Here is a 64,274-nt window from a genome sequence, read left to right as displayed (position 1 = left end):
ACCCCCACGCCCCGGGCTCCCGCGGCCTCGGCTCCCGGCCCCGGGAGCGGTGGGGGGAGGGCTGGGCCTCCTCCGCCGCCCCCGCCCCCGCCCCGGCCTGGCGGCCGCGGGCCTGACCCCGGACACGGGCAGGGGGACCACGCGGAGCGAGGACCGGCCCTCCGGGGTTGAGCCTCGGGGGCCGGCCAGCCCCGGCCCAGTGCTGGCCGGGTCTGGAGGCTCGGGCCGGGGAGGGAGTAGCCAGCCGGGTTGTGGGGGTAAGTGGTGGTGTTGGGGAGATCCGGAGAGAAGTTTCCTTTGCAGGTGTGTGAGTGTGAGTGCGTGTCACTGTGTCTGTGATGAGTGTGAGTGTGTCACCGTGTGGGTCTGTGGGTGATTCTGTATGGCAGTGAGTGTATGCAGTGAGTGTGTGCGTGTGTCATTGTGGGTGAGTGTGTGTCAGTGGGTGTATGCAGTGAGTGTGGAGTGTGTTACAGTGTATGTGTCTGTAGACATGTGTGTGAATGAGTGTGTGTGCTGTCACCGTGTGTGCCTGTGTATGTCTCTGTGCGTGTGTATGTGAATAGGATGTGTGTGTGCCAGTGTGACTGTGTCTCTGTGAGTGGGTCCAGGTGTCTGTGGCCTGTGTGTGTGTGTGTTGGCTGTGTGAGAATGTATCTGAGCAGGGTTCACTCTGAATCACTGACACCTGGGCCTTGTCCCTCCTCTCCCCAGGGGATTCCTGGTGGTGTGGAGGCACGGGACAGGGAGATCAGACTTTTCTGAGGTCAGATCATCCCTCCTCCCCTGTGACTCCTCACCTCTGACTCAGGCAAGAGCTGCATTGTACTCCCCACCTTGATCCTCACCTTCACCTACCTCAGGGGGTATCCTCTAGGATGCTACTGGTTGTGTCCTTCCTGCCTGCTGGGGCCCCTGGTGGCAGTATGACCAGGGGTGAGCTGGAGTGTCTGTGTGCTTCATCTTGGAGCCTGGGAACTTGTGTCAGCCCAGTAATGTTTCACCAAGGGCCCTTTAGTGCCAGGAGCTGAGGAGGCCAGGTGGAAGCTTCTGTCCTGTTGTTAGTCATCAGAGCAGGTGGCTGTCTCCCAGACTTCCAAGTCCTAAATTTCCAAGTTCTGGGTCATTTGTTCAGTTCCTTGGCTCCAGGTGGGTCTGTGCTAAAGCTCTTTGAAGTAATAATAGTAGGAAAACAATGCCCTTCTATCAGCCCAGGGCTTTTGAAAAATACTCCCCTCTCAACTCTTTCTTCTTATCCCCAAACAGCCTTGGGATGCAGGCAGGCCAGGTTAAGCCATATGAAATTGTCAGTATTCAGTTGTTTTTGCTTTTTACCTACGAAAACAGCAACTTCATGTAATTCAACTAAATACAATGCCAATTTACAGATGAGGATGTTGAGGTTTGAGAGGTGAATTGCATTTCTCATGATTTCACCCTGCTAATCAGTGGAACAGAAAGACTCCAACCTAGGTCTTTGGGTGATTTCAAAGAGCTGGGCTGGGCCAAGGTTAAAGAATAGTACTCCCTGGTGTGTTCTCTCTGACCCTGGGGGCACTGATCTTCACCTCACCCCAGCATTCCCTGACTGCTGGGGCTACTTCTGCACCCAGCTGCCAAGGCCTAAAAGGGAGAGAGGGGGAGAAAGAGAGGAGGGAGGGAAGGGAGAGGCTTCGTGAGTTGGCAGTGAATCAGGGTCTAAAAAGGGAGCCGGGAGGGCTAGGGTGGCAGGTGTTTCTAAAAGGAACATGAACATAGGATGAACAGCCTCAGATACAAGCCCTGCATCCCTCACTCCCACTGTCCCACTGATCTAGCAGATAGTGCCCACTGGCATTTTATGCCAGGGTGCTCATGTCCAAGGAGTGAATTTGTATGTAGCTATTGAATGATGGCCAGAGAAAGGACCTTAGAATTAACTTCGTCTAACCTCTTAATTATAAAGTGAGGACACTGAAGCCCAGAGAAGGGAGGGGACTTGCCCAAGGTCACACAGCAAACCTGTGTGTTCCTGGCTAGTCTTAGCCCAGGAACTTTCCAACCCCCCTTGTTGCTTTCCCTTCCTGGAATTCTCCCCCTCCCACCCCCATCCGTGCCCATCAGAGCTCAGCAGAGGGGATTTGAGGAGAAGAATAATCAAAGACTAACTAAGCCTAAGGCTGTAGATCTTTCAACCTGGGGCCCTTTTCAAAAAGAGAGATAGATGTTATTGGGGATGGGGATTTGTAACCATACCCACCACTGAGTAGGCCATGGGTTTGTCTTGATACCTGCTGGTGAGGGGCTGGAGTTGCGGAAGGCCAGACTCCCAGACTTTTCTTCTGTGGCAGCTCGGCTGCTGCCTGGCACCTCACATCATCTCTCTCCAGCTGATGTTAGGGCTTGAGCTGGCTGAGCTCCATTTTCCTTCATCCCACCCAATTTCTGATGCATTTTGCCTCTAGCTGGCCTGACAATTCCTTATTTCATGGATTCCTGTTGGGTAGAGAAACTTCTGGGGCTTTTCTGGTTTGGGAAGGGTCTATAGTTACCCTTAAACCCTTTCTAATTAAACTTTCTGGAAGTCTAGGGGAAATGATAGGATAATTGTCCCCATTTCACAGATGGGAAGACTGAAATTCAGACAGGGGCCTTATATTTGGCTGTTTTTTGTTTGTTTGTTTGTTTTGTTTTTTCTCTTAGTCTACTAAGATCAGTAGAAGAGGTTCTTGGAGTGAGGCGATGAAGGGAGCAAATGACAAAAGAACCTTTTGTCTAGAGGGGCTTCTACAGATCCCTTCTAGTGTCTTATCATCCCCATGGTCAGGAAACCTTTCCAGAGTCTGATATTATTCCCACTTGGTGGATTCAACGTGTTGTCTCAGTGGGAGTTGGAAGAACAGCTGTGTACCCTCCACTATACAAGCATTATGTCTTGATTCCTTCTTTACCCGCCCCCCAGTCTGAAGACTGCTGGCTCAGCGGGCCTCCTGCTGTCTGGGGAGTCTGGGTTTGAGCTGGGGTGAGGCAGTGGCACCATCGTTATGGTAACGAGCTGCCAGCTCATTGTTGCTAATAACTTGTCGAGTCCCTGGGCTCAAATGCAGCATGCCTTCCCACCAGCTCTTCTTCCCATGTCACAGAAAGAAAAAGTGAGGCTATGAGGGAGGGGGCCAGTAAATAAGGGCTTCTAGAGAAGTGGATGGCCTTGTCCTTGGATTGTAGCTAGAGAGCTGGGGGTAGGTCACTGGGGGGCTGATTTACACGTTTGATTACATAAGTTTGTGTATGATTGCCTGAGCTATTACATGTGAATACACTCAGAGCATTCTTGTATAGACCTGTACATGCTAGCTGACATGTTCATATGCTTCTACACAGCAACCCACATGTAAACATGCTTTCAAGTATCAGAACATGCTTGCACATGAATACTGCCTCTACCATCTGCACATAAGTCACCCAAGAAATCTGGGTTTGTGGGGGTGTCCAGGTATGTGGGTGGGGATCTGATCTTTTTCTGATGCAGCTTCAAAGTGTCTTGTTAACAAAGGGACAGAATGGTACCAGGGTTCCTCCTTCCTTCCAGTCAAGAGCTGAGAATGGGAGTGGGCTGGGAATGATGTGGGGGGCTCAAACTCCCAGCTCCTGAAGGCCCCTGCCTCTGTGTCCTTTGAGCTCAGGTATCTCCTGCTCCCCTCACTCTCTGTTCTTTCTCATCCTCTCCTCTTCCTATGTGTAAATATTAAAGAGCTGAGCCTGCAGGGCTGATGTAGACATGGGGAGAGAATGAAATTAAAAAGGATTCCCTTGCCCCCATCTCGACACCCCCACCCCGCAGTCCCCCGCTACTGCCTCCTCCCCTTTCCCTTCTCCCCTCCCCTCAATCAGTGCTTCCACATGTCTCTCCTCCCCCCAGTCCAGATGGGAGCTGGCTCCTTCAGAAAGGGGGCTCAGATCAGGGTGTGGGGAGCTACCTCTCTCTGCCTCCCCCCACCACATCTGCCTACAGGGCTGGGAGCCCCCACGTGAGTATTTCTCTTATCTTTGGGGTGGTGGTTAAGAAGGAAAAGTGGTTTTTAGAACCAGCTGTGAGTGGCGTTGAGAGGCTCAGGGCTGAAAGGAGGTGGGTGGGGTCCTCTCTCTAGGCTCCCTCAGGGAAGCCTCGTGTCTGGGTTTCTTTTCTCTCTTTGGACATAGAAGGAAGGGAGCAATACCAGGTGCTCCCGGTGGACGGGAGTGAGTGTGGGATGGGCAGGGGAGAGGGGCTTCTGTTTTAAAGAGCACCCTTGTGTGGTGGGGGTGAAGCATCCTGGGTTTCTGGGGACTGGCCCCTCAGAGTCGCTGGGAGCTGTCCCGAGTGCTGAACGGGACTCGGCGGGAATCTGCTTCTTCGGAACTGTCTTGGGTCTTGAATGGGGCTGCGTTGGGACCCGATGATGGAATGGTGACTAGGCAGTGCTGAGGGCTCACTAGAAAAATTCTCCCAGATGACCCACTTTCCAAGGAAGGAGTCCCTGGATGGAAAGATAGATTCTGGGGTCCTCCCTCTGTCTTTGGCCTCACAATTATTAGTGGTATTTGAGAAAAGGATTCCTCTTTTCCTGTTTCAGTTCCCCCTCCCCTTTCCAAAACCACCTTTCTGTTAGTGTGGAGGTAGGAATGGAGGATGATATTGTGGCTGTGAGCTCTCTTCTGGACAGTTTTTAGTGCAAGAAGCTCAGGGGTATGGGCACCAGCTTTTCTCTTACTGGGTCTCAGAAGTTCAGACTCAAGACAGTTCTGGATTAGGAGAGCTTAGGTTTACTAGTTAGGCCTGGGGTAGATAGAGCTCAGGAGTTCAGGACAGTTTGATTGACTATGTGGTACTCCTTTGCCTGGCATACTTTGGAATTGAGGCAGGGGACAGTGAAATATTCTGCAAGCCTGTCTCATGCTCTGCCTACCCCAAACACAGCTCAGAGCAGCATTTGGGAGAGACTTTTGTTGGGGAGGAAGATTTCCAAGCAAAGGATTCAAGAGTGGGTGGGGTTGTTCAGAGCCACAGAGCAGAGAAGGAGGAAGCCACTGGAGACAGGGCAATGAGAAGAGGAAGATCTGGGGGAGAAACCCCTCCCCCTGAAATTAGGGGATAGGGTCTGGGTTTCAATCCTCAGCTTCCTTGGAAATCTTTTCCCCACTAACCTAGAGTTATCTCAATTTTCTGGGTTCTTGGACTTCATCTTTGTAACTCAGAAGGGAGTAGAGCAAGGCCTTATTTCTCCAGGTCCTTTCCCTTGTCATCCCAGGGGGATGAGAGCCAAATGTCAGGACATGCAGATGAGACTGTGGGGGAACAACAGGCAGGAGGGGTTGATGGCAGCTTCACTTCCCATCCCCAAGAGCACAATCAAATATTCAAATGGGATCCTTCTTGAGGGGAGAGCAGAGAGGGTTCCAGATGATGCTGGGCAAAACTGGGTGTGGCAGGGAGTTCAAGAAAAGGGGGAAGTGTGTAGGGACCCCAAGCTGAGCCAGTTCATTCTTTCCCAGATGTGACTTCTAGTTAATAAGGAGCCCATCACCCATCATGGTTTTGATGTAACTCATCAAGATGATTCTGCTCTTCTCTAGCTGCTTGGGAGGAGCTGAGTTTTCCTATGCTGTGGGTGCTGGGAGGTGGTGGGTGTGGGTGTGGGTGCCTGTTTGGGGAGGGGAGGTGTTTGTGCTCCACTCAGCTCCCTTGGTTACATAACAGCTTTGATAAGACTTTACTTTGGATCTGCTGCTACTGCCTGAAGCAGTCACCCCTCCACCCCCACACGGAATACTGGATGTCCACCTCCCTCTCCCTGGCCCCTTGGAGAGTCCTGCTATTCATGATCCAATGTTCCGGCAGCCACTTTCCTGCCGGGAGGTGTCTTCAGCTTCCCTCCCTGCTCCCTACCCAGCTCCTGTTTTTTAAATACTTGCTTTTTTTGTTATCTTGAGCCAAGGTCATCATCTTTACATTTTGGAGCCTTGAGATCCTCTCTTTGGCAGGGTCCTTGGGCTGGGGTGGAAGAGGTCCACTGAACATCATGAAGTTGCCCTCTAGGAAAGGAGAGGCATCTCAGGAGGTTTTAGGGCCCAGAGATAATCTGACTGTTCCTTCTTCTGCTCCAGTAACTGTTTTGGAGTCTGGGAACAGTGGACCATATCCAGAGGTACTGGGAGGAAAAACTCTGATCTTGATATTTTCTCTTTATTTTCTCTTTTTAAATTTAAGAGTTACATATGTATATGGGGGTGGGGGTGGGAGCTGCCTCTTCGGTGGGTAAAAGTACACCTACTCCAAGGTGCATCTGCTTCATTGTTACTGATCCTCCAGGTTGCCTGAGGAAATATTGGTTACTACAGGCATCGGACAAAGGGATAACAGAGCCCATTTTTAGAATGACTTTTTTTCTGAGAGTGGGTGGGAATGGGGTGTGTCCAGGAGTGGGACATATCCTATTGATAGTAGGAACAACTTTCCAAATGGAGAAGTGGGAGACTGGCAAGAAAGAGAGGGAGTGCAAACCTGTGATGTCCTTTGGAGAGAATATGGACTCCTGGCTTTCTTCACAGGATAGAAGTCAGGGGATGGACTGTATATCTCTGCTCTTCCAGTGCACATGTATGTGTTTTTCTGCCTGTGAGTGGGTATGTGACTGTGGATATGTACACATATGCATGAGTATGGTGTATGAATGTGTTCAAACACATTAACGGACTTGTGTATAAGTGTTGAGACATGTATACATAAGTATATGTATGTATGACTTTATGTGCGCATCCACGTATATATGTGACTTTGAAGACAATTAATTAAACCTATGTGTGAGTGTGTGTGTGTATTGGGGTGCTCGCTCAACGGTGCATATGTGTTTAAGTTTGCATGTGAGCATGGATGTGGGGACATATGTGCACACATGAATTAATAGCGTATGAATATATGCACTTAAGTTGGGTCATGTGAATAAATGTGACCGAGAGAAAGAATGAAAGAGAGAGAGAGATTCTGGCTGAACACTGGGGCTGTCCAAAAGTTGTTTTCCCACAGGCTTGAATTTGATCCACTCTGACGCCTGTGGCTCTTCTCCAGAAAGCAGCCTCTTTGAGATGTCTCAAATTTTCATGTTCCTCACCACCATCCATAGGATGTGGGTTTTCAGAGGAGAAACCTATACAGGCCTTGAGGATAGCTAAGTGAGGGAGTCGAACCCAAGCTGATCAGATGCTATGGCGCTTAGGAGTGTATGTGGGGAAAGAATATGGGAGATTAAACATTAACATGATCACAGACATTTCAAGAATCAAGCAGAACAAAGTAGCCTTGGTGGGTGAAAGGGGCAGGGATATTAGAGAGGCCTGAGTATGTGTATGAGTCTCACACGTGCAGGGCATGTGGCAATATGTGTGTATGTGTGTCTGTGTATATTACTTGTCTATGCTTCAGTATGCCTACCTTGACCTAAATGCACATTCTAACATGTACACACATGAATAAATCTACAGGAATGTATTTGTCACCATGTACTTACATGCTAACAAACATACATATAAACAGAGTATGCAGAGATATGTGGGCATATGCTAACACTGGCCTAATTGCACCTGGTGAGTGCATACATGTGCACCTCACTCACCCACTCACATGTTAACAACAGCCTGCAGATCGTCCCTTTTACACCACACGTGCCTCATCCAATGCATCCCTTCATTCAGCCAATGTTTATTTTATGCCTACGATCTGCTACAGTCTGTAGTGGACACTGGGGATAGTCCTTGACCTCAGGTAACTTACAATCTAGGGAAGGTAAAAGACCTGGAACCAAGTAAGGAGAGTATTAAGGAAGGTGGTGCAACATAAGTGTTCGTTGGAGGTGGTGGAGACCTATAGAGAGGTTGGCCAGTTCTGGGGTGGGGAGGAGAAGGGTTTGGCAAAGGATCCATAGGAGAGGAGGCCCTTGAGCCACAGCCTGAAGTTAGAACAGGTATTCCCCAGGTGGACAACTGTAGGAAAAGGTGTTTCAGTGACAGGAAATGTCCTAGCTGGTCTCCCTATTTCCCCCGTTGCCAGCCCCCTCCCCCACAGATTCTCCCCTGGAAAACCAGCCTGAGTAAGATGAGGTCCTGCCTTTCCAATGGCTTTTCATTTCAGAATGGAATCCAAAGTGCTTAGTGGGGCTTGAGTGACATAAATGCTGACCTCCCAGTCACCGGTGACCTCCCTGATCTCAGGTGTCATCCCTACAAGGGCTGCCTTTTGGTTCCACAAGAACCAAAGATGGTGAACACAGTCCCACCTTGAGGCCATTGTACTAACTTTTCCCTCAGCTTGAAACGTTCTTCCCCCAGATACCCATGTGATTTGCTCTCTTACTTTATTCAAGTCTTTGCTCAAAAGTCACATTTTTGGAGAGGCCTCCCCCACAGTCAATCTTGACTATCCCCTTGTCTTTCTGTCTCCTCACCCCACTCCATTATTAAATATCTTTGTTTATCATCTTTTTCGGAGTCAGGGAGCCAAGCCCGAGGCTGATCAGACGCTGTGGTGCTCAGAGGTGTATGTAGGGGATATATACCCTATACATTCTAATATACATGCTATCTATAATACATGCTGCACTAGAATATAAACTTCTTCAGAATGGGAGCTTTGTCTGTTTTGTTCACTGCTGTATTTACTGTGTCCAGAGGAGTGCCTGGCTCGGAGTAGGTATTCAATACATATTTGTTGAATAAACACATTTTAGACAGATCACACTGGCAGCCAGTGAGGAGAATAGATGGGGGTTGGGCCAAGATGTGAGGTAGGGAGACCAGTTAGGAGCCTGCTGAAGTAACTTTGGTGAGAACTTAGGATGAGGGCCGCTTTGATGTAGAACAGTGGAAGTAGAGGTGGATAAAAGGAGATGCAATGTGTAAACACATGCATGCGTGCACTCCTGTGCACACACATGCACACGTATGTATTTTGGCCAGTCAAATCTATTGTCTCAGCTGGAGACGGCTAAGGAAGAAAGTAAAAATGTCTTTATGTGTGTATGTGGTTTGCATGTCATGAACACCCCATGGCAAGCCGGACACCTTCCAGATAACCCTGGCTGACATTCTCCCTTCCTTCTGGGTCTTGTCACCACCACCCCACCTAGGCCTACCCCTGCCAGCCAGATTACAGAGGGCTGCTGTGTAGGGCTCCCTCTGGTTCCATTTGGTCAGTGATACAGGGCTCCTGCCTTAGGGAACAGAGTAGGGAACAACATTCTGGACAGGGAGAAGGGTCTTAGGAGGTCAGAGCCACAGAGATTTAGGACAGAGGCCCTCGGGTCTGGACCCAGACCCGGAAAGGACTCAGGGCTCTGGGCCAGCCTTCCTGAAGGCAGATATGGTGGAGGCAGGGCAGCCTCCTCAGCATTTTCCCTCCCCTCTTCCTCTCCCTGCTCCATTCTGGGTCCTCTCTCCTGGTGGGGTGGGTGCCTTGGCCGAGTATGGGCTCAGGAGTGAGTGGTTCCCCCAGGCTGTGATGTGAATTCAGGTATGTGGGGACATCCAGGGAAAAGGGACCCGTTTTCCAGAGGATGGGAGGGGGGGGTTGGTGGGGGTGGTAGGGGAGGAATCTCTCGGAGAGTCTCAACTTTGGCAGTTTTCCTCTCTCCCAAGAGACACGGGGAATCGCGCCGGTGTAGCAGAGTGCGGGACTGAGGTTAGACCTCAGGCGGGGCTGGTTGGCGGCCGGCGGGAAGGGACTGAGACTCGAGGCGTGGGGCAAGCCGGGACGAGGGCCGGCGAGAAAGGGGAGAAGTGGGAGTGGTGGGCCAGCCCCGCCCCGTGCCGCTCCCCGCACTGGGGTAGGGCCGGTTAAGGCCTACAGCCCTCTTTGAGCTGCTCTCCCAGACCTCCAGGCTCGCGCTCGGGTTGCCTCCTCCCCCCCCCCCCCCCCCCCCCAGGCCAGTGCTAGAGCCCCCTGCAGGCTCTAGGTGTCTGGGGGCCTTCTGCCAATCTCTCCATCTGGACTAGGGGCGGGGGCGCTGTCGCCGCTCCCCTCCCACCTGGGCTCCGAGCTTGGGGGTTGGGCCGAAGCTGCCGCCAGAGCCGCCCACCTGCCCGCGGTGTCATGGCAACGACTCTGCCCACGTGGACGAAGAGGAAAGGGAGAAGAGAGGAGGTATCACGACAGACGTGAGGATGGGAGGAGGCTCCTCAGGGTCCTGTGTGCTGGAGCCCCCACCCTGCCCGTGGTTTGGCCCTAGCTGCTTTCACCCCAGGGCCCCCAGGGCAGGGTGGGGCTTGAGCTCCAGTCCTGGCCTCTGAGTGCCCGTGCCCTTGGGTGTCCTGAGTAATGCTGATGACCTTGGCCTCCTGTGCTGGGGGTCTCCCTGGCAGCGTCCTGGGGGAGATGGGGCCGGGCCGTGGCATGTGCAGATCTCTCCTCACCCCACCCGACAAGTCGGGGATGGTGCCTGGGGCTGAGGGGATGAGAGCCCGACCTACTTCTCCATTTTCTCACTATTTTTCAAAAGGAAAATGACCCACTTTTCAGCCAATGGGACTGGGGCCTGCTCCCAGGCTGATTCCGTGAGCCCCCCTGCCCAGGCCTCTGCCCCATTCTCAGCCTCTGAGCCACGTGCTGGACCCACTTCCTGAGGGAAGCAGGTGCACCTGTGTGGAGGGGTCCTTCCCTGCCATCTGCATCAGGCTGTGGAGGGACCTGCTCTGAATGAGGCAGGCGTGTGCTAGGCCCCTACCGATGGTAGGATCAGCACCACTTTGGGCGGACCCCATTGGCAGCCACAGTCCTGGGCAGTTTGAGTGTCTGTCTGCTATCCCCATGCACTCCCAGGATGCATCTGTGGAGGGGAAGGGAGGGGTCTGGGGGGGGGGGGCACAATCCTCTCACTCTGTATCAGTGGATGGTGGTAGGCTTTCTTCTCAAGCATGGAAAGGGAGAGCCTGTGGCCCTTGAGAACCATGTCTGTCTGTCTGTCTGTCTGCCGGCCTGCTAGAGCTCCTCCCCGAGAGCACTCCTGGAGGGTTCTGTCCATCTCTTTCTTCCCAAGCCCCTCCCCCTCTCTAGGATATTGGTCTGGGCCTCAGAGCCCCCTCCCTCCCTCAGCTATATTGGCCTGGGCTGGCTTGGGGGGGTGATTAGGGATTTAATTATTTAGTTTCTCCAGCTCAATAGATTAATTCCATCCATCACAGGCAGGCTGAGCCTTCTCCCCCTTTCAGGACTGCCTGGCCAACCCCAGAGGGAGGGAGCATCATTGCTCACCTGGGCCTAGTACTGGATCTGGGAACAATGGATAAAGTTCTTGTTGGGGGAGGATTTGGTGTACGACATTGAGCAGATGTGGGTGCCTGAGTGATGTGGAATGAACATGTATATTTGTTGTTTGGGGATAAACATGTGAATGAACGTGTATGTGAGGTTTGCATCTGTGCAGCTTCTCTGTGTAGAAGCATCAATGTCCATTGGATAAACATGCAGATGTGTGAACCCTTGTGGGAACAAGTTTGTGTGTATTTGTGCACATTATGTAGATGATGCCTATATATATGACAAATGCCACGTGAATTGTGTTGGATGATATGCATGGCTGTGTAATCTGACTCTGGATGAGCACATATGTTAAACTGTGAATAAGCAGCCTTGGCAACATGTGCCCATGTGCGAGGGAGGGATAGCAGGGATGGAGGTTTTCTGAGGCTGAGTGATGAGTCAGGACACACTGGGAGTCCACTTGGGGGCTTCATCAAATCCATTTGGTCAGAGAGACATGCTACTTTTGACCTGCTTGGGCTTGGTCTCCCAGTGGTTGAGAATGTTGGGCCTGGACTCAGACCAGATTTCAGTTCCTCTTCCTCCACCCCTGTGACCTTGGGCAATTTTCTTTATATTTTTCAATGAGCCTCAGTCCCTCATCTGTAAAATGGGAGTAAAAATGGTACCCACCGCAAAGGACAGTTTGCGAGGATTGCATAAAGGTATGCATCAAAAGCACTTGACACAATGCCTGCTCCGTTGTAGGCATTCACAGAGCTGCACCTTGGACTTCAGAGTTGAAAGGCAGCAGAGGTTGTCTGTCTGAAAGGTGTTCAGTGCTTGAATCCATTCTATAGCATCCCTCCAAAGTGGCCCTCCAACTTCTGCTAACATGCTTCCCTAGACAGAACATGCCCCGTTCTTCAGGAAACCCACATCACCCTGGTCCAGCTCTGCCTGCTGGGGAGTTCTGATCCAGCTGCAGGCAGTCATTTCCCCGCTGCCATCTTCTGTCTCTCCTCTACGCCCTGTGCCCCAGCTGAGGGGTACTACTTCTTGATGGCTCAATCACTTACCGAGCGTCTATTGTATGCCAGGTCTTGTCCATACAGAAACAGATCGGATGAATCCTGGTTTTCAAGGAGCTCACAGGCTACAAACAAATATTTACCCTATTGGGTTGAAGTATGGGGCCTAAGAGGAGATAGCAACTGCTGTGTCCTGGGATTGATGGGGAGGGCACTCGTAAGTAAGTAAGGTTTCTTGGAAGAATGGATACTGTTCTTCAGAGGGCAGAGCTGGGAGGGCAGGCCTTCCATACGGAGGGATCTCACAGTCTGTACTGTCTCCTCTCCCCATGCTGTCTCCCACTGTGGTTGTGGCTCCTGCTAAGCCTAGAAATCCAGAGAGGAGAGCAGAGGCTAAGGTACCCTGGAGGCTGGGACAGGATCAGGCAGTGGTAAGGGGTGGGAGGTGTTACCACGTGAACTCTGGCAGCCAGCCAACCAACCAGCCTTCATGGGGGCCCTGTGTGTGACTCCCCTGTAGGAGAAACCCAGAGGAGGAGACAGGTCTTGATGCAGGCAGCCCCCGTCCAAGCTGACACAGAGAGCTTCCAGGACAGTGTGCTAACTCAGGAGGCAGACCTAAATTCTGGACTCCATGAAGAGACCAGACATCTGGGCCAGATGGTAAGAAAGGCCATGGGCCTGGCCTGCCTGAGAAACTGCTGCCCAGTGGACCCTTGCCATGGGCTTGGGATCCTACCTGTTGTTCTCTAGTGGCTCTGGCAGGGTGAAGTCTGGCAGCATCATGGAGGCCAGAGCAGCAGCAGCCCAAATTTTATCAAACACCTGCAAATGGCAGAAGGTGCTGGGGTGCTAAAGTCAAAAGAAGCCACCATATGGAGACATAAGTGTCAGCTGCCTTGGTTAGATCAGCTTGTTTACTCATTGCCACAACCTTAGGAGGTAGGTATTATCCCTATTTTACAGATGAGCAAATTGGGACTCAGACAGATAAGCAAGTTTTTCAGCATCATGCAGGTAGGCTGCAATATAATGGTTTGAGGCAGATGATTGTCTTTCCAATACCCAGCAACAAGGTCACTGGGCTTTCCCTTTCAGATCCCTGGCGTTGGAAGAGAGACCACCAGCCCTGGCTTCAGGGTTTGGTGGGTCTGCAAATCAAGGGCCTCTAGTCTCAAATGCCACTATCTTTGGCCGCCAGGGCTGCTCTGCTATCTTCAGCATGCTCAAGGTGTAGGAAGTCTTCCAAAGGAGCTCAGGCAAACAGAAAGTCCTGGGTGAAACATGAAACAAATGAGTTTCCAGAGCACCCATTTCTGATCCAAACCTGAGTCAGGTATGGCTACAGCCTTTGCCCAAGGCCATTTGAGAATGGTCTTAGAGACCCTGCTTCCAGACCTCACACACTTTAGTGGTTTCTCCCTCATTATCAATAGGATTGATGGACAGTTTGCCTGTATTATCTTAATCCTTGTGACAATGCAATGAGAAAGGAACTGTTTTTGCCCCCATTTGGAAGTTGAGGTGAAGAGAGCTCAAGAGAGATGAAGGGCCTTCCTTAAGCCCACATGTCTAGTAAGTGGTGGACCTGGGACATGAACCCAAATAGTTTAACTCAAGTCCCACAGTCTCTCTGACTAGCTGCCTCTGACCAGGGTCCTCTAGGAGTCTGGTCCTAAAGAGTCCTGCCTTACAGCAGTGGGCAGGCATGACTTCCCCCAAAGGAGGCTTCTGGAGATCTTCAGGAGGGGGAACATGGACATGACAAGGCAGAAGAGACTGAGAATTGGTTCACTTGGCAGGGAGGGAGGAGCAGGCCAAAAGCAGTTGGCCATGGCTGCAATTAGGAAGGAGGAGGGGGTGGTGGAGACCAGGCTGAATTGTGTCCCACAGGGCCTTTGGCAGCCCTGGAGAAGGAGGAAAACTGAACTTTGCTCTGGTGTCTCTTGGCTATATGGCCCCAGCTGGGAGAGGAGCTGGAACCCAGAGAGTCTGAATAAAGAGACCTACTTGGTGTGGGTGGTGGACCCTGAGCCCTGAGATTCCCTCCTCAGAGTCTCATTCTTTTCTGCAGTGTGGGGAGAGTCGTTTTCCCCACTCTTTCTTCCTCTTTCTCCCAAATGCCTTCCTTAAACTGTGCAAAGGGGCACATCTGGAGAGACCCAGATGCAGCTAGAAAAAAACCCATCTGTATCTGCCCAGTTGAGAGGGGCTAGATAGGTATGGTGAGCAGGGCTGGGTTTGGAGGCTGGACTTCTAATACTAAATCCTTCAGGGGCTCTCTAAAGCTTTTAGATGGAAAGGAGTGGAGGTCCTTTCTCTGGGCTATTGGGCACAGGAGTAGAGTGGATGAGGGTAGCAAGTGAAGACTTTCATTCATACAGATACACAGATATATATGTCTATATTTGTATATCTATATATTTAGTTTATTTTTTGAGAGAGTTTATTTATAGGGAGAGAGAATGAGTGGGGGAGGGGCAGAGAGGCGGGTGGGGGGGGGTAGAGAATCCCAAGCAGGCTCTGTGCACTGTCAGCACAGAGCCCAGTGGGCTCCGATGTGGGGCTTGAACTCACAAACCGTGAGATCATGACCTGAGCCGAAATCAAGAGTTGGACACTTAACCAACTGAGCCACCCAGGTGCCCCCATGAAGATATTTTTTTGAGCACCTGTTAATGTCAGGCATTGTTCGAGACACCCAGAATACTGCAGCACATGAAACAGACAAAGTCCATGCCGTCCTGCAGCTTATGTTCTACTATCAGGAGACATACTATAAACATGTAACAGATAAAGAAAATAATCTCAAAGAACAATAAGTGCTATGAAGGCAATGAAGCAGGCTGATGTAGAGCGTACCTGGGGGATGGGGCTCAACTTTAGTTAGTGAGTGGTCAGGGAAGGCCTCTCTGAGCTGAGACCTGAAAGATGAGGCAGAGGAAGCCATGGGAATATCTGGGGCAGAGCGTTCCAACAGAGAGAACATCAAGTGCAAAGCCCCCTGAGGTGGGATTTTCAAAGAGATTATAGGTAGTGTGGGTTATTCACAGACTGAGCACTGTCCAATGGGTCAGGAGATGGATTTAGACTTGCCTCTACCTAAATGTCTCGAGTGTTTTGGGGCAGTAAGCCTGTTTTCTGTAAAATTCCTACCCTGACCCCCCAGGAAGACTTGATTAAATAAAGCAATAAAGGGGAATGAAAAAGACCCCAAGCCTTCCTCCTAATATTCTGTTCCTCCTTCCTTCTCCATTTTCTGGGGGCAGTAAGTGTAGGAAGTTTTTCTCTGGGGTCCTAAGGGCTGGTGGTAGGATTGAGACAGGTCAGGGACAAGGGCACCAGCCCAGCTACAAGAGATGCTGCCAAAGGCAGCTGGGCAAAGCCAAGTGTTGAAATGGTCAGGGGGGCTCAGGCAGAACTGGATGCAGGAGGAGGCAGACAGCTGGGGGAGGAACGCCTACCCATGTACACAGGAGTATGGGCTACAGGTCATTGGCTGTGTGTTAAGGCTCCCCAGTAGTGAGCCCCCGCCACATATGCTGCTGTTAGGACAGGGGGTGGTGGAGGACCGGACAGGAAAACTGAAGCAGAATCCTGGCCATGCTGGTTAAGTTGACACAGGGAAAGGGGATGGGTAGGCAAAGCCTGAAACTTGCAGAAGCTCAGGACTACAGCAGCAAAATGAGTTCCAGGCCTTGCTTGTGGCAAGCTCTGTTGTGTTGGAACTGGTATGGGGATGACCTCATAGGTTCCAGTGTGAGGGGACTAGATAGGGCTGATCCCCAGCAAGAGAGCAACTGTACCCCTTTGCTGCCATCTGGACCATTGTGTCCAGCGTGTAGCTCTCCCAGACAGCTTCGTGGGGGGAGGCATGAATCGGTTAACATTTGATTTTTGAAATCTTTATCTTTGCTTTGCCCAAGGCATCGCTTTGTGTCTACCTCTGAGACATTGGCTTTTGCCAAACACGTCTGGCTCCCTGGTGCCCAGGTGTGGACAGCCTTGACTAAGAACTGCTTTTTTCCCAGCAGAATACCTTTGGTCTCATATGGTTGTCCTGGAGAGATTAAGTGACCCACCCAAGGTCACACTGTAAACCAATAGAGGAAGTTAAAAAAAAATTGAAAGGACAGATAATGAGAGCTACTTTTATTAAGTATTCTGTACGGTACAAGGGCTTTAAAGACTGCACTTTGTTAACCATCACATCACTATTACCTTTCTGATGGTTCTATTATTATTGCCATTTTACAGATGAGAGGCTAAGACCTGCCCAAGGACACACAGCAAGTGAGTAAGTGGAAAGGGACTTGAACCCAGAAAGTCTGACAACAGAGTCTGCACCCATAACTGCTTTGATCCAGGGAGTTTGTGAGTTGCCTGGGTCTCAGAAAATGAAAAGCAACTGATTTGGCTGGGCAGGGCCCTGGGGGAAAGAAAAAGAAAACACTCTGACTCTTTCCTCTGCAGCCCTTTTCCTTCCTCCATTTTCCATTCTTTTTCTGGAAGGTAATTGCTTGGGGCAGTGACAACCTCCTGGCGAATTACACAGCTGGTTTCCCAGTGAGATTTGTAACAACAACCCCGCCAGCCTGGCGGCCCGCAGCAAGTTCCGGTTTAAGAAACTAATTGCTGGATTGTGTAGTTGGTGCTAAATTGGGTAATTTCTTGGTGACGGCATGTGTGCCAGTTCTTCCATTCCCAGATAGATTCGAGCTGCATCAGAGAATTTGTCATACACGGCACCCTCCCAGACTCCTCCACTCTCCACTTCCCGAGCTAGCACAGGCAATTGCAAAAGTGGCTGTTTCCCTGGGCCCAGAGGTTCATCACCTGAGCAACTCTCTGTGTCCTGGGATAGTAGAGAGGTGACTTCATGCAGTAAGATGGGGAACATACCACCAGCACCTAGAATTGTCATAGGGCTTCAGGGAGCTTCCTTTACTCTGTACTTATCTGACCTTGGACTTGGAACAAACTCAGTACTCACCTTTGGGGAAAAGGCTAAACCATATACCACACTCTGGTTTGCTCTGGAGTGTGTGGGTACATGTGAGGTTTTTGTTTGTTTGTTTTCTTCTTCTTTTGACAAATTCACTTTCATTACTGTGTTTACTTCAGAATGGCTTTTAATAAGGGTGTCTTCTCTGGGCTGACAGCACAGGTGGGAGGAAAGCTAAGGTGTTGGGGTGAGGCAACACTGAGTTTGACTTTGGGTTTTACCACCAACTCTGTGACCCAGGACAGATCAGTTAGCCTCTCCCAGCCTCAGTTTCTTTTTCTGTGAAATGGAAGTGGGGGGGGGATAGTACCGATCCCTTGGAATAATTGTGGAAATGAAATAAGATGTCATAAGTGAAATGCTCACATTCACTCAACAAACACCTGCCATATGCCAAGCATCATTCTGGGGGCGGGGGTGAATAAGATGGATGGAATTCCTACATTCACATGGAGCTTACAGTGTAGTGGGAGAGACAGACAATCTCCAAATCACACACATTGAAAATGGTAATGATATAAGAGCTATGCAGGTGCCTAATGCCTTGAGAGCAAACAGCAGGGAGATCTGACCTAGTCGGGGAGGCCAGAGAAAGCTGCCCCGAGGAAGCAACAACGGGGCTGAGATCTGAAGGGTGTGTAGGAGTTAACAAGGCAGAGGTGGGCGGGAAAAGCTTTCTGGACAGGGGGAACAGGTCCCTGATGGGATCATGGGATTGCAAAAAGAGTGGCCTGGTTGGAGCAGAGAAAGCAAGGGGGAGCATGTTGTGAGAGGGTGTTGGAAACGTAGGAAGGACCGGACCCTGCAGGCCTTGTTGGACAGGTTATGGTGTTTTATCTTAAGAACATCAATAAGCCAGTAAAGAGGTTTAAGCAGAAAAGTGACAATATCAGATTTCTGTTTCCAAGTGACCATTTGGATTGGAAGCTGGGTAGGAAAGGAAGCAGGGAGACCAGTTAGGAGATTTTTCAGATGCTCAGGCAGGAGATGGTGTTCTGAGTTAGGTGGATTGGTTAGTGGTGCTTTCTACTTACAAATACAGAAAACCTGGCCAACGATGGTTTAAATAAAGAAGAGTTTATTTCTTACCACATTTAGTCCCAGAGGAAGGCAGACGGCTTATGTTGGTTCCGTGGCTCAATGACTCCAGGACTAGCATTTCTGGGATTCTCTAGGCCTTTCTTTCATGGTGGCAAGACAGCCCGCCTTAGCTCCAGGCTTCATGGTTGTATTCAAGCCTAGAAGAAAGGGAGGAAGGATGGTACTAGCAAGCTCCACTCCTTTTATCACAAAGGCAGAATATTTTCCAGAAACCATCGAGTTTTATGTATGTATCATTAGCCAAAAGTGAATCCTGTAGCCTCTAGTTACAGGTGCTGGGAAGGGGGAAGGGAGGTTGAGAGTGAGTTTTAGCTAGGCAGCCAACCATTGTTGGTGGATATGGAAATAGTGGGCAGATCTATTTTTAGGAAGCAAAATCCGTAGGTCTTGGTGATAGATGGAATTATTAGTCCCCTCCTTGCTTGTTTTGCCTCTCTATGGATTAGTATATAAGGTGACAGCAGGAGAATGTGATGGTAAAGCATACCATATAAGAGGAAGCCTGTATAATCCAATCTACATCAATGATGTCTTTTCTTTAGGAAATCCATAAATTGGGTATCTCCTTCCCCCAGCATTTTGCATTTGATCATAGTTTAGTATTTGGACATTGGGGATTTTGCAAATTCAGAATAAAGCGTTCACATGAGGGATTACATTGTGTAATCTTTTAGAGTTCATAAAATGGTTTCATATACATTTTATCATTTGATATTAAGATCCTGGGAGATAGATGAGTGGGCATCATCTGGTCACTTGTCTAGTGTCACACACCTTCTGGTCTCAGAGCTTGTACTTTTTCCACTACCCAGTGCTACCCTATAGGACATGGGTAGTTTGTCTGAAGAGAAGCCCATCTCCCCTGAGACTTAGAGCTGGGAGAACATGGACTGATGCTAAAGGGACTGAAGTTTGATAATCTTGATGGAGGTTCAGAGGCTTCACAGCAGCACCTGTGTGAGGCAGGGCCAAGGAGTAGGGGGAGCCTGGGAACATCTACCCTTGGGAAGCTCAGCATGACACTCCTTGATGTGACCACAAACAAAGCAAATGAGATGGTCTGAGCTTCTGCCAAAGTGGACTTTTGTGCTGTGAGTCTCAAACGTGGGTCCTGCCTGGGCAAGAGGAGGAGGATCATGATGTGGATGAAGGACCAGGGTATCAAAATTTCTTTCCAAAGCAAAGAGATGCTTCCAAGAGCTTTTCCAACAACTGCTTGTGAGGCCTCTTGGTCTGAAGTCACTTCTGCTTCCCCAGAGAAGGGCAGTGGAGAAGAATTGTTATCTAGAGCCAAGCAGTTGATATCTGTGAGGTCACCCCAGGTTCTCTTCAGGAAAGGTAACCAACAGCTTCTCCAGTCCAGGCCACAGGGTGGGCCAGGGGCTGGGCATGTTTCACCCTCTCCTCTGTGGAAGATTTCCAGGAGACTCCACCATTGTCTCCATTGTCTCACATTCCTCAGGGTCAGGAAGTTCTTCCTGATGTCTGACTGTGTCTCTTCCACTACTATTAATCATGCCTGCAAAGCTAGCTCTTCTTCCTGACATCCCTGTGTCTAATAATGGCATCATTAGTCTTCCAGTCACGGCTGCTGCAAACTTCAGAGTTGTCTTCCTTCCTGACTCTCTCTCTCTCTCCCACCTCATCCCAGTATTTGCCAAACCCTAAATGTCTGCTGGAACTCCCACAGCCCACCCCTAAGAATTCCTTATTTGCCCACCTCTTCTGCCTTTGTGCCTCCTGTTTCCTCCTCTGGGAATTCTCTCTCCCCCACCACTTTGTCTTCAGAACACACAGCCATCTTGTTCTCCATCCCAAACACATCGTTCTCTGGGAAGCCTCCTCACTCTCCCTCTATTAAATCTGTTCCTGTCTTCATCTGAACTAGCATAATGTTTTGCTACCCCTTTCTAGTCCAGTCATTTATTCATCTACTTGGTGAACAATTTATTAAGCACCTGCTCTGGACAAAGCCCTGAGTGAGGTGTTGGAGATTCAGAGATAAATAGATATGGTTCCTACACTGCAAAAGACCACTTTCTAGTTGAGAGGACAGAAACTGAAACAGACAATTTCAATGCAGTATTATGTTTCTTTCATGGGGGAACCCAGGGTGTTATGAAAGCCCAATAGAGAGATATAACCCAGAATAAGAGTACAGAAAGTCTTTAAGGGACGGTGAAGCTTCATCTGTTTAAGTGTTAGCCAAGAGAAAGGGTTGAAGGGAGTAGATGGAAGGAGATTCTAGGAGGAGGGTACAGCTTGTGCAAAAATATAGCGAACTAAAATAACCCTGTCATGTGGGATTGGTCCCTTGTTAGACTATAAGCCTCTCAATGACAGAGACCACACTTAAATCACCTCTACACACTTCTTACTTAGAGTCTTACTTATGGTAGCTGCTCAACAAATATTTGTGGAATGGAGTTATATTTGAGGGCAATGGAGGAAAAAAAAAAAAAAAAAAAAAGCAGTGGCTCAGCACCATGGACAGATCACACAGACACCTGCAGTTGGAGGTAGTCCAACCTGTAAGCTCATTTGCATGTATTTGCATAATGAAGCCAACTTCATTTCCCGGGGGTCCAAAGGCTCTGCATCATGGGGGATCTAATCAGTCCTGGTTTGGGGGGGTTGGGAAGGGAAACTGTCAAGGCCAGAGGCTGGTCCTCTGAGGACTCTGGGAGAATCTCTTTCTTCCTTTGCTCACTACTCTTCTTTTCCATCAGGAGCCAGTGGTCCTGAGCCTTCTGAAGTTAGAATTCTGTTTGGTGGTGGGGATCCTGACACCAAGGATGGGAAACCCCGGATGGTGAGTTGTAGGAGCCTGGGAGATGAGGAGTAGATTGAGGTTCTGAAATCAGAATGACTTGGGTTATTCTGGATGCAACCTGAAACAGTGGATATGGAGAGGTGGTGGCGGGGAGGAACGGAGGATGGGTCTCGGAGGTGCTGCTGTCTGGAGTCTTTGAGGCTGTCATCCCCTCCTAGTCAGCAGATGGCCCAGGAGCCTGGTCTAGGATGAGGGAGGGCGCCGTCTGCCAGCTCCTCAGTCCCTGTCCCTCCTGCTGACACCCCCTCCTGCTGTAGCTCCTGTCCTGGCAGCTCTGGAGTCCTGATTGGAGGCAGTTCTTGCTGAGAGCTGACCTCTCTGTCCTGTAGCCTTGGCAAGCCTGGGATGGGGGCCAGGGGCACTGGTTCCAACGCTTTCTCTCCACCACCTCCCTGCCCTTCCAGCCTACTGTTCCTGGGAGGAGGAACTCCTGAGTTCCAATCCCAGTTTAGGATTTAGATGCTGCCTTGTACAACCAACGTTCTTCCTCTTTATGGTTTCTCCTCCCTGTGTGACTCCCCTACAGTGGAATGGGGGTGGCCAATGGGAGTGAAAGGCAAAAGGGGAAATTTTACTGGGGAACACTTGGAACCCAGAAGAAGAAGAGGCAGTCATCTTAGGTTATTCCTTCCTGTCTCAGCCCTGGAGTGGGTGGGTGGGGGGGTGTGGGAGGGAGGAGAATGAGCCTGCAGCCAGATGGAAGGAACAGGGTGTGGAAAGAAGGGGAGGGGGTGGGTATGTAGATGCAGGTCCAGCGTTCTCTTTGGTTGCTGCTGCTAGAGGCCATGACCCTGAGGCCTGGCTCCTCGAAGCAGTGGGTGTGGGTAGGGCTGGGGCAGAGGTGTGGCGCTCTGGATCAATTTGCCTACAGCCAGTTTGTTGAAAGCTAGTTCACCTAATGACTGGTTTCATATGTGTGTGTATATATATATATATATATATATATATATATATATATATAGTCTGTTTGGGTATCCTTTTATTTTGGGTACCCTAAGGATTTTTAGAAACTCATTTGGCTGAGGGTATTTTGTCTTGTGAATAAGTATTTATCAAATTTGCAGCATTTGACGAATGATGGCATTATTTTGTGCCCTTGTGTCTTTGTCTAGTATGACTGTTTTAAGGAATTTGAAGCTCATTTGTGGAAAGATAGTACAATTAATTACAATAAATTGATATGCATTACCTAAAGGGATACTGGAATACCTAATAATAGATAGTTTTAGGTGAAGTGGCCTGTTGTTCATTCCAAATCCTTTTTCTCTTTATGTTCCCAGGAGGTTCCTGGGGCCTGGCCCCCAACACTATGAAGAACCCTTGCTGAGGCCATGAGGGGTTACCATGGCGACCGCGGTAGCCATCCCCGCCCAGCCCGCTTTGCCGACCAGCAGCATATGGACGTGGGCTCAGCTTCCAGGGCCCCGTACCTGCTGGGCTCCGGGGAGGCCTTCTCCACCGAGCCCCGCTTCTGTGCCCCGAGAGCTGGCCTGGGACACCTTTCTCCTGAAGGGCCCCTGAGCCTGAGTGAAGGGCCATCAGTAGGCCCTGAGGGAGGGCCAGGGGGGGCCGGGGTTGGGGGGGGGGAGCAGCACCTTCCCCAGGATGTACCCCGGCCAGGGCCCCTTCGACACTTGTGAAGACTGTGTGGGCCACCCTCAGGGCAAGGGTGCCCCCCGCCTGCCTTCTACACTCCTGGACCAGTTTGAAAAGCAGTTGCCAGTTCAACAAGATGGCTTCCACACACTCCCATACCAGCGAGGTCCAGCAGGGGCCGGGCCCGGGTCAGGGCCAGCGTCTGGCACTGCCCCGGAAGCCCGCAGCGAGAGCCCCAGCCGCATCCGGCACCTGGTTCACTCTGTGCAGAAGCTCTTCGCCAAGTCCCACTCTTTGGAGGCCCCAGGGAAGCGGGACTATAATGGGCCCAAGGCTGAGGGAAGAGGTGGCTCTGGAGGAGACAGCTACCCCGGCCCGGGCTCTGGAGGCCCCCACACCTCCCACCACCACCATCACCACCACCACCACCACCACCACCAGTCCCGGCACGGCAAGAGGAGCAAGAGCAAGGACCGCAAGGGGGACGGGCGGCACCAGTCCAAGGCCGCTGGCTGGTGGAGCTCTGATGACAACTTGGACAGCGATAGTGGCTTCCTAGCGGGTGGGCGGCCCCCTGGGGAGCCTGGTGGTCCCTTCTGCCTGGAGGCTCCAGATGGGTCCTACCGGGACTTAAGCTTCAAGGGGCGCTCGGGCGGGTCGGAAGGCCGCTGTCTCGCCTGCACTGGCATGTCCATGTCACTGGATGGACAATCGGTCAAGCGAAGTGCCTGGCACACCATGATGGTCAGCCAGGGCCGGGATGGATACCCAGGGGCTGGGCCAGGCAAGGGACTCCTGGGTCCGGAGGCCAAGGCCAAAGCCAGGACTTATCACTATCTGCAGGTGAGGCTATGGTGGGGGTGGGGAACAGGGTCCTCAGTCCTCATTGAGGTTGTCACCCGGGGAGCTATCAAAGGGGTTGGATGGGAGTCAGTTGTCCCCATGATGGAGGCCTGGAGGCAGGGAGGTTCTGCCTGGCCTCACTGTGTCACCTCGAGCCCCTTTTGGGATCTCGGTTTCCCCATTTGTACAACGAAGAGGCCCTTCTATTCTGACATTATATGTCACTGCCAGGAAGACCTCCCTTCGACCTGCTGTTTGGACAAGCTGTGCTGGCCTCTGTCTCATGAGCTCGGAGGCAGAATGAGGTTGAGGGTAGGCAGTGGACAGGACAGTGTGGTACTCCCTGGCAGTTGCTTCCCTTGAGATTAGAGGTCAGCAGTTGGAAAGCAGTTCTCCTGCCCTCAGGCCTTCTCCAGACCTCTTTTCTGCTCAGATCTGGGTGGTCCAGATACTGTTTGAATATGAAGGTCAGTTATTTCCAGAATGTGCCTGTGCTGGGGTTTGTCACTCTGGGGTGCCTGCAGTAGGACACCACAAGGCTGTGGAAGAGCCTTGGGAGCCTGTCCTGTGGGTTTTCCTAGGCTGGGGACACACTGAAGTCTGAGACCCAGATATAACACCAGGGCAGGGCTTCTAGGGAGTGGATTGTGCCCATGATAGTTGGCATGCTGTCTCCATCCTGTCTCACCACTTGTGTGGTCTCTGCAGGTGAGGCGAGGAGTTCTGACTCCTCCTTATGGAGCCCTTATCCATCCCACACTGTCCCCTCTCCATCTTCTCACTGAAGTGGGATCGGGTTCTTCTCACCATCTTCTCTCTCAACCTTCCTTTTCTCTGCCTCAGGATGCTCTCCCATACCCCTCATACCCCTGGCTTGCTTTTTTTTTTTTTTTAAGTTTCATTTATTTTATAATCTCTATGCCCAACATGGGGCTCGAACTCATGACCCTGAGATCAAGAGTCACATGTTTTTCCTACTGAGCCAGCCAGCCAACCCCCCCACCCCACCCCACCCTGGACTTACTTTCTTGAGGTCTCCCATGGGTTTAGGAGGAAAAGTCATTACAAGGTCTGGAAGTCCAGCAGACTTAGAGTTATCCCCCAAACCCACATTCCACGTGTTTAATCCACAGTCATTCATTCAGTGAGCTTTCCTGGGTGCTGTGGATATAAAGACGAAGACACAGACGCTGTTTGTGAGGAGCCCACAGGGTCGAGGTGGGATTGACAAGGAAGCAGGTAGAATAGAGTGATGAGGCTGTGATAGCACAGAGCCCGAGGCACCGTGGGGGCACAGAGGGGGCACCTCACCCACCTGGGGTGGTGGTGGCCAGGGGACTGCTCAGAGCAGCTTCGGGGGAGGATGGCCCCTGAGCTGAATCCTGGTGGAGCTGGAGTTGGTCGAATGCAGAAGAGGATTAAGGGTCTTCCAGGAAGAGGCTACAGCTTGTTCAAAGGTACAGAGAATTGACCTTGCATGGGTGTCCCTGGCCTTGGGTGTCCCTGGCCTTGCTGGTAAGTTCTTCACACGTTAGGGCTCTTCTGGGTGGAGAACTTACAAGAGCTCAAGGGAAAGCAAGAAGGGGGGTGGGGGGCAGACAGTAGGGAAGGTTAGAAACTTCTCGGATTCAGGACTTCTGGGTTGTCCTTGAATTGCCCCTTTCCTGGGTAGAGAGGTCCTCTAAGTTGGGATTTGAAGGGTCCAGCAGAAAGGGCCAAGGAGGGAACACCAGCCCTTCTTCTGCTATAACTGAGCCCTGGCTGTCCCTGGAGCTTCACTGCCACTCTGCTGCCTCCTGCTGCTTCTCCAGGGCTGCCCTGACCTCTCTGGGGGCTTCCTTTTTAACATGCACCTCACAGTGTCCTGCAGAGGAGCGAGGAGCTGCAGTGGCTGTGGAGTGGGAGCCCTGCAGTGTGGCAGAGAGTGCCCTGGCTATCCCATCTGCTGGCCTGTCTCTCTCTCTGCTTGCTTGTGGCTCCTCTCTGTAGAGTGCAGGGACGGGAATGATTCCTTGGGGCCTGGGGTTCTAAGACATCTGAGGATTGCAAAGTCAGAGCCTGTTTGGGGGAGAACTAACAGATTGCAGGGACCTTGCACAAAAGCAAGGGAAGCTGGCCCCATCAGACCAGGTGTCTTTGTTGGATCCTTAACCCTTTTGTTGAGACCCTATTTCTCCCACTGGACCTCAGCTCTCCCTCAACCCTCTTTTGAACCCCTCTTTGTCCTCAGAGCCCTTGTTCCTTTATGTTCCTCCCTGCGTTACCCTCTTCTGATTGAGTTCCAGCATCTTCACTGAGCCCTGCTCCTCCTGGTGGGTTACTTCCATCCTGGGAACCCATTCCATCCCTGGGTCTCTGTTCTCATATTTATCTCTGTCCCTTCACCTAGCCTCACCCCCAGAGTCTCTGTCCCTCCCCTGAACCCTATGCTGTCCCTGAATATTGACCTTCTTAGTTTCCATCCTCACCCCATTCAACCTGTTTCTTACAACAGGTGTTCGAAATCTTCCTTGCCTGCCCCAGCCCTCTCCCCCACGCCTCTATTTATACGTCATTCTTCCTAGTGTAGGCCAACCATCACAGGTTCCCTCACCTTCCTGTCAGCCACCTACGGATTCGTCTAGATCCCCAGCCACCCCCATTGCCTGCCTTCCTTGGCTCAGAGAAAAAGCCAAGACCACTCACCCAGACTGATCCCTCCAGCAGGGTTTGAGCCCATCTCCCCGGGATCCCCTCTATCCCTGAATTGACTGCCCCTTCTCCATCCTACATTTAAAGGCTAGCTTTGTCTTTACTGGCTCTTTCTCTTATTCTGAAAGCATGCCCAAGTCTCTCATCCTACAAAATCTTCAACTCCATACCCCCTTCTGTCTACTGTCTTCTCTTCATACCCAAGTTCTTAAAGCATAGGTTCTACACCTTCACTTCCTTTTATTCTCCCTTTATTACAGTCTGACATCCACATCCCCTGTCCTCTAAAATGTTCTGGCATTGGTCCCCAGTAGTCTCTTGAAAGCTCTCCTTGAAAGGCACTTTTCAAGGCTTATAATAATAATAGCTAACATTTACTGAGGACTTACTATGTGCTGGGCATGTCATATTGACTTATTTATCCTTCCCACCAACCCTGGGATGTAGGCATAATTGTCATTACTGATTCATAGATGAGGAAACTGAGAGAGTAATCAGTTTTGCCCAAGTTTGCCTAGCAAGTGATGGGGCGAGATTTTGAACATGGATTTTAACTCCTCAGCCCGAATTACTAACCTTTCAATGCACTGTGGCATTTGACATTATCAACTCCTTTTATTCTGGAAATGTCTCCCGTTTCCATGACATGGCATTCTCCTGACTTCCCTCCTACCCCTCTGCCCACTCCTTCTCAGGTGACTTCATAGGCTTTTCTTCCTTTCTTTGCAGTCCCCTTTTTAAATGTCAGTGAATCCCTCCCCAGCTCTCTTTCTTCTTTCCCCTGGGCTGTTTCATTCACCCCTATGGATTCAGCTGCCGCCCATGACTCCCACGTGTCTGCCTCCAACCCAGATTTCTCCAGTGAACTCCAGAACTGAACATCCAACCACCTGCTCAGCAGTTCTCTGCCAGACTTAAGATGCTCAACCCTGACCTATCACCTCTTCCCCAAACCTGCTTCTCTGGGATTCTGTGGCTCAGTGAACGACAGCACCATCCCCCAGGTTCTCAGCCAGCAGCCTCCCAGTCATCTGTGACTCCTCCCAGCGCACCCCCCACCACCCCCTCACCCCCTACATCTAATCAGGCTCACTGATGCTCCTTAACACCTCATTTCCATCTCCTCGTCCCCCTCATTGTCATGGTCTTAATTTAGGCTCATCATCTCTTGCCTGGCTAACAGCATAAGCCTTTTAATTGGTCTCCCTCCTGCCACTCGATCCCCTGCCCTTCTCCCAGCGCTACACAGTGCATCCCCCCTTTGGACAGTCAGAGTGCTCTTTCTGAACCAAATTTGATGGCACTTCCCTGCTTAGAGCCCTCTGTGACTCCTCAGAGAGGGAAGGAGGGAGAGTTGGAGGATTTAGGATGTCAGCAGGTTAAGAGAAGGAAGGAGCAGGAGGGGTGAAAGGTGAGGGCAGGTGATACTTCACTGCGGGGGGTGGGTCAACACAGGTCACTTTGGCCTCCGATCTTCAACCTCTTGGCACTTGGCATATCACCTCCAAGACTCCATAGGTGGCCCTCAATTAAGTAGTAAAAGGTCCATGGAGGATGATGAGGCATCTCCTGTAAGGGAGGGGACAGCTGAAACCTTACCTCTGGCTCCGCTTCTGCATGCCCCTGAGCATGGCCTGCTCCAGCTAGCAGAGCGCCCCGGCAATGGGGATAGAGGGTTCTGGCTTCTAGATTTCATAGGGACGTGTCTGAGAGACAGAAGCCCCTGTCCCTGCAGGTGCCGCAAGATGACTGGGGGGGTTACCCCACTGGGGGCAAGGATGGGGAGATCCCCTGCCGCAGGATGCGGAGCGGCAGCTACATCAAAGCCATGGGGGATGAGGAGAGTGGAGACTCAGAAGGCAGCCCCAAGACGTCCCCCAAAGCAGTCGCCCGGCGCTTCACCTCCCGCCGCTCCTCCAGTGTGGACCAGGCCCGGATCAAGTAAGGACAGGGAGGGCTGGGGGCGGAGAGTGGGAAGCTGATGCTGGGTCCCTGCAGGAGATGTGCACCAGAGGGGTTCCCTGCCTAGGATTCGACTGGGGGAGTCTCGCTTTGCCCCACAGAAAGAGGGGGTCCCTGGTGAGATAGTGCCTCTCTGAGTGCCTCTTTAGGAGAGTCTCTTCACTCAGGAGTCTCCTGGGAGGATCCCTGTCTGGGGGTTTCTGAGGTATAGAACCTGCTCAGAGGCCCCAGTGCTATTATTCTCCTTTCTGGCAGACCCCCATTCTGAATCTGGAATTTTGACCTTTCCCAGCTGCTGTGTCCCACCCCGGATCCATCCCCGGAGCTCCATCCCTGGCTACAGCCGCTCCCTCACCACCGGACAGGTAGGGATGGTCCAGCACACCTGAAGGAAAGGGTGGGAAGGAAGCGGGGTGGGGTCAGTCCCATACTCAGCCTATGCCTGAAAATCAGAGGTCTGCCCATGGAGAGAGCCCAGGTCTGGTTCTGGGGGCAGCTGGGAGGCCTTGGGACTCCTGGATCTGACTCAGCCTGGGGGGTCTCCGTCACATCCTTCAAAACCACCGAGGGGCCTCTAAGTGATGAGTTTGCAGGGGCAACATCAGTTTTCTGAGGTTTTCCAGTCCTGTCATGGCCTGATTACTCCCAGTTCGCCCCATGCAAAAGGCAGGCTTGATTGTGCAGATGGTACAGGGATAGGCAGAGCTGCGGTCTAAGAGATGGCCTGTGCTTGAGTTCTCTCCCTGCCACTCCAACCATTGGAAGACACGGCAACGCCTCTGTTTTCTCACCTTTGAAATGACAGTAGTAGTGATATTTATCTCAGGGGCTTTGTGAGAGTTCCGTGAGAAAATGTATGCAAACACAAGGTACCTGGCTCCAAAGTGGTACTTTATAAATGTGAGTTCCATCCCTAAGTGTAGACTTTCCCCTTAGCTAAGCAGAGGCGGTGCAGTTTAGTAATTACATGTATGGCATGAATTGGAATTCTAGCTCAGCTCCTTACCAGCCGAGTGACCTGGGGCAAGTTACTTGACTTTTTTGAGCCCCACTTTCTCTATTTAAAAATAGGCATCATAATAGTGGTCGTGGCACATAGCCAGCACTCAGTAAAGGTTAGCTATTTTTACTGTTTGCCAGGGAAAAAAGAGCAATGCAAAAAAGCAGTGCAGAAGAATGTCCACATTGGCTCCTATTGTTTGCTGCTGAGGTCTTTGTTACATTTCCTGAATCAGGGAATCTGATTGGCACAGCTGTTGTTTCTCATCAGACTAGCCTATGTTGCTCAACCCACTAGTTCAATGCTCAGTCCTCATTTTACTTGACCCATCAGCAGCATCTAACACAGATGAGGACTTTTGCCTTCCTGAAACACCTCAGTCAGTTGGCTTTGAGGACACCATACCTTTTAGGTTCTCCTAGATTCTCTCTGGCTGCTGACGCTTGGTCTTGCCACCAGTGCCTCTCCAACTCGCCAGGATCTGAACACTGGATTTTTTTCAGGGCTTAGTTTCTGGACTTCTCTCTACACTCACTCCTTAAGTGAGCTCATTTAGGCTCATGGCTTTGAATATTACTTTATTAAAATTTTTAAAAATGTTTATTTGTTTTTGAAAGAGAGAGAGAGAGAGAGAGAGAGAGAGAGAGAGCGAGCGAGCAGGGGAGGGGCAGAGAGAGAGGGAGACACAGAATCCAAAGCAGGCTCCAGGCTCTGAGCTGTCAGCACAGAGCCTGATGCGGTGCTTAAACCCACGAACCGTGAAATCCTGACCTGAGCCAAAGTCAGATCCTTAACCAACTGAGCCACCCAGGCGCCCTGGCTCTGAATATTATTGAGGGCGTGGTGACTTCCAAATGTGTATCTCCAGCCCCAGTCCTCTCATAATTGCTGGGCATGTGTGTCTAACTGTGTACTGAAATCTCACTTGGATGTTTAGTAGACATTTCAAATTTAAGATATCCACAACAAAACTGCTAGTACCCTTACCCCATTCCCCCTACCTCCCCAAATGTACTCCTCCGTCCACTGTCATCTCTGTTTCAGGTAATGACAACTTTATCCTTTTAGGAGTTCTGATCTAAAAGCCTGAAGTCAGTCTTGACTCCTTTCTCTGTCTCACATGCCCTATCCAAGCTTTCAGCAAACCTTGTTGGTCCCATCTTCAAGTATATCCAGGACCAAAGCACTTCTCACCTCCGATGCCACCACTCCAGCCTAAGTCACCATGGCCTTTGTCTGGGCTTTGACACTGCCTCCTGAATGGTCTCCTGCACGTGCCCCTGCCCCACTTCATTCTCTCTCAGTACATCCCAGAGTGATCATTTCAAAATAGAATTACGTTCACTCAAAACCCTCACCTTACTCAGAGGACTTACAAGGCCCTGCACTATCTGTCCCTTGCTACCTGCGAATCCCGCTCCTAATGCTCCTCCGCCTGTCACCCGCTGCAGCCACAGTGGTCCTCTTGCTACCCTTCTGACACCACAGGTGTGCTCCAGCTTTTTGTCTCCTTATGTTTTAGGTAGGTCTTTTGTAAATAGTTTAAGGAATTTAGTTTATATCTATACTGACAATGGCTTGAGGGTTTGGTACATTTACATTTATTGTGGTTACTGATACACCTGTATCAATACAACAGTATTACTGCTGTTTCATTGTGTGCCTTCTATTTCTCCTGCCTTTTGAGTGATGCTTTTCTACTCCTTTCCTACCTTCTTTTGGATTAGTTTTCTTCTTCATTTTTCTTACTACCAAATCCCACACTGGTTTGGCAGTTCTATTTTCTATTTTCATTCTTTGTGGTCACTCTTATAATTTTCATGTGCATATTTGACTTAGCAAGGTCTAAATTTGACAATTTCTTCTTTCCTTAGGATACTTTAGTTTTGATGACCTCTTCCCTTCTTATTGTACATGTTGCCTGGTATTTTGTTCCATGTTCTTTTTACCTCTCCAAATTAGTCTTTATTATTGTCACATTAAAATTTTTTTTTAACATTGTATTTATTTTTGAGAGAGAGAGAGAGAGAGAGAGAGAGATATTAAATGGAGGAGGGGCAGAGAGAGAGGGAGACAAAGAATCTGAAGCAGGCTCCAGGCTCGGAGCTGTCAGCACAGAGCCCGACGCAGGGTTTGAACTCTTGAACTGTGAAATCATGACCTGAGCTGAAGTTGGAGGCTTAACCGACTGAGCCACCCAGGTGCCCAAATTTTATGCTGTTAGTACCTGATTATATAGACTCCTATCTTTAACCTCTCCCCCCATAACTTCTTACGTTTCATTCCTTCCTTTTAAATATTCTTTAGTTACAATAAATTACGTTAAAAAAAATAAAACATAAATCTTCTTTAGTAATTTTTTCAGTGAATGTCTGTTAGTATAAAACTCTGCCTTAAACAAAAGATGTAGTCTGCCCTCGTTATTTAACATAAATTAGCTTATTATGGAATCTTAGGTCAACATTTATTTTCTCTCAGTGTTTTGAATGTATTCTTTTGTCATCTGTCTCCTCTTGTTGCTGTTGGGAAGTCTGCAATCAATCTAATTGTCTTTGTGCATAGTTTTTCATTTCTTTCTGATTGCTGTTGAGATCTTCTCTTTGATTTTGGTGTTCTGCAGTTTCACTGTAATATGTGTGTGTGCTCCCTGAATCTGAAGATTAATGTCATTCATCAAATCTGGAAAATTCTCTCATGGTTACTGTTTGTTGGTACATCTTTTTTCATCCTTTTACTTTCAACCTACTTGTGCTTCAAAAAAAAAAAAAAATGCAATCTAACAATTACCACCTTTCGAATGAGGCTTTCTTGTTCATTCACATTTAATGTGATTATTGATATGGTTGGATTGTGTCATATGTCATTTTGGCTCCTCTGTTCTTTCTTTACTGTCTTCTCTTGTATTAAATGAATGTTTTAGTGAACCATTTTAATTTCTTTGTTATTAATTCCCTTTTACTATATTATTTGAGTTATTAGAGTTGCTCAAGGAATTACAAAGTGTATCATAACTGATTAAAATCTAATTAATTCTGGTAAAAAAATTAATTCTGGTAATTCTGCTCCAATGTGTCTCTTTTTTCTCTCCTCTCTTTGTGCTGTTATTGTCATGTACCTTTCCTATGTATATGCTATAAACTAACAGTTATTATAAAGGAATGTTGGTATTATAAATAATAGCTTTGTGAAATTTTGCACCTTTTAAAGAAGTTAGGAGAAAAAATGAGAAAAACATATCTATAGAGTTTTTTATATTTGCCATTTCTGGTCCCCTTCATCTCTTCCTGTGGATTTGAGTTACCATGAGGTATCACTTCCCTTTAGCCTGAACAACTTCCATTGTCTCTTGTAAGATAGGTCTGCAACAAATTCTTCAGTCTATATGTATTTGGAAACATCTTTAATTTTACTCCATTTTTGAAGAATAATTTTGCTGAATATAGAATTCCTGGCTGACAGTTTTTATTTTATTTTATTTTTTAAATATTTTTTAACATTTATTTATTATTGAGGGACAGAGCATGAACATGGGAGGGGCAGAGAGAGGGGGAGACACAGAATCCGAAACAGGCTCCAGGCTCCGAGCTGTCAGCCCAGAGCCCGACGCGGGGCTTGAACTCACGAACCGTGAGATCATGACCTGAGCCGAAGTCGGACGCCTAACCGACTGAGCCACCCAGGGGCCCCAGTGGCTGACAGTTTTTAATTTCAACATTTTGAATATACCATTCCACTGCCTTTAGCGCTCATTGTTTCTGATGAAAAGCCCGTTGTTAATCATATTGTTGTTTTCTTGTATGTGATGAATTGTTTTTCCCTTGTGCTATTAAGATTTTCTTTTGGTTTTTGGCTTTCAACATTTTGACTGTAATGTATCTGGCTATGGATCCCTTTGTGTTTAACCTACTTTGAATTTGCTGAGCTTCTTTAATCTGCGGAATAATATTTTTCATAACATTTGGAAAGTTTTGAGCTGTTATTTCTTTGTTCCTTTTTCTTCCCCTTTCTCTCTTCTTTTGGAATTCCCATTACATGTATACTGCTTTACTTGTTATTGTCCTGTAGGTCTCTGAAGTTCTGTTTATTTTTATTATTTTTTTCTCTCCATTCTTCAGATAGGATAATTTATACTGTTTAAGTTTACTGATTATTTCATATGCTGAGCCGTTCTAGTGAATTTTTCACTTCAGTTATTGTACTTTTCAGCTCCAGAATATCTATTTGGTTCTTTAAAAAAAATTTTTTTTCTATCTTTTTGTTGTGATTTTTTTATTCATGAAGTTATTGTGCTTTCTTTTAAATCTTTCAACATTGGGGCACCTGGGTGGCGCAGTCGGTTAAGCGTCCGACTTCAGCCAGGTCATGATCTCGCGGTCCGTGAGTTCGAGCCCCGTGTCAGGCTCTGGGCTGACGGCTCGGAGCCTGGAGCCTGTTTCCGATTCTGTGTCTCCCTCTCTCTCTGCCCCTCCCCCGTTCATGCTCTGTCTCTCTCTGTCCCAAAAATAAATAAAAATGTTGAAGAAAAAAAAAATTTAAATCTTTCAACATGATTTACTTTACTTCTTTTAACATATTTGTAATAGCTGCTTTGTAGTTTTTGTCTGTAGATCAAACATTTGGGAACATTCATATTTTCTTGTTTATTTGCATGTCTCGTAATTTTTTGTTATATTCTGAACATTTTATTTATTTATTTAAAAAAATTTTTTTTAACGTTTATTTATTTTGGGGACAGAGAGAGACAGAGCATGAACGGGGGAGGGGCAGAGAGAGAGGGAGACACAGAATCGGAAACAGGCTCCAGGCTCTGAGCCGTCAGCCCAGAGCCCGACGCGGGGCTTGAACTCACGGACCGCGAGATCGTGACCTGAGCTGAAGTCGGACGCCCAACCGACTGAGCCACCCCGGCGCCCCTATTCTGAACATTTTATATAGCATATTGTAGCAACTCTGGATTCTTACTTTACCCTTTGATTGTTATTGCTTTGTTTATTATGTGTTTGTTAATCCCTGGACTAAATCTGTGAAATCTGACTTCCATGCTAAACGTGGCCTCTGATGTATTCACTAAATTTCTTTTCTTTCTTGTTTTTATTTTTAAGCCTGCCTTCCTAAGAGTTGTCCTGTGTCTGTATAGCTTAGTGTTCAGCCAGAGATTGGTCAGAGATTGTGCTCAAAAACCTTAAGCCAGAAAGACTTCTCTCTGCTTATGGTTGTGTGTGTGGACTTGGGAGTACAAACTTCAGGCTCTTTTTAAGCCTACCCTGAATTTTACTTTTTGCCAGTCTCTCTTGTGTTATCTCCGCACATGTGCACAGGTCCCATTGGCCAGGGAGGTGTGGGCAGCTCAAGACGTCTCTGGTCTCTGCTGTGTATGCACTCACCCCTACTTAACTCAAGATATGTGGAGAGCTCATCAAACCTTCTCTAGCTGTTTCATCCCCTGAAACTTCTCTGTTAAATCTCTGCCTCATCTCTTAGTCCATTGCTTGTCCCAAACAGCATTGAAATCTCAGCTTAGCAGTGCTGCTGGCTATTCCTGCTCTATTCCCCCCCCCCCCCCCCGTTCTTGATACTATACCTGACAATGTTCCAAATTAAGTGAGCCCAAATTAAGTGGCAGTGGCAATGAAGCAGCTGGTTTTCACAGCCTGCCTCACCCTGATTGAACTATTGCAACTGATAGAGCTGGGAACTTGAGTAATGGGAGCAGCCCCAGGCAAGGCCACCACAGACTCATGCTGTTCAGTAATTTTCATGTATATGTTTCTTTCTTATATACCTTTGACTGATTTTCAGAGTGAGGAAATAGTTATTTTTGACAGTTTTGTCCAGCTTGTCACTCTGTCATTCTTGAAGTTAGAAGTGTGGAAAATTCTCCATCAGTATAATTATCTCCAAATATTGCCTCTTCTACATTCTCTCAATTCCCTCATCTGGAGCTCCTATTATTTGTTTTGTTTTAAGATTTAAAAAAAATGTTTATTTATTTTATTTTATTTTTTTGAGAGAGAGGCACAGCTCAAGTGGGGAAGGGACAGAGAGAGAGGGAGACATAGAATCCAAAGCAGGCTCCTGGCTCTGAGCTGTCAGCACAGAGCCTGACATGGGGCTTGAATCCACGAACCGCAAGATCCTATTCTTTCCTCCATGCATCTTAACCTCTCGTTCATATTTTCCATCTCTTTGCCTCTTTATGCTGCCTTCTGGGTAAGTTCCTTAGATGTATCTTCTGATCACTAATTTTCTTTTCAGTTGTGTCTCATCTACGATTTAACTCATTAATTATGTTTTTATTTGACTGACTTTTTTTCAGTTCTGGAAAGCTGGTTTGGTTTCTTTTAAATATTTCTAGTCTTCATTTCAAAGTTTATGTTCTCTTCTTATATTTTCAGTTTTATCTTTTAAGTTTTAGAAGTTTTAAACATAGTTTAAAAGCTAATCTGTTTTAGCTAAGGTAACACAAGCTGCTGTAACAGATGAAGCTTGAATTCTCAATGGCTTAGCTCAATGAAAGCTTAGTTGTTTATGTCACAGTTTGTTTTAGTTATCTATTGCTGTGTGACGTATTATCCTCAAACATAGTGTCTTAAATCAACAAATATTTATTATCTCACCATTTCTGTGGGTCAGGAATCTCAGTGCAGCTTAGCTGGGTACCCTCTGGATCAGGTGACTCACATGGCTTCACTAAGATGTTGGTCAGGGCTGTAGTCATGTCACGGCTTGACTGGAGGAATATCTACTTCCTTACTCACTCATATGGCTGTTGCCATGTGATGCTCACTGGCTATTGGCCAGAGTCATCAGTTTCTTGACATGTGGGACTCACCATAGGGCTACTCAGAACATAACAGCTTGCTTCTCCCAGAGCAAAGACTCTGAGAGTGCTTGAGATGGAAGCCACAGTCTCTTTGTAATCTCATCTCAGAAGTGTCATTCCATTGTATCCACCATGTTCTATGTATTACAATAAGTATAGGCCATACTCAAGAGGAGGGAACTATACAAGGGTGTTAATGCTAGGAGGTGGACATCATTAGGGGCTGTGTTGTGGGTAGTGTACCACGTGGTCTGGTATGAACTCATCTTCAGTGGAACTTTATCTGTGACAGTCCTGAACAGCCTGGGTTAGAAATTTGTTCCTCAGAAAATACTTTGCAATCGCTTCTGTTAGACTATTCTTGGTCTGGGACCATTTTATGTTAATTTTTAATTTGCAGGGAGGTGTCTGGGTCACCCAGGCCTATGCAGACAGAATCCTGTATCTATGTGAAGACCAGCTTGTGGCTACAAAAATCTTAGAACATTGGCGTACTTCTCCCTCCCTCCAGTGCCTAGATTACAGACTAGCTTCCTATTATCATCCTGTGCTGATAATTAATTTTTTTTTAGTCTACTTTTCATGAAAGGTTTCCCCTTTCCTACCTTTATGGAGGTCCTCATTTCCAATGCTGTGTTTCACGTGGGCCCAGCGCCTTACTCCCACACCCAAGTGAGTGTTAATACCTAAACCCGTTAGCCCCTGAGACCAGCAACCTGCACCCCCACCTTCCACCGCCCCTGGGCTGTTTGCAGCCCTGACTCACACAGTTAATATTCTGATTTTCTAGTCTCCTCTTTGCTTTTGTCCCCTGGGGACACATCGTGCTTTCTTGTGAGCTCAGCTATGCATATAAAACATTTCTTATATTTTATCCAGTGTTTTAGAGTGTTTTGAAATGGGAGTGTTTTCCAAGTTAGCTAAACTAAATGACACAGGTAAACTATAGAGGATGTTGCGTAGCCCCCAGATGAACCCGCCAACTCTAGCACGGACAATTTCAGTTAGACCCAAGCAAAGCGTTTTCTGCTAAATATCCCACACCCTGGGAAATATTTACCGATTCTGAGTCTGGTTTGGAAAAAGGCTAAGGTTCCTATTTTCTAAGAGGATTCTTTGACTTTGACTCTACTGAAAGTGGGGGCTGGGGGAAACAGGGTGGAAGGCAGTGCAGGGATAATAGGAGAATTCACAGCACAATGTTACAATTTTATAATTCTAATACAGTAAAGATCAACACCGGTGCCATATTCCTCTGGGAGTCTATACAAGTCTGTGTTTCCCTTAGGTCCTGGTCCCTTGTGGAAACACTTCAGAAGCTCCTCTTGGCCAGTAGAGATAGAAAGTGTGTCCCCAGGGAGTTTCTCACCTTCCCTCTGTCTGCCTTGGATAGAATTGGTCATAGGAATAGCATATGGTTGGGATTTCAAGAGCTTCAGAGACTCTGGGAAGGAGAGGCCTCTGAGAGGTACTGTCATTGTGATTTAAGACCCTCTGCTATATGCCAGATATTATGTCTAGAACTTTACACACAGAAGAGGCTTGGAGATACAGAGATGAGCTGCAAAATGAGATTCCTTCCATCTGTGGTATCCAGAATGCTCTCTACTGGAGTTAGATCAACTCTCCTATGCCCCAGAAGGGACTCTCTGAGCTGGATTGGTTCTAGTTGGGGAGTATCTTGAGCCTGGCCTAGAAATAGCAGGAGTTAGATCAGCTTCTGAGCTTTAGGAAATAAAACTGGTCCTTGGTACCCCAGAGGTCCAGAGATAGGAAACTTGCAGAAGTCATGATGAAAACCACAGCTGCCACAGAAGTGTGGCCTGTGCCAAACATGGCAGAACTTAACTTCTACAGGATCTTGGATTGATTTTTCCATGACCTGTGATTTCTGTACACTTGTAATGAAATTACTTTATTTTATTTTATTATTATTATTTTTAATGAAGTTACTTTAGAACAAGCCACAGAAAGAAGTCCAGACACTCCTTTTTTTTTTTTTTTTTTTATTTAAAAAAAATTTTTTTTTTCAAAGTTTATCTATTTTTGGGACAGAGAGAGACAGAGCATGAACGGGGGAGGGGCAGAGAGAGAGGGAGACACAGAATCGGAAACAGGCTCCAGGCTCTGAGCCATCAGCCCAGAGCCCAATGCGGGGCTCGAACTCACGGACCGCGAGATCGTGACCTGGCTGAAGTCGGACGCTTCACCGACTGCGCCACCCAGGCGCCCCAGACACTCCTTTTTGATTACTGGGCCCACACTGGAACCACTGAATCCAAATTTTCACAAAATTTTGTCCCTGAGCTTTGAAGCAGCCAAAGCAAAGAGAGGCATATGGGTAGAGAGCCTTGGGTTCAGATCCTTGGAGTGGAGCTTGAGTTAAGGTAGGTTTAACAAGGTCCTCAGGAGATTCTGATGCTCAGTCAGCCTGGGAAAAGAGCCAGGAAACCTGGCATTTAACTTTGGTAAATCACTTACAAGCCGGGCATCTTTGGACAGTTCATCGGCTCTCTCTGAGCCTTAGTTTGGGCAAATTAAGATCAGTAGAATTGGATGGAAATTTCTGCTCAATTTGAGGTAGAATTTAGTGACGTCATGTTATGCTTTGGAGGTGGAGTTATGGAAATGTCAAGTTGCATTTTACACGTGAGCCAAGCCACTACTTTATCCGTTGATTGCACATATATATGATGTCATGAATCTCCTGGGAGATGTCACAAGATGCAGCCATGGGACACTTGGTGTCATATTTACCATGTGGATGCTACCGAGGACCTTATCCATGACTTCCTCCAATGGTCTCTACGTAATCACTCATGGGGGGATTTCTCTTGGGCTCAATAACAGGGAATAGTTGTGGTTCTCATGAGCAGTGGCTTGCTTCCAGGTAGGTCCTGAGACCTTCACATGTCATCCACTGAAGGCTTAGGATGTACCAGTACCTGCACCAATGCCCCACATGTTTTTCTTTGAGTCCCCTAAGTATCCCTATGAAGATGGTACCATTATCATTCTCATTGGGCAGGTGATAAAACTGAGGCCCCAAAGCTTTAAGTAGTTAGTGCTAGGAAGGTGCAGAGCCAACATCTGAGTCCAGGTGGGTCTGGCTCTGTAGCCTGTGCAGGCAACCTGCAGGCTATACTCCTTGATGCTTTGGCTGCTCTGAAGCTCAGGGTCAAACTTGTACTCATCCTGTGCTCTGGGTGTAGAGCTTATCCCTGGACCACCTACCTTTATTTTTCCTTTGTGCCAGTTTTCTCATATAATACGAACGATGCTGCAATCTCTGCGGTACATTTAGTCTTAGTGCAGTGCTAGGGGACACGGTTCCATGAACAGAATTTTCGTTTTGCTTTTTTTCTTAGTTGCTTTAATTTTTTTTAAACCACCATGGATTCTGTACCACAAAATATCAAAACAAAAACTTTTGCTCCGTCACTTACCCATTAATTTCTGCCCTGCCCCATGGTATATATATCTCTATAGGGTGCAATCAGTTTTGTAATGTAATGGATCATAAATAATAAAATAAAAAGCACGCACTGCCTTCCCTGCAATTCCCCACCTCCATACTGGGCAGGAGGGTGGATGTCCCTGGTCCTCTCCCTCTGGGTTAGGTGAGAGAAATGTGAGGGGCCGGCTGTAGGTGGAGAGAAAGATGAGGCAGTCCCAGGTGTCCGGGAGAGGCATAGATGGGGTGGAAGGAGAAGTATTTAGGGTAAAGAACAGACCCCAAGACAGTGGAGGCAGGCCTGAAGAGCCGCACAGGGCATAGGATCCTCGATCCTTCTTCTTTGCACAGAGCGAGGGTTTCTTTTTGTCCCAGCATCACACAGAGGCAGTCTCTGCAGATCCAGATATATTCCTAAGGCGATGCGCCTCAGAGACACCTGCTTTCATCCCAGCACCCCTGTAACTATCCTCCCTACCCCCTGCCCCCAGCTCAGTGAGGAGCTGAACCAGCAGCTGGAGGCCGTGTGCGGGTCTGTGTTTGGGGAACTCGAGTCCCAGGCAGTGGACGCCCTGGACCTGCCCGGCTGTTTCCGCATGCGGAGCCACAGCTACCTCCGGGCCATCCAGGCCGGCTGCTCTCAAGACGACGACTGCCTGCCCCTCCTTGCTGCCCCTGCCTCTGTCTCAGGGAGGCCCGGCTCCTGTGAGTGTGCCCTCTCTGCACCCCCGCCCGGCCCTAGGTTGGAGAGCGCCCTGGGTTCTGGCGCTGGCCCCAGTCACAGCTGTGCTGTGTGATCTTGGGCAGCTGGCTTGCCTCTCTGGGCCGCATGATGGGGAGAACAAGACTCGGCTCTGTACATAGCAGCGCTTGGAGGACGCGTGCCTGCTGCCTCCTCTGGCACCGCGTGGGTGTGGGGCGGTGGGCCACAAGACACCCGCTGGGACGCGAGTTTCTCACCCGCTGCGTTTCTGCGTTCCGGCCACAGCCTTCAACTTCAGAAAGGCCCCGTCCCCCATCCCGCCGGGAAGCCAGGCCCCGCCCCGCATCTCCATCACGGCCCAGAGCAGCACCGACTCCGCCCACGAGAGCTTCACGGCCGCCGAGGGCCCCGCCCGGCGCTGCAGCTCCGCGGACGGGCTGGACGGCCCGGCCATGGGCGCGCGCACCCTGGAGTTGGCTCCGGTGCCACCCCGGGCCAGCCCCAAGCCCCCTACACTCATCATCAAGACCATTCCTGGCAGGGAGGAGCTGCGGAGCCTGGCGCGGCAGCGGAAGTGGCGGCCGTCCATTGGGGTGCAGGTACGGCAGGACGAGGCGCCGAAGCAAGCTCAGGCCCTGGCCGGTGGGGATGGGTTGACCTTTTCCTTGGTCTGCTCTGTGCCTGGTCATCGACAGGGCCCTTACAACCAGTCCCGGCCCACTCCCTTGTCACTTGTCGTGGAGCCATCGCCTCTACTGGTTGCCAGTACCATGCCTCTGACCTCCCGGGCCTCTTTTCTTGTTGGGTCAGATTGTCTTTGCAGAATCTGCCCAGTGGCTTGGGGCTCAGCCTCTGCTCACCCCTCTGCCTGGGGAGAGCTTGTGTCCCTTGTCTAGCCCCGGCCACTGACTCCCGCTACCCTGCCGCCAGGTGGAGACTATCTCGGATTCGGACACGGAGAACAGGAGTCGAAGAGAGTTCCACTCCATTGGTGTTCAGGTGGAAGAGGACAAGAGGTAGGTCTGGGTGGGGCTATCTCAGGCTTCCTTGGGGGAGAAGAGGAGAGGAGGCTGCACAGTGCCCTTCTTGGTGCGGTCTGCCTGCACACCCTCTCTTTCTGGACTGCGACTAGAGCCCTCCTAACGGGGAGGAGTCTGGGCAGCCACAGAGGTTACCCTCGGAGATGTCAGCAGGGCAGCCATCAGATCTAAAGTGAGTTCTCCTTGTACCCGTGCCTGTCCCAAGTGTTCCGAGGCGACGGGAGTGGTTGGAGGAAGGGGCTGGTAGGGAGAGGTAACAGGTAGGTGCTGAGCAGGCCTCCAACAACTGTCCTTTATGGGGGATAGCAGGATTTTCCTAATCCCTCCTTATGACCTGTGGTGTACAAGTATGTGAGCTCAAAAAGAAACAAATAAACATGAAGACTGCCTCTCAGGGGCCTCTGGCAAATGTAATACTCCTCCTCACTTGGCTCACACAAGCATTTAACCAGTCAGGGGTACCTATTACATGCCCGAGTCTGTGGTGTACCCAAGATGGTAGAATTACCAGCAGCCACTATTCTGGCATTAGGTGGCCTCAGCAACACTGCTTCCTTAATTTCCAGCTGAAAAATTAGCATTCAGCTCTGGAGGGGATACTGGGAGGAGTCCCTCTGTTGTTGGCTCCCTATGGGAAGATGCTTTCTCTAATGACCATGTGGCAGTGCCACAGTGGCCCATCTGCCCTCTGGGCTGCAATGCCACCAGGCCAGTGGCCCTAAGTACGGTGGCTGCAAGAGTTTCATGGTAATCTGTGTTGTCCAGGCCATACGCACTAGAGGAATAAGGCTAGAGTCTTAGTAGCAGCCCCTTCAGCTGTTCCCAGCTGCCACTGTTGGGCCTTTTGACCTCCCCTAAAGTTCTGTTAGCTCTTTCTGGGAACCCCTGGGAGTAGTGTGTGTGTGTGTGTGTGTGTGTGTGTGTGTGTGTGTGTGCGCGTGTGTGTGTGCGCGCCTGATCAAGTCCTGGGGTTCCTGTGGGCTGCACTAGTTTTCTTTATGCATGCTCCAGCTCCCTGCAGTTCCATATGCTCCTGAGGCTGTAAATGCTTCCACCAAGGGTGATCAATAGCTGCCTTGTTGCCTCCATTGCTCCTGAAAGCCACTGTACTCCAAACTCTTAATATTCCACAAAGATCCCAGGAAAGGAGCACTTTATGGCAAACCCAATTCACAAGTCCATGACCTGAGTTCCTGATTGGTGGGGTAGGAGTCATGGAGGGAGGCAGCTCTGTGTTCAGAACTCTTCCCCCAACTCTAATGCTGCTCTGTGGATCATCAACCAAACCCACTACCCACACTCACTCCTTTATAAGGCTTCTTGGTCCCTCTTCCAGTGAGACCCCTGGGGGTCCCCCTATTCTTCCTAACAAGCCTGAATCCTGGAAAGAGTGCAGTAGACATTCTACTGAGATTCTGGCTAAATCAGTAAACTTTCATTCATTCATTCATTCATTCAGAAAATGCTCATTGAGCATCTCTTACATGATTGTTCCTATTAAAGGCTCATGGAAACATCAAAGACATGAGTCTTGCCCTCACAGAAGTTATGGCTTGGAAGGGAACCCAGGCAGTGAATAAATACTCCACAGAAAGAAATATGATCATGCATTATGGTGTAATATGTAATGGGATATTATTACATGTTATGGTGGGAATATGAAAGAAAAAATCTAAGAGAGAAGGGATCTTATTTAGGGTAAGTGGGTAACTCAAGGATTGACTGGGAATACTCAGGTGATGATTGTTGGTGGAAGGGTACCAGGAAGAGGGAATAGCATATGTGAAGGCACTTGGGCAGGACAGAGTTTGACATGCACCAGGAACCAAAAGAAGGTTCTGGGGCTGGTGTGGAACGAGATGGGGCAGTGGTGAGGGAGTGGATTGGAGAATAGGCAGAGGTCAGGTCATGCAGAGCACGGGCATGATAAAGAACTGGAATTTAATTATAACTAATGAGTAGCCATTAAAAGGTGAAAGAAGCATGACAGGATCTAATTTATGTTTACAAAAGATCACTAGCTGCTAAGTGGAGAATGAACTTGAGGGAAATAATAGTGAGTATGGGGAGGCTAGTAAGCAGGAATGTTTCCTGATACAGAAGAAAGGTGATAGCCTTTTGCATCATAGAGGACCTCTTTTTTCTATTTTATTTTCTAATTGGGCACTACCAGTGCAAGGAAAGATTATAAAGTTTTATACATTGATTTTTGTATTCAGCAGATTAGCTGCTGTCTCCTATTAGGACTCGTAGTTTGTCTGAAAATCATGGATTTTCTATATAGTTGGTCATGTCTTCTGTAAATAAGGATATTTCTTTTAAATCTGTATTCTTTTAATTTCTGTTTCTTGCAATAATGCATTGTGTAGGACTTCTAGTTCACTGTGGAGTATAGCAGTCTTGTCCCATTCCTGACATTGGTGGTTATCTTCTCAAGTCCTGCTCACAAGTAAGGTGATGTTTGGTACAGATTTAGGTGGATACTATTTATCAGGTTAAGGAAATTCCCTTCTATTCCCAGTTGGCTAAGAAGTTTCATTTTTATTTCCTTTTAAATAGAAAATGAGCTGGAATTTTATTGCATGCTTGTTCAGAATCTACTTGGATGATCATAGATTTTCTCCTTTCATCTGTATTGTGAATTATATTAATAGATTTTCCACATTGATCCATTATTTCATTCCTGGGATGAACCCTGCTTGATGCTATTGTCAGTTTGGATTAAGTTTTGCTGGAAGTAGCAGAGCCTCAATAGAATCTTTAAAAAATTTTTTTTAATGTTTATTTTTGAGGGGGGTGCAGAGAGAGAGGGAGACAGAGAGGATCCAAAGTGGGCTCTGTGCTGACCAGAGAGTTCAGTGCGGGGCTCGAACTTGTGAACTGCAAGATCATGACCTAAGCCAAAGTCAGACGCTGAACTGACAGAATCACTCAGGTGCCTGGAACCTCAATAGTATCTTAAGTGAGTTTCTCCTTCACTTAGAAAAAGAAAGGCCTGGAGGTAGAAGTGCAGTGTCAGGATCCAGGCTTTTTCTATCTTGCTGGTCTTGCACTCTGTGCATCGCCTCCTTCCCAGGAGCTGATGCCCAAGCTCCAGCCAGTCCTATCTGTATTCTGAGAAGTACCAAGGAGGAAGAGAGGAGGGACACAGTCCTTCCTTGTAAAAAAAGAGTTTCTGAAAATTACATATGACATGCTCAGGTACATCACATTGGCTAAAACCTCATCCTGTGGCATCTAGCTGCAAGGGGGGCTATGAGATGTATAGTCTTAGTTGCGAAGCAAAGTACGACGAGCAGGGCACATTGCTGAAAATCAGGGTTCTTCTGGTTAAAGACAAAGAGAAGAGGGGCGCCTGGGTGGCTCAGTCAGTTAAGCAACCGACTTCGGCTCAGGTCATGATCTCGCGGTCTGTGAGTTCGAGCCCCGCGTCGGGCTCTGTGCTGACAGCCTGGAGCCTGTTTCGGATTCTGTGTCTCCCTCTCTCTCTGCTCCTCCCCCGTTCATGCTCTGTCTCTCTCTGTCTCAAAAATAAATAAACATTAAAAATTAAAAAAAAAAAAAGACAAAGAGAAGAATGGACATATGGAACTCTAGTGGCTTTTGTCACAGTCTTGCTGTATTATTTTTATATACATTACTGGATTTTTGAATAGCTACTACTTTAAGATGTTTTTTGGGTTTATTTTTGAGAGAGAGAGAGAGAGTGTGAGTGGGGTAGGGGCAGAGAGCGGGGACAGAGGATCTGAAGTGGGCTCTGTGCTGACAGCAGCGAGCGAGATATGGGGTTCGAACTCATGAACCATGAGATGAACTTGGATGCTCAACTGACTGAGCCACCCAGGTGCCCCTACTTTAAGATTTTTATATCTGTGTTCATAAGTGATATTAGATGACGGTTTTGCTTTATTGTTATTCAGTTCAGGCATTTAGGTTATGCTGGAGTCCTAAAATGAGTTTGGAAGCCTTATCTGTGTTTCTATTCTTTGGAACAATTTGTGTAAAGTAGGAATTATCTATTTCTTAACGTTTTGGTAAAAGTTGCCCATAAAACTATCTAGGCCTGATGCCTTTGGGGCTAGGAGAAATTTTTTGAACTACAGCTTTAGTTTCTTTCATGGTTATTGACCTATTCAGGTTTTCTTTTTCTTCTTGAGTCAGTTTTGGTGATTTATATTTTTCTAAGAAATGGCCATTATACAAAAAAAAAAATGACAGTTTAAAAAAATTTTTATAACATTTATTTATTTTTGAGAGAGAGAGAAACAGAGCATGAGTGGGGGAGGGGCAGAGAGAGAGGGATACAGAATTGGAAGCAGGCTCCAGTCTCCGAACTGTCAGCACAGAGCCTGACATGGGGCTTGAACCCACAAGCTGTGAGATCATGACCTGAGCTGAAGTTGGATGCTTAACCAACTGAGCCACCCAGGCACCCCAAAATGACAGTTTTAAAACATTTTTGGCACAAATATTCTTTGTCATAGTATTATAATTTTATAAGTTTTTATTGTATCTGTAGCTTATGCCCCTTCTTTTCATTCCTAATACCATATATGTATGTCCAATCTCTATTTCTTGATCAATGTTGTCTGAGGTTTGTATGGTTTATCATTTTATTTTATTTTATTTTATTTTATTTTATTTTATTTTTATTAAAAAAATTTTTTTTAACATTTATTTATTTTTGAGACAGAGAGAGACAGAGCATGAACAGGGGAGGGGCAGAGAGAGAGGGAGGCACAGAATCTGAAACAGGCTCCAGGCTCCGAGCTGTCAGCACAGAGCCTGACGCGGGGCTCAAACTCACGGACCGTGAGATCGTGACCTGAGCCGAAGTCGGACGCCCAACCGACCAAGCCACCCAGGCGCCCCGGTTTATCATTTTAATATATTTTAAAGATATATATATTTTTAGAAGAAGTTATTTATTTATTTTGGGGGGGGCACAGAGAGAGAGGAAGAGAGAGAGAATCCCGAGCACAATGTGGGGCTCAAACTCACAAACCGGGAGATCATGACCTGAGCTGAAACCAAGAGCCAGATGCTTAACCAGCTGAGTCACCCAGGTGCCCCTTAAAGTTATATTTTATCAGTCTTTAAGAAAACTAGCTTTGGGGTCATTAGCATCTCTATTCTTTCTTTTTTATCTTTAATGTTTCCTTTTTTTTTTTTTTTTTTACTTTTGTGTTATTATTTTTCTTTTTCCTATCTTCTGTGTCTTTTTTACAGTTTCCTGAACACTATTTATTTTCTAATGTGTGTTTTTAAGGCTATAAATTTTCCTTTTAGCTATACTGCTATAACTGTATTTCATGAATTTTGAGATGCAGTATTTTTATTGTTCAGTTCTAAATAGTTTGTAGCTTTTATCCTAATTTCCTTTTTCACCTGTGAATTCCATGAATTATTTACAAGTTTTTGTTTTGTTTTGTTCTAGTTTCCAAATTATTTTGTGGGGGTGGTGGGGAGCTATCTTTCCACTACTAATTTCTAAATTTGCTGCATGTGGTAATAGTATGCATTCTGTATGATATTTTTTATTCCTTAAAATTTGTTGAGACTTCCTCTCTCATATATACATTTATTATATAAATGGCCAGACTTCTAAATTATATTTTTCAAATGTTTAGCTTTGATTTTTGTTTAAAGTTTTTAGCCAGTTCTGAGAGAGTTGTATTAAAAATGTCTCACCATGGTTGTGGATGTGTCATTTTCCCTGGTACTTTTATTAGTTTTTTTCTTCAGTTTGAGAGTGCTACTTAGAAGTATTCAGGCTTATGATTGTTATGTCTTCTTGGGTTGCCCCTTTGATCATTAAATAGGCTGCTGATCATCCTCACTACTGTTTTTTGCCTTGACGTCTATTTTGCCCGATTTTATCATTATGGTTGTTTTCTTTTGGTTAATTTTCCAAAATCTCCTTTTTCATACTTTGATTTTCAACCTCCTTATATCCTTTTTAGATCTGTTGCTTGTAAGCAGTGTGGGGCTAAAATTTAGTAGATGTATTTAGTCTATTTCTACATATACATATACATATACATATACATATACATATACATATATTGATTACTCATTTATTTGGACTTATTTTTATTATCTCTTTAACAATGCCTTTTCTACACCCACCCCCCTTTTTTCTTTTTTAAAGTAAGCTCTATGCCCCACATGGGACTTGAACTCATGACCCTGAGATCAAGAGTCACATGCTGTACTGACTAAGCCAGCTAGGCACCCCGTCATGCTTTTTCTTTGCTTTCCTCCTCTCCTACTTCTCTGCCTTCTATTGAACTGATCAAATTTACTTTATTTCTTTTTTCCTTCTACTGCTTTGGAAGTTTACATTTTAGTAGTGATTTTCCTCAAATGTTTAGCAAATATACTTAGCTTCATATTTTTCTACTGAAGTCTAAAACCAGTGAGTATTTCTACCCTTCATGGGCAAACACCAAGAAGCTTGGAACACCTTAATTTCCTTCTTAACTCCCTCTTCCCATCTTCCATGTTGTATTTGTCTAGTATTTTGACTATACCTCCTTAAAAAAAACCTCTGCTAAAGCAGCTGTTCTTATATCTTTCATGGTCTAATAGTTTAGATTTACAAGCATATTTTAGACCAACTTACATGTTCACTATTACTTGTTACTGCCCACTCTGTCTTCATGCGTTCAGCGTTTTCTGTGCTGAAGTGCTGCTTCAGCTTGGGACCAGTTTTAGAGTCCATGTCTCTTCTTGAGGTTTCTGGATTTCAGTGCTAGCACTCACTGTAACTCATACCCACACACAAAACGGACTTCCAGGCCACATTTCTGAAGCATGACCTGCATTTTCTAGTCCACGTTTGTAAGTAAAATGACCCTTCGTGGCTGCTGCCTTTGTACATGGGGTCTCCTTCCAGCTCCCCAGGATGCACGGGTTTGGGGGCTTTCCTCTCTTCCTCCCTGAACATTACCATCTAGCCTCTAGCATATGTCTGGCCCACTATTCCTGTGGCTCACTTGGCTTAGATTCCCTCTCACTTCTTAGGTTTTGAATTTCCTTTTTGTCTCTAGTACCTGATGATTTCTCTCTTTCTATTTTCAAGCTTGGCACTATAGCAGAAACACCGTTTGACTTTATTTTATCCAGTATTTCTCTGTGTTTCAGTGTGTGTGTGAGTGGGAGCTTTTCAAGTTAGTTCAGTCTGCCGTATTGATCAGTTGTCTGGACTAGGCTGATAGCAGTAGCTACAGAGAGAAGCGGACCAATTTGAGAAGCATTTTGGAGCAAAGTCATGGAAGGACAGGGACAGGCTGAGGGGAGGTCTTTCTTGCTCTTGTGTAGGTATTCGTGGGGTCTTGGTGGGGTGAGCTGGTGAGGGGGAGAAGGTGTTGGATAAATGTCTAAAGAGCTGAATTGCCCGGGACAGGTGATCATGCTGGGAATCCAAGGGGGTGACAGGTGGGGAGAGAAGAAATCTGGCGCATCTCTCTGGCCAGGCTCCCTTGCTTGTCTGCTGCAGGCATCCTTAGTTATCCACCTGCACTGTCCTTTCTGTCCCTTATGTCCCTGGCACTTTAAGTCTGACTTACCACACACCATGCCCCAAATGGTACATAAAAGCGAGCCATGACTACCAGCAGCCTTTCCAGGCAGACATCCAGGAGCCCCCACCTGCTGCCGCCCCATTTTCTTGGACTCTCTTGTTCGTACTCCTGTCTCACTGGCCCCGGTATCTGTCATCTCTCTCTGCCCATTGGTTTTAGAAATTGCCAGAAAGGAAAGGTCTCTCCTCTTCTGCCTTTCAGTGTGTTCCCTGCCAACCTGTTGGGTGAAGAGTTCAGATTTATTGCCCCTTAGACCTGTTGTCAGTGGGTTTTTCCAGTTGCCCATAACCGTGGTGACTTGGCTTAGAACTACACAGGGATGGGTGGCTGTGGGTGCTTCTTCAGTTCCATCTCCGCTGCACCCCCAACTAAGATTCATTTGTCCACAGATATTTATTAGACCCCTATTATTTGTCAAGTACTATGCTGGGCACTGAGGATACAAAGGTAAGTGGAACCAGACAGCCCCTGCCCTGTGAAGCATACTGCCATATTAAATCTGAGTAGCTCATAAATGATGTAGAAGTACAGCTGTGGTGGTGCCACAAAGGAGAGGTATGTGCACAGTTGAGAGTGTATCGTAGGGGGCTTTGACCTGGTCAGGGTTTGGCGTGGCTTTCCTGAGGAAGTGACATTTGGGTAGAGATCTCGATGAATGGTTAATACGGTTTAACTAGGTGGAAGTGGGAGATAAGAGTGTTCTAGGCAGAAGGAACAGTATGTGCTAAGTCCCTGTGGTGGGAGGGAGCATACATAAGAAACAGTTACCAGGGCTGTTTTAGGGCATCCTACAGCACCTGTCTACCCAGACCCAGCATACTCTGGGCCAGGATAAAAGAATGCATGCATGGGAGGGCGCCTGGGTGGCTCAGGCGGTTAAGTGCCTGACTTCAGCTCAGGTCACGATCTCACGGTTTGTGGGTTCGAGCCCCGCGTCGGGCTCCGTGCTAACAGTTCGGAGCCTGGAGCCTGCTTCGGATTCTGTGTCTCCCTCTCTCTCTGCCCCTCCCCCACTCACACTCTGTCTCTCTGTCTCAAAAATGAATAAACGTTACAAAAAAAAAAGAATGCACAGGGATGCCTGCGTGGCTCAGTTGGGTAAGTGTCTGACTTCAGCTCAGGTCTTGATCTCGTAGTTCATGAGTTTGAGCCCCATTATGGGCTCGCTGATGTCAGCACACAGAACCTTCTTTGGACCCTTTGTCTCCTTCTCTCTCTGCCCCTCCCCTACTCATGATCTGTCTCAAAAATAAACATAAAAAAAGAATGTATTACATGACCTTGCTAAATGTTAGAAGACTATTCCTGGGGCCCTTTAAGAGTTTTGCTTCAAACTCTAACTATGGGAATCCCCTCCTATCTTTTACCAGTAGATCCTTCCTATTAAGAGTTTATCTTAAATTCCAGATTTAGCAAAAAGAAAACAAAATAAACAAAAAACACCAGAATGCTCAGTTAAGTCTGGTTGTCAGATAAACGATGAAGAGGTTTTAGTATATGGAGTTCCCCCAAATTGCATGAGATATACTAAAAAATTACCTGTTATTTATCTGAAATTCAAATTCAACAGGGGCTCCTGTATTTTTTCTAACAACCCTACTTATACCCAGTTGTGCCCAAACAGGGCCATCTGGAGAATTCTATGGGAGGAAGGCAGCCCCCTCCCCACCCCACCCCACCCCACCCCACCCTTTCCTTAGCATCATGGTAATTTCTGACTTTGGGCCTTGGGAATGGCATGTACTGAAAGAATAGAAGCCCCTGAGCCCTGGGAAGGAAGTTTCCATCCTCATGAATTTGTACTCCCAGAGCAGTCATGCGAAAGCAATGCACTGCTGATTGACCACAAGCCCTGGATGTGGATGCAGCCACTGCTCTTCTTAAATCTCCTACCCTGGCCCCACCTGTTACTTACTGTCTTAGTCCCCAGGCTGGGGTGGTGGACTCGAGGCCCCTGATTGATGATATATATAAGCCTTTAGCTGCTTTCTCAGAGAGGGAGCCAGTACAATAGGTGTACCTTGCTGAAATGTCACTGCCCTTCCCCCTCCCTGCCCAGTTCCCTCCTTACACCCCCGCCAGCCTGCTGCCAAATACTCCTGGCAAAACCTCTTGACAACTCCTGAATGCTGAGCATTCCTTGGACGCTGTGTCTCTTGGGATAAACCAGTTTCTTCCCAGAGCCCTTTGTGTTATCCCTTAGAGAATCACAGTAGAAATGTCTCCCTGAAGTAACCATGTAACAACTTCCAGAATCATCAGGAATGTGATCATTGTCACCCCAAAGAGCTCGAGGGGGGAGGCTTCCTCAACCTTGTTAAAAAGCTTGGGGAGATGGGGCGCCTGGGTGGCTCAGTTAGTTAATTGTCCGACTTTGGCTCAGGTCATGATCTCGTGGTTTGTGGGTTCGAGCCCCGCATCAGGCTCTGTGCTGACAGCTCAGAGCCTGGAGCCTGCTTCAGATTCTGTCTGTCTGTCTGTCTCTCTCTCTCTCTCTCTCTCTCTCTCTCTCTGCCCTTCCCCCACTTGTGCTCTGTCTCTCTCTCTCAAAAATAAAGTGTAAAAAAAAAAATTAAAAAAAAAAAAAGCTTGGGGAGAAAATATTGTGACAGGCATTGTTAAGAAGTAGTGATGATTCACAACTGAAGCCAGTTTATATCCTGTGTTTACAGCTATTGGTGAGACCACAGCAAATACTGCCAAGAACAGAATTAAGTAGGGACATAAGCCCTGGACTGAAAATTCATCTGTTAGAGTTAGGATTAGGTTTGGCTGTAAGTTCCAGAAAACCCCCAGTATGACAGAAGTTTATTTCCCTCTTGCTTACAAGAAGTCTAGAGAGATTAGGTTGAGAGCTGGTAGGTGCTGTGCAGTGTCAGGACCCAGGCTTCTTCTATCTCATTACTTCTCCATCCTTAGCACTTGGCTTCCATCTCATATTCCCAGATGGCTGCTTGAGTCCAGCCATCACATCTGCATTCCAGTCAGCAGGGAGGAGGAAGGAACAAAGAAGGGTACATTTTCCTTTTAAGAACATTTCCTGGGAGTTGCACATACCCCTTCTGCTTATATCCTGTGAGCTAGACCTTAGCTATATGGCTATCCCTAGCTGCAAGGGAGACTGGTAAGAGAATCGTTATTCAAAGTGGCCATGTGTCCAGCTCAAAACTGTGGTATTCTATTACTAAGGAAGAAAGGGAGGATGGATATTGGGGGATGATTAGTGGTCTCTACCATCCTTCCTTCCAACCAGCTGACCCACCCACCAACCCATCCACCAACCAACCAACCAACCAACCAACCACTCAGCCAACGTTTATGTGAGGAATGGCTCTATTTATAAGGGAGACAGAAATGCAAATAACTAACTATAATACAATGTGCTTTGGAGTACAAAAGAGGTTTTATTCAGAATGCCCTGTGAGAACAGATGGAAGTGATCAGCAGCAATCACAATAATTAATAACTACAATCCCTCACTGGGTTCTCAGTGCTACATTCCCACTATTGTATTTGTCTGGCTCCCTTTCTTTCCAGTGAGAGCTATAAACCTCCCTGCCTCTCCATACAATAGCTAACACTTACAATGGGTAGGCCAGGTGCTGTTCTAAGTTCTTTACATAGATTATCTCACGAGAATCCTGTGATCATTCTCACTGATAGACAAGGAAACTGAGGCACAAGCTGTAGAGCTGAGTTTTGGATCCAGGCAGTCTGGCTCCAGGGAGCATGCGCTTAACCACTTTGCTGGGCCGCGTCCCCCTAAAGCTGCTCATTCACATTTCTTCCCCCGACCCCCCCACCCCCAAATATCCAGCCCACTCACTTCATTGTAATGATTGGGGTCATCTCTGGGACCTCTCTCCACTTCTGGACCGACCCCCACCTATTTGCATCCCTCCCCTCCTCTGCCATCAGTCCTGCCTGAGGTTAGGGCACTCCTCTTCCTGATTAAAGCTGCCCCTCTCCCACAATCCTGGGGAGGCAATGGAGTGTACTGTTGTAAGAGCTGGTCTCCACGACCAGACTGTACTAAAAATTGTTTTTGATCTTTAAAAAATTTTTTTTTGAATTTTTATTTATTTTTTAATTTATATTCAAGTTAGTTAGCATATAGTGCAACAATGATTTCAGGAGTAGATTCCTTAATGCCTCTTACTCATTTAGCCCATCCCCCCTCCCACAACCCCTCCAGTAACCTCTGTTTGTTCTCCATATTTAAGAGTCTCTTCTGTTTTTCCCCCTCTCTGTTTTTATATTTTTGCTTTCCTTCCCTTGTGTTCATCTGCTTTATGTCTTAAAGTCCTCATATGAGTGAAGTCATAGGATATTTGTCTTTCTCTGACTGACTAATTTCGCTTAGCATAATACCCTCCAGTTCCATCCATGTAGTTGCAAATGGGAAGAGTTCATTCTTTTTGACTGCTGAGTAATATTCCATTATATATATATATATATATATATATATATATATATATACACACACAATCTACTTGGTATATATTCATACATTGATGGACATTTGGGCTCTTTCCATACTTTGGCTATTGTCGATAGCACTGCTAGAAACATTGGGGTGCATGTGCCCCTTCGAAACAGCATAGCTGTATCCCTTGGATAAATACCTAGTAGAGCAATTGTAGGGTAGTTCTATTTTTAATTTTTTGAGGAACCTCCATACTGTTTTCTAGAGTGGCTACACCAGCTTGCATTCCCACCAGAAGTGCAAAAGAGATCCTCTTTCCCTGCATCCTCGCCAACGTCTGTTGTTGCCTGAGTTGTTCATGTTAGCCATTCTGACAGGCGTGAGGTGGTATCTCATTGTGGTTTTGATTTGTATTTCCCTAATGATGAGTGATTTGGAGCATTTTTTCATGTGTTGGTTGGCCATCTGGATGTCTTCTTTGGAGAAGTGTCTATTCATGTCTTTTGCCCATCTCTTCACTGGGTTATTTGTTTTTTGGGTGTTGAGTTTGAGAAGTTCTTTGTAGATTTTGTATACTAACCCTTTATGTGATATGTCATTTGTAAATATCTTCTCCCATTCTGTTGGTTGCCTTTTAGTTTTGCTGATTGTTTCCTTTGCTGTGCAGAAGCTTTTTATTTTGATGAGGTCCCAATAGTTCATTTTTGCTTTTGTTTCCCTTGCCTCTGGAGACATGTTGAGTAAGAAGTTGCTGAGGCCAATGTCAAAGAGGTTTTTGCCTGCTTTCTCCTTGAGGATTTTGATGGCTTCCTGTCTTACATTTAGGTCTTTCATCCATTTTGAGTTTATTTTTGTGTATTGTGTAAGAAAGTGGTCCAGGTTCGTTCTTCTGCATGTCGCTGTCCAGTTTTCCCAGCACCACTTGCTGAAGAGACTGTCTTTATTCCATTGGATATTCTTTCCTACTTTGTCAAAGATTAGTTGGCCATATGTTTATGGGAAAATTTTTTTTAAATTTTTTTAGTGTTCATTTATTTGAGAGAGAGAGAGAGAGAGAGAGAGAGAGAGAGAGAGAGAGAATCTGAAACAGGCTCCAGGCTCTGAGCTGTCAGCACAGAGCCTGATGTGGGGCTCGAACCCATGAACCGTGAGATCATGACCTAAGCTGAAGTCAGATGCTTCACTGACTGAGCCACCCAGACGCCCTCCCCCCCCCCCATTTTTTTAATGTTTATTTATTTTTTAGAGAGAGATGGAGACAGAGTATGAGTGGGAGAAGGGGCAGAGAGAGAGAGGGAGACACAGAATCTGAAGCAGGTTCCAGGTTCTGAGCTGTCAGCACAGAGCCCAACGCAGGGCTTGAATTCACAAACTGTGAGATCATGACCTGAGCCAAAGTTGGGCACTCAACTGGCTGAGCCACACAGGCGCCCCAATAATGGTCTAATCTTAAGAGGCCACTTGTTCTCTTTAAGCCTCAGTATTCTCATCTGTAAGTAGGGATGATACTGACACTCTTATCGTGGGACTGTTTTTGAGGACTTAGCATGTTTTTATGCAAAATGCTAAGTCTAGCACACACTAAGTGCTCAAAGCATGTTAGTTATTATTTATTGCCCTTATGTTTGGTCATTTGACTACTTCCTCTTTCCTCTCCAATCAGTTTTTCTTTACAGGTTGTGTTAGTTTCCTATTGCTGCTATAATCAATTATCACAGATTTAGCAGCATTGAAGAATACATTTAAAAATTTTTTAAAGTATTTATTTATTTATTTATTTACTTACTTACTTACTTACTTATTTATTTATTTAGAGAACATGCATGTGAGTAGGAGGGAGGGGCAGAGAGAGAGGGTGGCAGAGAATCCCAAGCAGGCTTCTCGCTTGGGAGAAGCGTTGGCAGAGCCCAATGTAGGGCTCAGACTCATGAATGGTGAGATCATGACCTGAGCCAAAATCAAGAGTTGGACAGTTAACCAACTGAGCCACCCAGGTGCCCCAATACATTTTTATTATATTACTTTTCTAGGGGTCAGAAGTCTGAACTGTGTTTCACTGGGCTAAAATCAAGGTATTGGCAGGACTCCTGGAGGCTCTGGGAAGAATCCATTGTGTCACTTTTTCCTGGTTTATAGAGGTTGTCCACATTCCTTGCCCTGTAGCCCACTTCTGTCTTCAGAGCCACAATGGCAGGTTGAGTCCCCACATTACATCACTCCAGCCTTGATCCTGTCATCTCATCTCCTTTGGTTCTGACTTTCCAGTCTCCCTCTTTCACTTATAAGGACCTTTGTGATTAAATTGGACACACCAGGATAATCCAGACTTTTCTCCTCATCTCAAGATACTTAATGTAACCATATCTGCAAAGTCCCTTTTGCCACGGAAGGTAACCTATTCAGAGGTTCCAGGAGCTAGGACATGGACCTCTTTGACCATTATGCTGCTTCCCCTGTAGGTTCTCTCCTGTCAAGATATGGCATGGGAGAACGATTCTAGACAAAATATCCCTCTCTTCCCCTCCCCCCGGCTTTATTGAGATACAATTGACAAATAGCCAAAATATCGCTCCCTTAAAGGTATACTGGTTTCTCTCTTCCTCGTTTCTCAACTAACCTTTTTGAAAGAATTGCCTTGCCTAGTTTTCTCCACCTCCTGACAACCTCCTGCCATCTGCCTCAGCCTCCATGCTCCACCAAACTGGCTCTTGCCCTGGTCTCCTGAGGCTTCCATATTGCCAAATCAGTAGACACCTTTAATTCTCAACTGGCTGTATTTTCCATGTCAATTGCTCATTCCTTCTTGAGACCCTTCTGTCTTTTCTCTGCCTTTAGGTGACTCTCCCCTGGTTTTCTTCCTTTTCCTCTGTGGCTTAGATGCCTCTGGGGCTACATGGTCTCCATCCACTCATGAAATGTCCATGTTCCCCAGGGATTTGCATCTCTGTTCCATTGCTCTTTTCTTAGGTGATCATGTCCCACACTGCTGGTTTTATTCTCTATTTTTATTTTTAATTTTAAAAAATATTTTATTCTTTTCTTTTTTTAAATGTTTATTCATTTTTTTTTTGAGAGAGAGAGAGAGAGAGAGAGAGAGAGAGAGAGAGAGTTGGGGAGGGGCAGAGAGAGAGGGAGACACAGAATCCGAAGCAGGCTCCAGGCTCTGAGCTGTCAGCAGAAAGCCCAGTGGGGGGCTCGAACTCCTGAACCGTGAGACCATGACCTGAACTGAAGCTGGATGCTTAACCGACAGCCACCCAGGCGCCCCTAAAAGATTTTATTCTTAAGTGATCTCTACACCCCACATGGGGCTTGAACCTAACAACCCCCAGATCAAGAGCCTCATGCTCCACTGACTGAGCCAGCCAGGTGCTTTACACTGCTGCTTTTAAATACTACTTGCACGGGGTGCCTGGGTGGCTCAGTTGGTTGGGCAACCAAATTCGGCTCAGGTCATGATCTGACAGTTCATGGTTTTGAGCCCTGCGTCGGGCTGTGTGCTGAAAGCTCAGAGCCTGGAGCCTGCTTCCGATTCTGTGTCTCCCTCTCTCTGCCCCTCCCTTGCTTGTGCTCTCTCTCTCTCAAAAATAAACAAATATTTTTAATAATTAAAGAAAAATACCACTTGCACAAGGTTGACTGACTCCTGCTGAAACTCTGCCACTTTCTGACCCCCTGCTGGGAGTATTGGTAAAGACTGTGCTTCTAGTATTCCCATAAGCTCTAACTTTTTTGGTCTTCCTTGAGGTAGACATGGTGAAGAGGCTTCATTGAGGCAGCCTGGAGCACTTATGCAAGCTTCTGTTCCAGCTCATGTGGCCTGTTTCCATCAAGACAGAATGTAATCTTCTCAGGATCCCCTCAGAGGTGAAAGGCAGCACACCAGTGGTGCTGAAGGACAGAGCCATGTTCCATGAGGGTACCAGGGAGGCAAACAGGGAAGGCAGATCTTCAATAATGTCTTTTACTGGGGCAAGCCCCACCTTTACCTGTGTAGTTTGCAACGGCTGGAGCTCTGAAGGAGCCAAAGGTTAACGGGAGCTCAGAGGCACAGAAATATTCAAGATGGATATTTTGAAAGTGCATCCCAACAGTTCAGTTAGACACACAAGACTCTCACCTGAAACCGAGAACAATTTAACTGAACTGGGGGTGAGGGTGGGGGGGCTGTCTCCAAATGCAAGAAGGCTGCTGAGGGAGATGCAGTGCTGAGGATGGTCTTGGGGGCAATCAGGAGGCTCACAGAGGAAGACATGACTTGAGTAGGGAATGGACAGGGAGGGATAGAGGAGGAGGAGGAGGAAGACCGTTTCAGAAAGGCTTAGAGTCAGGGCCAGTGTAATCGACTTGGGGAATAAGGAGAATGCAGGGGGCGGTGAGGTTAGAGAAGAGGACTGCTTCCAGACTAGATGCTAGCATTGGGGAAATGCCAGCAGAGGAAACCTGAACTTTATGTTGTTGGCAGTGGGGAGCTATGGAAGAGTTTGGGGCATGGGAATGAGCTGGGCAGAGATCAGCTTTAGGAAGACTGCTCCAGTCCTGAGTGGATTGGAGGGAGGGAACATTCCCTCAATGGTGAGGGAATCTTGGGCCCCTGATCTGAAAATATGCAAGGTATAATTTTTGAGAGAGGAAGTACCTTAGTGATTATTGGTCCATTCCTGTCATTTTATATAGGATGTATGTGTGCATGTATGCTTATGTATAATTATATATAGTATGATATATTTTACACACTAGATGGAGGGGAGTAACTCCCCAAAGGCACACAGCAACAAAGCCAGTGTTAGAACTCAGATCTGATTCCTCATCTAGTGCTTCTCTTTGGTGCTGTGCTGAGTGGAGACGGAAGTGTCTTAAAAGGAGTCTGGTCCAACATCAAGGCAGAGGCTGATAGAAATCTTGACCAGGGCAGGACAGAGCAGATGCCAGGGTAAAGATCATGTGGGAGGCAGTGCGGATATGTTCTTGCTTTCTCTGTCTCTCTGGGTGGGGGTTGGGACATAGGGCTTGTTGGAGACTGCACATGAGTGCATCTCTCTTTCCTGGGTCCTGCAGCATCCTTCTGGGCCTGGTTTCTATGGCAACAGTCTCCCAGCAGGCAGCCCGCCAGCTGGAGGGAAGCAGGCAGGCAAGACAGGCAGGGAGAGGAGGCCTGGGCAGCAAGAGGAAGGCTGAAGTTGTGGGGGTTGGAGGAGACTCCTGGGAAGCTTGAGGGGTCCCTAGAGCTGGCCCCCCAAGTTCCCCTCTCTTTAGACCGTAACGGGGTGGAGGTAGCTTAGGACATATGGGTCTTTCTTTTTTGGTCTGGAAACTTCCAGACGTCAAACTTCTGTTCACCCCTCCCCACCACCCCCACATCTCCTGACTCCCACTTCTTCAAGCATTGTTTGACCCCAGCTCCATGCACTTCAGAGGCTACTGGCTTCTTCATAGGAAAGAACTCTGAACTGAGGAGGGGGTGAAACAGAAGAAAGCCAACTGACTTTCTGTTTTGCAGAGGATTTGCATATTAACTCAAAGACAAGAAATTTCCAGGCCCTATGTCATTCCTGCCAACAACTTAATTCAACTCCACTGGCACTGGCTGACTGTGTCTGGCCAGGCTCTGGGCTGAGCTGTGGGGCTCCCTAGAGAAGTCCTTTCAGCTGCAGGCTCCCCCCACCCTCCGGCTGCTCCAAGGCAGTTCTTCCTGATGTTCCAGCAGCTGGTGTGCTGGGAGATGCTTGGGCTGTGGAGCCAGCAGCCGTGGGTCCAAATCCTGGCTCAGCTGTTTTGTAGCTGGGTGACCAATGGCCTCTCTGGGCCTTAGTTTACTCGTTTCTGAAGGGCTGAAGACAAACCCGGGCAGTTGTTGTAAACTAGCAAAGGCATACTGTTTGTCCAAATGCTGAAATGTTTCTGTGTTCATTGGTAAAGAGCCACCACCCTGGTCCCTCTCTCACCCTACTGCTTTGCCCCTTGCTTCTGCAAGGCCGTGCTCTAAGCACTTTGGGTGCGTCCATCCTGATTGCTGTATGCCAGCATCTTTTCTGCCCACCAAGTACAGATTGTTAAATATTCTGAATACCACCCCTGTCCAGAGGCAGTGCAACAGGAATTCTGTACCCACCTGCAAGGGCTGGTATAGTTCAAGGTCGTGGATGTAGAAACATTGTAGGTTTCTTCACATTGTAGGTTTCTTTTCTTCTTCCTTTTCCTTTGGGCCTGGGGTGGGGGTGAGGATGGCGATGAGAGCAGGAAGGGGCAGGGATGACAGCCACCTCTCTCACCAGGCGGGCAAGGTTCAAGCGCTCCAACAGTGTGACGGCGGGTGTGCAGGCTGACCTGGAGCTGGAGGGCCTGGCTGGCCTGGCCACAGTGGCCACAGAAGACAAGGCCCTGCAGTTCGGACGTTCCTTCCAGAGGCACGCTTCTGAGCCCCAGCCCGGGCCCCGGGCCCCCACCTACTCAGTCTTCCGCACGGTCCACACACAGGGCCAGTGGGCCTACCGCGAGGGCTACCCACTGCCGTACGAGCCGCCGGCCACCGATGGGTCGCCAGGCCCTGCCCCTGCCCCCACCCCTGGCCCCGGGTCCAGCCGTCGGGACTCCTGGATGGAGCGCGGCTCACGTAGCCTCCCCGACTCAGGCCGCACGTCCCCCTGCCCTCGGGATGGCGAGTGGTTCATCAAGATGCTGAGGGCGGAGGTGGAGAAGCTGGAGCACTGGTGCCAGCAGATGGAGCGCGAGGCGGAGGACTATGAGCTGCCGGAGGAGAGTGAGTGGGGGACCCTGTGTGTGCGAAGAGATCACCACTGGGGGTGGGCGGAGAGCCGTGGAACAGGGGGGCCCTCTGGTTGGGCTTGAGTGTGCCTCTGTGAGGACTTTGACCTCCATAGGTCTCCCCTTGGCAGCATGGCATGCTGGGAGCTCTTGGAAGGAAGTGGGGAGCAGCTTCAGAGGCTGAGGTCAAGGTCAGACAGGGAAAGTGACCAGATGAAGGAGCTGGGCCTCTTAGGAGATGGCTGCCAGTCCAAGTCACCCAGTCCATGGGGATCAAGGGGACTCTGTTCTCATCTGAGCTGGTGTGGGAGTCCAGGTCTGATCTAGCGAGTGGGACCATACTTCAAGGCAGAGGGCAAGGCAGTGCATGATGTTAGATCACTGTCTGAGGCCTAGGTGAAGGAGACACAGCCCTGGACTGAGGGAAGCCATGGCCCTTCTCTGCAAATCCATCTGAGGGGAGACAGTCATACGTCAGAATCCCTACATTTATGGGATAGTGACTAAGAAGACAAGAGTCAGGCATATGAAAATTTCCATAATTCTTAATGAGCCAAGGAGTCCAATACTGATGAGTGACAAAATTCGACCGATGGTGGTCATCGAGCTAGTGCCTGGCTAAGCCTAAAGGGCCAGGTTGGGGCTGGCTTCCGTCTGTTCCATGACATGGGAGGGAAGAGAGACACAGGAGCATAGGTGCTTACGAAATGGAGGTTGTATGAAGGAAGAAACACTGGTGTCTGAGGATACAGCTGGCCTGGTGAAATGGGGTAGGAGCTGTTTGTTAGGAACTTGAGGATGGGATGGGGAGGGGACTGGAGGAGACAGACAGACAGAGAGTGCCAGATAAGGGAAGGTTGAGTCATTCAGGGCAGACATCTTGGAGGCTGGCAAAGGAGAGTCATCCGGCCCTTCCCTGAATCTCCTTCTGTTCCTCAGTCCTGGAGAAGATCCGCAGTGCTGTGGGCAGTACACAACTTCTCCTGTCCCAGAAAGTTCAGCAGTTCTTCCGGCTGTGTCAGCAAAGCATGGTGAGTGCCCATGGGCTAGAGCCTACCAGGTGTGCGTATGCCTGGAGGTGAGACCAGGTGTTTGTGCCCAACAGGGAGAGGCCTGGGCTCGCTCTTGTCTCCCTGTCTCTCATCCCCCCACCCCACTGTCCCAGGTTGAACTTCCTGACAGTGAGGGTGGATGGGGCTTTCTCTGGTCCTGGCTGGGGCACAGATCTTCCTGACTGGCTGCCTCTCCTCTGTCTCTCTCCACTAAAGGACCCCACTGCGTTTCCCGTGCCCACCTTCCAGGACCTGGCGGGTTTTTGGGATCTCCTGCAGCTCTCTATTGAGGATGTGACCCTCAAGTTCCTGGAGCTACAGCAACTTAAGGCCAACAGCTGGAAACTCCTGGAGCCTAAGGTAGGGGAGAGTCCCTTCAAGCCAAAAGGACAGACTGGAAAATGCCCTTCCCCAGACAGAACTGTTGTGGGGAGAGGCAGGGGAACAGAGGACATTCACAGGGAGCAAAGGCAGTCCTGGACAGGTGATGGTGACCATCTTCTTTCAATATGATCCCACTCTTGGTCACTGCCATCTGCTTGGCCCTGTGCTCATCACTGCCTGAGCTGCCAGAGCCCCGAGGCGGCTGCAGCCGCCTAGGACCAGCTGTAGTTTGAAGAAGCAGAGGAGCGAAATTCCAGACTGCCCTTAGCTTGGACCTAGGCACAGCGGGGACCTTGGCGGGCCCGTCAGCCCTCACTTCACTAGAGGTTGTCTGTGATGAGGCCCAGACGTCTAGTAGCGAACCCCCATTTCCTTGCACGAGTCAGGGAAGCCGCACTCCTCCCGACTGGGGGGGGATATCGCCCACTTCCCACCGTCTCGGAGGAGCGAGCGCTCTGATGCGAGTAGTCGCGAACGGCGACACCAGGGGGCGCCCGGTTTCCTAATTTTTAATGAAAAGTGGCTTTTGACCTTGCCGCAAGCACCCCCGGGACTTCTTGGCCGGCGTCGGTGGCGGCGGCTTCGGACGGTTCTCCCGCGCGGGAGCCTGGTGTCAGTCCCACGGGAGGCGGGATCGGGGGTGGGGGGACCCCGACCTCCAGACTGAGCCGCCGCCCCTCTCCCGGCAGGAGGAGAAGAAGGTCCCTCCGCCGATACCAAAGAAGCCCTCGCGGGGCCGGGGCGTGCCGGTGAAGGAGCGCTCCCTGGACTCGGTGGACCGGCAGCGGCAGGAAGCGCGCAAGCGGCTCCTGGCGGCCAAGCGCGCCGCCTCCTTCCGCCACAGCTCGGCCACCGAGAGCGCCGACAGCATCGAGATCTACATCCCTGAGGCCCAGACCAGGCTGTGACCGGCCCGGCCCGCCCAGCCTGGGCCCGGGCCCGCGGTTTTCTACCCGTACTGTACACCCAGCGTCGAGGTCACTGTGAACGCGGGCCGCCCCGTGCGCCCGCCCCGCCGGCACCGCACGCCCCGGCCCCTCCTGCCCGTCACACTCTCGTGGGTTTTTTACCTTCCTGACCCCACGCGAAGGCGCCCGGGCTGGGCTGGGGGCCGTGCCTCTCCGCCCTGCGCCCCCACCTGGACTCCCCTCCCTCCTGGTCCGACGCTTCGTCCCCACCTCCTCCCCACGGGCACCATCTCTGCCATTACTACCCCCCACGGGCCAGGCCGGGCCGGGTCCCCCATCTGGGCTCTGCGTCCCCCCCCCTTCCCCCCACCCCGCGGGGCTGGGCTTCGTGGGGATCAAGCTTCGTGGCTTTTTATGAAGAATCCCGAACCCCACCTAGGAGCCTGCCCCACCCTCCCAGGGGCTCCACCCTCAGCCCTCAGCCCACCGGGCCCAGGGACCACAGTGGCTGGACCAACCCAGGACCAGGGCGCCTGGGCCTCTCCCCTTTCCCAGCTGCTGGGGAGGGGAGACGGGGCTTCCCCTCACCACACCTGTGGCTGTTCCCACATCCCCTTGAGTATCCCAGGAAAAATAAAACGGCAGAACTGCACTCGAGCCGGCTGCTCTCTCCAGAAGGAGCCACCTCTGCCCCCGTGCATGGGAGCCGGGGGTGGTCGGGAAGTGGGCGGTGGGAGGGGAGGCCGGTAGCCGCTCTTTTGATATGGGGAGAGCCCAGTCGCCTGAGCCAGCTGGGGCAAAGGGGATTCGGCCCCCTGGTGGCTGCGAAGGATCTGAGCCCTACTGGAGGCGCCCGGGGGCAGTGAAGAAGGGAGGGTTTCCTCCTCACTCCTCCTCCTAGTTTAGTCCATTTCTCTGCCTCTCAATGCTCCCAGGCTTCCCTCCACCAACAGGGCAACCCAGAGTCCAAAGCCTGGTTCACCGGCAGGCCTGCGCTCAATAAACAGGGTTTGCTGTTATTCTTAGACATGGAAGGATACTGGTTTCCCTTCCCCGAAGGGTCCGGTGTTCCCTCTGTTCCACTCACTACTGATCAGCAGCAGAAACATTATTCAATTTAGTGTTGTCACATTTTTCTGATGCCTCCTCTGGGTGGGCACTTTGGTGGGGGGGTGGGGGGGGGGGCGCGCAACAGAACTTTCCTGGGAAGCTAAGAAGAAACCCAGACCTGGTAGTGATGGCTAATGTTTATGGGATGTTTGCTCCGGGTCAGGCAGGGGGAGAGCGATTTACATGAATGGAGCTCATCCTTATGACAGGTGAGAGAGCTGAAATCCCGGACAGGTTCAGTGACCCGTCCAAAGTCACAGGCAGGGCTCAGAGTGGTGGACCCAGGTCTGTCTAATGCCAAACCGTGAGCTTTTAGCTCTCCAGCTTTCCCAGTCCAGAAAGGGTTTGATGACAGCTCCCACCCTGTCTGGCAACCCCTTCTGGTCCTTGGGGTTGATGTGTCACCCTGAGGCAGGAAGAAGAGCCATCCAAGTCTCTGACTGCCTTTTTGGGCCACATTGGACTAGCCAGTTCTCATTCATTTATTTAGTAGGTATTTATCAAGAACCACTGTTGGCACTGGCCAGCACCTGGAACATAGCCCTGAACAAGTGTAGTTGCTATCCTATGGCACTAATGGTCTTATGGGAAAAACAGATAAGTAAACAAGCAGTTACAGAATAAGGGTGAATGCTGGAAAGAGCCACTGGAGCAGTGCCAGGGCTGGGAAGAATGTTCCAAGGTCTGATAACAGCTGTGCAAAGGCCAGGAGGAGG

General features: G+C 48.6%; 1 protein-coding gene across 1 annotated transcript; it reads left to right on the top strand.

The window, feature by feature from the left end:
- The first annotated feature begins 3,916 nt into the window (after positions 1 to 3,916).
- DLGAP3 (DLG associated protein 3) lies at positions 3,917 to 63,100 on the top strand. The gene is given in 13 exon segments (XM_040468702.1): positions 3,917 to 4,007; positions 21,112 to 21,194; positions 22,496 to 22,792; positions 22,794 to 23,654; positions 28,081 to 28,286; positions 28,600 to 28,672; positions 40,076 to 40,289; positions 40,573 to 40,886; positions 41,218 to 41,303; positions 59,615 to 60,099; positions 61,044 to 61,135; positions 61,373 to 61,516; positions 62,230 to 63,100. Coding segments are annotated over 11 exon segments (2,940 nt in total). The 5' UTR covers positions 3,917 to 4,007; positions 21,112 to 21,194; positions 22,496 to 22,546; the 3' UTR covers positions 62,449 to 63,100.
- Positions 63,101 to 64,274: the final 1,174 nt, after the last annotated feature.

The sequence above is a fragment of the Herpailurus yagouaroundi genome, unplaced genomic scaffold, assembly GCF_014898765.1.
Source record: "Herpailurus yagouaroundi ecotype Mexico unplaced genomic scaffold, PumYag 77, whole genome shotgun sequence".
NCBI classification, from domain to species: Eukaryota; Metazoa; Chordata; class Mammalia; order Carnivora; family Felidae; genus Herpailurus; species Herpailurus yagouaroundi.
Note: the sequence above shows the minus strand (reverse complement) of the source record. Positions and strands in the feature narration are given on the sequence as shown.